Genomic DNA, 72089 nt, shown 5'->3' with positions numbered 1-72089 from the left:
GTAGGAACCAAAAACTTAACTAGGTGTTGATTAACTGATTACATTGACAAAGTCAGCATGACTGACATAGCAACTTGCAGTTTGACTTTCTTTATATTAACCTACTAAAAACCAGATTGGATCCACAAACTTCTAATTGTGGAAGTGACAGCACAGCTATAAAAATTGCCTGCAGCTTCACTAAGAGGTATGTCTGTTGACTGTTACCTTAAATGAACTCCATGGTAGGCTTATAATGTGAAAAACACGGTGGTCATGTGATTTTTCAGTATTAAATTATCTAAACCTAAAATTAGGCAAGTGTGAAACAGGACTGAGTGAATAAAGTTTTGATAGTGATTGGTCACAGGCAAAATTCAGTGTTGTTTTTTTATGGGAATACATTTTAATGTATGTTGGTTTATTATATGTGTATTTAGACTTTTAAAGTGTTGCGATGGAGTGAAATCTGCGTGTGTAACTTGAGTCTAAAATCTCAACGTGTCAGAAAAAAAAGAAACAAACCCCAAAAGAAATAGAACTTCAACTCCAAACTGTAAGAATTATTACTTCATTTAGGTGCATGCATACATGTTGATCGGAATGCTAATGTCTCATGCCGGAGTTGATTTCTACTCAAAATCTATCTGTTCCCACTTTCATGGGTTACCCTTGACTAACAGCCAAACTCCCACCCAGGTGCTCATTCCCCCCCTCAGCTCCCCCTGTCCTTCGCAGGATGTAGGGGAGAAAACAGGATGAGAAAGCTCAGCGAGATTGCTGACTGGTTACTGTTGTGGGCAAAACAGATTTTTCTTGGGGAAAATAGCTAACCTGTTGTCAAGTAAAATAGATTCAGGTAGTGAGAAACAAAAAGGCAAGTGTTAAAGCAACACCTTTCCTTCCCCCCTTTCCCAGGGTCAACTTCTCTCCTTTGCTTCCGAATCCTTTACCCCCGCCCACAGGTGCTGTTTTGGGGGGGGGGGGGGGGGAAGGAGGAGGGTGGTGTTATGGTCAGTTCATAACTGTTCCTTTCTGCTGCTCCTTCCTACTCCCATTTTCCCTCTGTTCTGGTGTAGGATCTTCTCAGGCTGCAGAAGAGTCTCTGCTCCAGTGCCTGGAGCTGCTGCTTCTCTTCCTCTGGGCAGCCCCTGGCCTCTGCTGCAGCCCCCCACTGCCCACATCTGGGCAACGACATCCCGTATATCCACAAATGCCAGAGCGTTTGATTTATAAAACCTCTAAGGGCTTTATAGAATGGGGAGAAATGGTTTGTCCAGTGTATTTTAGAATAATCGGAGGATATGTTATCATGGACCAGTTCAAGTAATGATCTTGTGTTTTGCTCAAGTTATATATTTTATCATGTTAGTATAACTTTCTGTAGTTGTAAATTTGGGATCATTGTAAACTGCTGCAAGGGAGACATAAATTTATATTACTTTAAAGGCTTAGTTATTTTGCAAAGCTTAAACATCTCAGCTAAATTCTATTTAATATAGGTTTGCAGAGCCTAATGTTAATCTTAAAAACAAGTCATATCTCATTACTTGTGGGACAAAAACCTCTCTTAGTAACTCAGAAATTGAATTGTGTAGACCTCAGGACAAAAGGTGTAACAGCTGCTTTTTAAAGTCAGTTTTCCAGTAGCTTCACTATACCTCATTCAACATCCCTATTATATAACTGTTACCTTCCTTTTTAATAAATTAGTGGAAAAAGCTTAATGCTCTTAGTGGATGACTTGAACCAAGTTTCAATGTGTTTCTGTCCCACTCAGAGCTGAAATACAAGATTTTCACTATTGGTAGAAAGCTCTTTATTCTGGTTATCTAAGGACAGTTTTGGGGGGAGCCTACACAACATTTTGTTGAAGGTGATCTTTTTAAAGGACCTCTAAAGGGCACAAACTATTTGAAGGGCCTCTAAAAGACACAAGCCAATGTGCTGAGAACAGATTAAACAACCAAAGACGTGATAAAAAAATAATTAATCACTAGGGTGCCTGTCTGCTGATATACAGATAGAGACATGATCATTGCCAGCTTAAGTCAAATACGTTATCTCACAGATATGCAGAGCTCTCTCCACAAAGTAATGCCACATGTTAAGGACTTTCTGCAAAGACGTTTAAATCACAAAAATCATTACGCTTAGAGCTTCTTTGACATTCTCAGTCAGTTCTACTATGCCTGTATTTGGCAGCTTCATTAATTGTTCAGATGAGGAAGAGTGATGCATGGGTGTCCTACTAGGCTTCAGCGTAGCAGCTTTAGGTTTTACAGACCCCGAACGCACACAATTGCTTTCAAAGTGTACCTTACTACTGATGGGTGACACATGAAAGTTTCTGTTGTGATAGTGCAGGTAAGAGGATGATTGCCCCCTTGGGGTCCTCAAATTATGTGAAAGTGCTAAAGAATGCACTGTGCTGATATAGGAATGCAAGATTCCATAGAGACTTTATAATTCAAATGATCAGAATTGCTAAGGGGTCTACAAATCAAAAGATGAAAAAACCCCTCCTGTAGTTGCCCCACGGCCCCAGCCTGAAAGCTGCAGGTGTGTCTTGCACCCTTCTTGCAAATGGTATGAGGTGGGGCTAAAGGGAGGCAGCCACCAGCACTGCGAGACGAGGAGATGCATCTCCACCATGCCTGATGTTGAGATTGAGGACCAGATTATGCATCCAGCAGAGCCACACTGAAGAGATGGATGGGTCGGGCAGGATTGGCAGGAAAGCAAATGTGTATTAGAAAAATGTTTTGGATGCACAGTATATATTAAAATCTTAACAGCAAGGCTTTTTAGTCACAGCTGGATCTTGACTCCTTTCCAGATTCACTGAACCACTTTGCCAGGGAAAGGCTCTGCAAATGTAACTTCTGCGTTAACATTAAAGGCACTTCCAAACTGCAACAGGAGAAATCATTTGCTAGGTAACCACCTTTATAATTGTTAGAATTGGTTGTAAGACACTGTAAGTTAATAGACCACCTCTGAAATTATTGGATTTTTTTCTTCATAGTACAGTCTTATCAGCATCAGATAAATAGATTATGCAGAAGTTATTACTCTTTGATTTCTAGTGCCAGATCATAAAGATAAGGCCCCATGCAAACCTCTGTTTCTTACATCTCAATTTGTCATCTTACTTTCTTCCCCTGTATCTTACTGTGTTTGTATTGTCTTGTAAAGATAATTATGGTTCATAAATCCTTTTAGCAACTGAGAGTTAAATGCCCGTAAAAACATACATTTGTCGCTGTGCTTATAAAGTGGAAACTAGTGACAGTGGTGGGGGGAGGAAACTAAAATTTATGTGAAAGTGATGATTTTAGAGAGGCTAGCACTTTTTTTTCTGTCTCAGAGGTTTCCATAAACATATTTCCACGAGTCAACCAAGACAGTGCTTTATTTTGCCCATTAGTATATTCTTATTCTGCAGAGTATTTCATAATGCCAAATAGCTCTAATACAGAATGCAGTGCTAACTATTTAGGAGTCACCTGAGGGCCAGCAGAAGTCTGGTAAGCCAAGGGTCCTTCTGGTTTTATGAAGTCAGTTTTTGTGTAGTTTCATGCTATTATTCGTCTGGAGAGATGTGTACAGATATTTGTTAGTGTAAAAGATCTCATTTGAAACAGGGGATTGCAGTGGCTTAGAGCAACCCTCCCAAAAGAACTCCGTTGCCTACAAAGAAATTGTGGTACCCTTTTTCATTGCAGTTGGGAAAACTGTAGCTGCTCTCACATCTCCAAACGCTGAGAAAAAGTTTTCTTGCTATTGCAAGCATCTAAAATGGGAAAAGATATCCTAGCCTGGAATTCTCCATTTTATACTCTGCTTCTCAATGTATAAAGGATTAGTCTGGCTCATGCATCATAGCCCTAATATGGGAGGGAAGATTTTTTTTTTTAGCATAAGGAAAATGTCTGGGTCCATAAAATTTTAAATTATATGAATTGTAGACACTCTGTATTGCATATTAAAGTTGTTATTCTAGCATGCATTTGACTTGAGGTGTAGTGGAGATAGTTTTGCTTTGCTGGAGAGCATTGTCTCTTTTTTTCCCCCAGTATCTTTTTCCCTTTACATTTAACGACCTTTAATATTTCATGTCTTTTAGAAATTCATAATAAACATTTGTGGACAGGTATATTTTCTTTGCTTTAAGTGCTTGTGTCTTAAATTTATGCAAGTACTTGCCGCTAATGCACAGCAGAAGAGAAGGGGACCTGCCCACAAATGCACTTCCCAACTAGACTGTGCTAGTTTATTTTCCCTGTGTAGGAAGAATAATTATGGCTTCCTGGTGTGCAGAACTCAGGAACGCTTTGGCTTTCAGGTTTTTGTATGCTGCAAGTAGATACAGTACTTGTGAGGTTACTCACAAAACAGCCAGCAGGGACAATCTGCCTGTAGTCAAAGAAATTAGGAACAGGAGATATTGTGATTTTTGTATATGCCTTTGAAAAGAACAAATTGAAGAAGTACCTTTTCTATGAGGCAAAAGATACTTTGAATAAGTTGTGGTATTTTTGCTGAAGACTTTCATACCGCTTTGATTGTAGAAGTATGCACACTGATTTTTGTGTTGTGCTCGGGTTTTGTAAGAAGTTATCCTGCTGTTGAAAGCGTAGTGCCTGCCTGGCATTTGTAACTTAATGTGCTGCTGTCAATCATCATACAGGTCTTAAACAAGCCAAACAGATACATGTTGTGTATTTCAAAAAAAAAAACCAAATCAAAATTCAAATAAGTACTTTTTTTTATCCTTTGATATAAATTAACTTGTCTGCAGTCAGCTTCTAATTGGACATTTATTCCGGTATTAACTTTGCTTTTATCAAAAACATTTTTAGCTAGTAGGTTGCTTAGGTAAATTAGGTGTTTTAAATATACAGGATTTAATCATAAAACCCTTTTTACGTTTAAACATAAAATATCATCTGGCTGATGAAATGCCACAGCTGAAGATAACTCTAATACCTTGCAAACATAGATGGTACACAAGAAGCCTGGGAAAAAGGCAAATGGGGGCCCGGTCTTTTAAAAGTGAAATGAAGGGCCACTGAATTATTAACCAGTCATAGCACTCCTTTGTTTTCTAGAGAGAATACCATAGCAAATGACAAAGTAAAATTTGGACATGAGTAAGGTTCATTACATACTTGTCAGGAGACCTTGTTGGAGCGGCCTGGTCTATTCACAGGACTGCTAAAGGGCCTCTTGCGTAAAGCAGCAGCAGTGGTAGATGTCACTGCGTATAGCAAAGCTTTCCATGTTCCCCAAAATGCTCTCCTAAGCAAGAATGGGAAACAGTGGTTAGAGGAATAATAACAACATATAGTTGGAAGCAGCTTTTCAAACAATTGGCCGTTTTGAGAGTGTTCTTCAATATCAAAACGTCTACATTTACGGAGTGAGTTTCAGCAAGAATCCCGCCTGTATCTATATTTGATGTTTCAAGGATGACCTGAGTGACACAACAGACAACATGCTTATTAAGTATTCAGACAATACCATTCAAGGAATGAATGGTAGTGTGTTGGAAGACAGCAGTTGGTCAAAATGATCCTTTGACAAATTGGAGAAAAGGTCTAAAAAGGATTTCTGTTGACAGGACATTTCCTCACCACTAAAGTTTTCTACCAGCTTTCCCCCACCTTGTTAGATTGCTGGTGGCAAACTTCTTGAAGTGTCTCATTTTTACCTCTGTTTTTTTTCTTTGACACAAGTTGCAAGAGAGCCATTTACCGCAAACTGCTATTTTCCTTGCCAGGAACTTTGTCTGAGTTTCACTCTACTGCCATCTCAGCAAGCCATTCTTTAATTTTTCATTTATCTACTTTTTTTTTTTCTCACTATTGTTTCTTTCCAAGACAGAAGAACAGTCTAATCCTTTCTGCCACTCTCAACATGCAAATTCCCTGGCAAAAGGGATGGGATCTACTACTAGAAGTGCTTGAATCTTAACTCTTTACAGCTTGTCTTGTGTCCCAGATTGACCTGGTCAGGTATTTCAAGACCGATAGTAGCCAAAATCCATATGAGGGATGTCTGGATTGCTTGTTTCATTAACCAGGTAGCTATACTGGAAGTTGTCAGTGGCTGAACGAATCCTCTGCTACCAAGGTTTTTGGTATTTTGAGACGATACACAAACTTTGCTGTAAAATTACTTAAGCGGGCCAGTGTTTCTCTTTGGGTTTTGTTTTAAGCTTAGAGCACTACCTAAGCAGGTGCTTCAAGCATACAGGCACTTGTGTTTTCTATCGCATGACTCTCTCCCATCACCCAGGTCTCTTAAGTTTATGCAGGCTGCAGGCAGAGAGGAGCAGTCTGTCTAGCCGGCGATCTGAGTAACGCAGTGGGCCGCAGTGATTTAGCCCTTGCAAGGTGTTCGGTTTAAGTCTGCAGAAAGAAACTGCTGGGTACTCTAGCATCAAAACCAAGTGAAGCATGGGGGATGGGAAATGAAGCAGCCCTCCTCCTGCCTCGAAGTCCAAGTTCGGATCAGGCCACTGGTTTCTCAGCTCAGTCCCCTCATGTTTTAAATGTAACTTCGCTGTTTTCAGTCTGGCTTTGTTCCCCGAACTAGTAAATCAGCTGTGAAACGCACAGTTGCAACTTCATTTACACTCAAATGTTGTCCTGACCATTTATTGCTTGTTGAGTCAAGTCTATTTGTGGTAGGAAAGGTAACAGATCTTTACTGTCTGATACTGTTTGTCCGCATTAACCACCATTTGTATTAAGTGCAGGTTTTGGAGATGAGATTTTGCTGCCCATCAGGAGACCCATATTGGGAGAGCATCTTTCTAATTTCACCAGTGCTACCTGTGTTTGCAGATAGAGCCGAGGGCATAAGGGTTACCTACCCCTTAGTAGTGACCCAGTGACCGCTTCTGTCAGACTGATCTTAGTGATTAGGAAGGCACCTACACCTGGAGAGTGCCCCATATGAATAAGTCACAGTTGCTTTGACAGCGTCTTTGGTCGACCCGTGGGGCTCCCAGGATTATCCAGGTCAAGGATGTCTCGGTGCTTGCCTCTCAGTTTGCAAGTTGACCAAGCAAGTGCGTGGATGACAGAATTTTTCTGGAGTTTTTTTGGATCTAATGTACTGACTGGTTTTGTACAGGGATGGGATCTGAGAAGGAAACAGAGGAGTGCTTTTTTGTATCATTATTTAAAGTGGGCTTATCTAATACGCTTTCCAAGTTACTGTACGGATCATCTCGAGTGCCTAAGTGAAATTTAGCCATTCATATCCTCTGCTACTTACTGTTCATCTTCCTTAAAGATCATAACTTTTGCTCTTGAACTGAGTTTTTACCTTGTAGAGCACAAGCTTGTAGACTTCCAACGCAAACATAGAAAATGAAAATTGGCCTGATATTTCTAAGGTTTGCTCAGTAGGTCTATTATACATGTATTTGGCCTAATTGAAAATCAGTCCAGAGTCCTAAATTCATAATGATTTACTTGTATTATAAGTTTAGTAAGAATTCATGTAACACTTATGATACTTTCCAATCCCATGGATTTATTTGCACAAAGAACATGACAAAGCAGAGTAAGATGTCTCAGGTAGTTCCTTTGTTGCGAGGGTTGAAAAGATAGGTGTTTGCAGTGCTTAAACAGGGCTTTTGTTGTGGGAATTTGGCTGAAAGAGCTTGTAAATTTGAGGGCTCATTTCATTTGAAAGCCTTTTGTATTAATATCAGTTCTAATTATACAAATTCTAAAGCCTTTCAGCAGATGTGTGCTGTAATTGGTTTGTGCTGGAAAATATTTTTTTTCTTTTGTGTGCTGTGCACTTCCATAAATATGAGAACTAGATGCAAATTTTTGGTGTGGACCAAGTCATGGATTTTCTTTAAGTAAAGGTGATTTATCACTGCTGCTGTAATTTCTTCTGAATGAGGTAGGGCAGAGGATCTGATTTTCATATTTCCTCTGCTGAGAAAATTCAGTATTTATCATTTATGTAATATTTGTTTAGATGAAGGTAGTCCTATTTTGTGTGTGCGTGGTTTGGTCTAATTTTCTCAGATTACCTTTCTCTTCTACATTCTGCAGTCAGGAGGTTAGAAAATAAGTCAGAAATATTCATTTTTTTTATCTGTTGAGTTTGTTTTTATTTCTAGTTACATTTTAGTTTTAATGGACTTTGGAAGCTCAGAAAAGATGCAAACTCTGTAAGCAATGATAATTCTTCCTGGTGCTCTTAAATCTCATCATGGAGGTGGCATGCTTATTATTCTATCCTAGCTGAAAGAGAAATAGCTCTGTTTTTCTGAAGTTTGATCTTTTCAAAATGGGAAAAATTGAGGTTTCTTCTGTTTAATATCTGACTTGGTAACAAGTATTTCATTTACTCTTTGCCTGTTTCTAACTTTGCAGTCAACTCTCCAAGCCCGTCTGAGAAGTATTTTTTGAACAGGTGCACTTACAGAAGAAATCTTGGGAGAGAGTTTAAAACCCTTTTGTACTCGGAACATTGAGATGCAGGGGAAAGAATATGAAAACACCTGGCGCTCGGTGAGAAGTTTTACCTAACCTTATAAAACCTTGTGAAGAACAATGATATGTGAAGTACAACCTGAGGGGTTAGAAAGCGGAAGCCAAGTAAGAAACACTCAATGTTCCTATTTTAAAGTGTACGTTTATTTTACAAAAAAACCAATGCAACCACACAGTTTGAGTATTTTTTTAGGGGAGATGACTTTTTTTTTTTTTCCCCTACTGTTCACGGCATCTTCCATGAAAATGGAACCTTTAACTGGAGGCAGTTTGTGACATGTAAGTTTTTAGTTAAGTAAATACATACAAATATGTATATTAGAAGTAATTTCAAGAAATTTAACTGGGGACTCTGTAGAAACTAAACACAGAAAAACATGGGAGATAAATTTTGATCTTTAATAGATTAAGGCTTAATCTAGTGTTGACTAGGAGAAGCTGGAGGGCTGTGAAATTAAATTAGTTGATCTGTTAAAACTTAACAGATGAATCTTGTAAGGCAAGACTGACTGAATTCAGTTAAAAACTACATTTAAAGATGCTGTTGAAATGGAACTTGCATCACAGAGGAAAACCAGACAGTTGGTCTTTAAATATCTCTGCTAGAATTGGGTCTCAACTTCCTCGTAACTAAAAAAAAAAAGAAAAAAAAGAAAAAAAAGAAGGGGAAGGTTTAACTTGAATTAGGTAATTCAGTTTAACAGAATGTAAAATCTTACTGAAGACATTGTAAAGAGTAGTTGCTACATGACTAAAGAGGCTGAGAAAGGCTGTATGACCTTGTGTAAAGTTTGACCTGCTGCATTAAATGTGATAATGACAAATTTTGTTGCCTTCAGTAGGGCTTCAGTCCAGGTTAATACAAGTTATCTAAGAGAAGTTCCTCCTCCACCTTCCCCGAGTAAGGATGTTTTGTTTATAAAAATAAGAAATGCTAGGAATCACTTGAACTACCCTGAAGATGCTCAGGAGGAACTTTGCAAGAGTGATTGGCGAAACTAAAGATTTTAAAATCTTAAAGAAAATATTGCCTTTAAAGTGGTGCAAGAAGACAGTGCCAAAAAGGCTTCAGAATAACCACTGTGCTTACTAAGAAGAAACCCAAGCTGGTTGAGCTGGGAATCTAGTCATGTTCACTTTCCTGCTTGATATCAAGGGTTTTCTTACTGCACCTGATGTCATGTTATTTCGTTTCAGTTTTGGGGTAAATGTTCGTAATGGACAAATAGATCCAAATAAGCCCTTTCCCCCCCGCCAATATATCTCACTTTGATATGACAGGGGAACGTTAAGAACAAGGCCTCTTTTCTGATGGGCATGTATGATGGATCCAGCATCTGTAAAACCGCTGGAAGAGGGACATGAAATATTTTTCTTTCCTCTTAGGAAATGTTCTTTTCCTGAAACAATGTGGGCAGAGGACAACTGGTCTTCAATAAATATATAATGTATTCACTCCATTCCTTAAGAGTGTCTCTGTTTTTGCTTTTTTTAATGCAAATACTGGATTGTGTAATGGGCAGCATGTTCAAGCTGTTCTCAGAAGTTTAGCATGAGTTTTCTCAATTTCTGCAGAGTACCTAAAAACAGCTTTTACAGATCTGGTATTTGAAGAAAGCAGAGGAATAATGCTCAAAATTACTGCTCATCTGAGTAATTTTGTTTTAAGATAATTTAACAAAGTGCAAAGACTGACTGTGTAAAAATTATTGGTGTCCCATGTGGTGACCATATGTTAATTAATGGAGGAGGCCCACAAATACAGATGTCTTTGCATAGCTTTTCTGTACTAGAGAACTAGAGAAAAACAGTACTTGGGATTAGCAAATTCACACATTGCTAGCAGAACGTAAAATGTCAGATTAGCTTGAATGGGGATGTTTTCTAGCTTATTTTTGCACTTCTGCTTGTTTTCTGGGTTCTGATGTGGTTGATTTTTCGCCTATTTCTTTCATGCAATTAAAACCAATATACTGCATTTGTAACTAAGCAATTCTACCACTTTTCTTTTTAAAAGTATTCTGTCACCAAGTATTCAAGAGCCTAGACTCCTTGAATGTGGTATTGAGTGCTACTTAATTTTTTTGTTTTGTTTTCTTGAGAAATATATCAGGTGTATAATCATACTGGAAAAATATTGAATCACTCTTGATAAACTTTTACTGATAAAGTTGTATGTATTTTCCTGTAAATCTTGTATAGGCTGTTAACTTTCAGGAGACCCAAGATGAAAATCAGATGAAAATAAACTGTGAATAACAAATACTTTTCTTTAAGTTACAGTGGGCTTAATAAAAGCAGTTACCATTTAATTTGGTCCTAAAGATGTTTTTTCTGCTGTTGTGGTTGAGTTCTCCTGTTTTCATCAGAATAGAAATAGAATAGAAATTTCATATTTGTACTCCTTTTTGTTATCTTTTACTTTTTGTGATTGTGTTAATGCAAAATATGTCTAACGGACAAATTGTATAATATGGACAATTTGGGGTTTCCAGGTGTTTGCTAGCTGTATTATGTTAAAATGCAGCATACTAACTGAAGGTTCCCCAAAAGATGCCTGATTTTAGTTCGGAAAGTCTCACTGGAAAACCTATAAACGTTCAAAACATCTCTTGATTGACAAGTCTGGCCCTTGCCCTATGGTCTCATACTTAAGGTCCCCTGGCATCATTTGTTGCTTTACTTAGCAGGGGCAGTTTGGCCAAAACTCAGTATATCAAGTAACTGTAAAACTCAAAGAAGTACGACACTCGCCTGCTTTAAATTGCTGCCATTCATCTGCTTTCACTGTGAGTTTGTGCAAGAGTTTGCTCTAACTGTTCCTGCCTTTCTTGGTAAGGAGTACTGAGGCAGGGAATACAGGCTAAAATACATTAGAGCTCAGTATGGTCACTGGATTACTTACACTTTACTGTTATCCCTTTTGTCTGCTGAGAAATATATAAAGAAACTACAGGAAAAAAATCTGTAGTATACACACTAGGAAAGGCCTTATATCTGGGGAAGGGCAGAAGCCTGAGGATAAATAAGTCTTTTAAGCTGTGATTGCAGCTGTCTTAAGTTTCAAAGTAGGCAGTTCCAAAGACTTAGGAAAATAGATAAGCTTTAATGATGCCCTAATGAGCTAATAGACACACACTGGCCTATGAGTAGGAAACGAGCAGTAACGGTATCTGTCCAAAAGGATCTGTCAGACATTTTTCTTAGTGTCAAATGTTGGAATTTATTTTGGTGACAGATCTGTGGTGTCTTTATAGTACTCCACGCTGTGGAATACATTACTTGGTACTTAATGTCCTAACTGGAAAACTCCTACAGACAGATGTATGAGAGTAAAAACACCCTCCAATGTCTTTTAACATAAAACATGCAGTGGTCCACCTGAAAGATGCTGGGCCTCATTCCTGAAAAGGGAAACACTATGTTTAGAGATGTTTTATTCTGAAAATAGGGAAACAGAAGGTCATCTTTTAATGGTTTGGGACATTGGTTCAATACCATGTCTACTACAGAAGGCTAAAAGGATATGGCTGTACTACCCAATTCATTATTAAATGTACAGTGATATGGTGTGGGAAATGATGTGTGGTCTTGAAAATGAGGCCAAGCAGCTGTATGTGATAACTACTTAAGAAATAAGTGTAATGGTACCTTAACCCAATACGTCTTGTAACACAGTAATCAGGAGTTAAGTGAAGAGTGTCATTATTTTCATTATATCCACTGATGTGATTTATTCCCAAGGTCTGTGAAAAAAACTGCTCAAAATGTAAAACATCAACTAGACAAGCATCATTGGGTGATATGAATGACAGTAAAACTAGAAGTTAATAGGGCAATAGGAATGCAAGAAATAACTACGTGCAGGCTGGGGAGGGGGTGGAGATTGGGAAATAAGTAGCTGGAGAAACAAGTAAAAGTAACTTTCTCTAGGAAGCCCCAACTTTCAGTCTTGTTGCTGATCTCCAGAGTAGCAGCTTTGTCAGTTGTCTGCACTGATATCCTTTTCCTTTGAGGAACCTTTAAAACTTGACTTGTCAATCTCCTTTGAGATGGTGTGGTGTTGAATATCAAAGGGAAAAACCTTTTGCTGCGTTGTTCTCTGATCTGCCCTACTATCGCATTCACAATCTTTTCCCAGTTCTCTGCTCCTTTGACAAGGGATGGAAATTCTCTATTTTATGGTTTAGCAGGGAGTCATGTTACTTGTGTAGTTCTGTTTGAAAAGCACAGCCAAAATAATTGTGAGTTGGATCGTAAGGAAAAACCCTTCTTTGACCAATGCACGAGAACTTCATACAAGGTCAGTAAAGTTGTTCTCATGCTGAGGTGTGACAAGTCACAGAGCGTTTAGTAAGAGTTTAGTATACAGCCAATAAACACCTTGCTCTGAGGCTTACGAGGTCCCTAAGCAGAATGAGTCTGTGTCAGGATGTTTGGTAAAGTCCTGACAGTGCTGAAATCAGCAGACAAGGATTAAAAAAACCCATCCCACCAACCAAGGAAAGCACCCAAGAAAATGAAAAACCCAACTTGATGTGAAATCCCATCTAAATTTCTGATCTTTTGGTCACATTATACAGCTACTGGATGCCTGTATGCTGCTGAGAATTGCTTGGAAAGTTTTAGTCCTGATGAAGAAGGCTGTGCAGCTGAGGTTTCAAGTGGTGTGGAAGCAGATTTGTATTCATCATTGTATGTTTCACAATTTATGGGGGGGAGTTAGTTCTTCAGGTTCTGGCCTTTAACCATTTTCTAAGGGTGGGTGAAAAAATATATGGCAATGGAGAAGTTTTATAACAGAAAACTTGTTAGGGTTTGAGTGTGTGTGAAGATGAAGTAGTGTTCTGTGTAACCTGAACTATGTGGCCTTTGATTTTCAGCTGTATTTGTGGATGCCAGAGGCAGCTTCTCTGCTCCAAAAGAATACAGTTGTCCATTCTTATGGAAGAGTAGTTGTTATTGTAGTAAACAGATGCTCAAATGCCAACCTCAGAATGGGGTCTTAAATTAACAGAATTATGAAGCTTTTTCATATTCAAGCTGCCTAAATACTTGCGGAGCCTCCTGCAAGAATCCACACTGCTGCTTTCTGTGGGCAAAGGAATGCTGATCTGAAAAAATAAAACACTAACTTCAGAGTATTAGCAAACCTAACATCTTTTCTTGGCAAGAGTGTGAGTCAGCATACAGAATGCCTGAATGACTGCATAAACCTGGAAATTGGAAGATTAATCTTAAGGCTGGGAGGGGAGAGATTTGGAGGTCAGAAGTAAAACAATACCATATGAGTCAATTCATCATTATGTACTACAGAAAGTGGCCTAATAACAGAGTGAGTAACATGAATACTGTTGTAACTCTTGTTGATTTTGCTGGGGTTTTTTAAAGAAAAATTAGTGATAGGTTACATATGTGCCGAAGCTCTCATAACATTACTTTATAGTTTTCAATGTCTTGGTGTATCTATAATCTTGCAGTAAGGTGTGTTTTTTCTTCTCTGATTTGATGACATAATATTACCTAAGCATGAGTAACTTAGAAGGAAGTTAGCTCAATTGTTGCTTTTCCTTGGCTTCATTGGGTTTGTGTTTTTGGAAGGTGATTTTTCGGGGTTTTTTTTTTTTTTTTCAGTTTTGTAGCTCCTCATAGAAGATCAATGTTACCATCTGTAAATCTAAACCAACGTATAATGGCAATGTCAAATGTATAATTACTAGGTCTGACTTTCTTAGGTACTGACTTCTGTAATAACTGCTGTAGCTGATGAGTTTTGAAAGCCCAATATTTTGGACTTTGAAACAGCTTTTCCCTGGGGTTCTAATTTACGTATTAAAGCCTGGACTTATTGTCAGTACTGTCAGAAAACTGGGTATAAGAGCTAGTATGTTCTGGCTCCAGTAGTCTACAGATATTCTACTAGCTGTTTGGAGTACAGTTACCCTGGAGTAGAACTGTAGTTTGGTTTTGCTAGTGACTGAGTCGGGATTTCTCATTTCTATATGTGTCTCTTCAGTAGGTAAAGCATTCTTGGTTCATCAAATGTGAGCATTACTGCTGAGGAGACACTGCAGAGCTATAAATGCACATTTATTAAAATGCAATTGTTAATTTTGCAGACATGTCTACTGGAAAAATGTTCCTTTATCAGAAGGCAATATATGTAACTGGTTGTGATTTTTCTAGTGAGTCGGTTTTGTGGAAAACCACGAATTCACAGAAAGTAAGATTGTAAATACCAAATGTTCTGGCTTTCCTACACCTCTGAAATATACAGATTTCAGTCTCCAAGACCACTGGTTTGTGAGCCGCAGGTTCTAGGTAGCTCTGTGTTCATGGCTGCCTTGGGGCTCAGAATCCTCCAGGGTCAGATGTCCTGCCTGCTTGGGTTCCCCTCATACGTGAGTTTCCCTGGTTGTTTCCAGCCACTGCATTGTGGAAGTTGGAGTTGGATTAACTCCAGGATCCAGCATTAGCTTGATGGAACATCCATCCCGTGAGATAAAAGGATAAATAAATATCCTTGGACACAGCCAGAGTTGGAGTGGGTATGGCGCTAGGCAGCCTAATCTAATGTTGTGGTGGACTCTTCTTTGAGCAGGAGGCTGGATTAGATGTTCTCTGGAGATCCCATCCAACCCAATTTATTCTCTAATCCTGTAATCCTCTCTTGGATCTAAATTTGCGCCACAAAGCATGGGAGCACCAGCATCCCATACTGAAGCTGGAGTTGTTGGTTTGGAGTCCTCAGCAGGAATGTGTGCCAGAGAGCGTAGGTCTACAGCTCTGACAGCTTGGAGCTCATAACTGAGGCTGGGGTCTCAATCATGGCAATGTGGATTAGTGTTATGTCGTCTGCCTTTGTGGAGGTAGGCTCTCTAGATTTTCTTGCACGATTGCAACAGTTGGCGTAATTTTGTATTTTGAAGCTACTAACAAAAACAGCTTTCTTTTCAGAATGAGAAAGTTTTCACAGACATTTTTCTTTGAAAAAATAAATTAAAAAAATCCATAGGAAAGTAAACTAAAACTTCTCCTAAATGATTGCGTTTCTTATCAAACTCATGTCAATCCTGACAGATGTCGGTGAATCAATGATCCTGCTGTTACTATGATTCAGGCAAGGATTACATAGGTTAGCCAAAGATCTTGTAACAACTTTATTTTTTAGTCTGGGGACTTTTCCTAAACTACCTTTGTGGGTTCTATGGATTTTGTTTTTCTTTGAAGAAATGAGTTGAATTCATAATTCATCATTACCATATAGATAATCCTGGTTTTTCTCCTCTCTGAACTTGAGTTTTATTAATATTTCAACTTGCAGAATGTCAACTTTAAAGCTGGAATATTTCTCTAATGTGAAACTCGGGATTATTTTTGCTAGACAGTACTAGAAAGGTATGTATCTGCCATAACATCAGGTTATAGGAACCTGATGGTTAGCAGTAGTATGGTTATAGTAATCAAGTTACTATAACCTGATGTTATGGCAGATAAAACATAATTTTTTTCATAGAAAAAAAAACCCCAAACAAAACCATTGAAAAAATGTTTGTACTTAAAAACCTATTAGTAGCCAAGCATATGCTGTGAAGATCAGTGTCGGTGTTTGAAATCTGTTTTTTTAATTTTCTTTTTGGAATGTTATTTAGACTTTGTCTGGATAAGGGATGGGAGACAGAGCTTTGCCATTGGTATGTGCACTTAACTAACTACAAATTAATGACAAAACGTCTCTTAAAATGCAACTGAAGTTGTGCAAGACAAATGCAGCTAAGTATAACTAATTCCTCCTTGATATTTTATTACTATTGTTTCCCTTTCTTATTATCCTTACTACAGTATTAAAAACAATACAGAGATTAGCTTAAGCTATTGAAAGAGGATATAGCGCTGTGTACAGCTATACTTCTCTGCTTGCCAGGTCCCTTTCCCTTGTTGCAGTTTTAGTTTCCAATCCCAGTAAACAGTTACAGACTGAGTAATTGTAACCTCTCACTGGCATTTCTTTTCATGTTTCTTCCCTGCAATAAACCAGCTTTAATTCCATTCATTTATTCAGTCTGACAGGTGGGTAACATCTTCAGTACAGCATGAGAATGGGTAAAACATCTTTTTGCTGGAAGCCTTGCAATTTAGGTAATTTTATTTATTTTAGTATAATAAACATCTAATCTATGGTCAGACGCTGCCTGGAGCTTCTTTTTATTTGCAGTGTTGGAAGACGTCTTATTCATACAGTTGCCACATGTCTCAGAACCTTGCAAGTCTTGAAAAAGACTGTGAGCCAGAAACGATTGCAAAATCAATTCTGCAAGAGGTCCTTTCCTTTTGGAAAGGTTGCCACTTATCTGGGCTCCTTATTTGAACTGCCACATGTAAGTAAACCCTGGCTTCAAGCTTTTAAGCTGACCATCAAAAGAAATTAATCAAAAAAAGAAAATTATGGGAGATCAAGGTAAGCAACAAATTGAAGGTCTTTGAAGTTAAATATCCAATACTGGCAATTAAGGAAATGTTGATGCTGACATAATTGTGTCTTGTCAATTATAAGTGGTAAGAATCTTATACCCTTCCTTAGCTTTTTCAGAACTGGCTTAAAATTACCTGTCTTTTTAAAAGCTTTCAAATGAATCCCCTTGAAATGAGTGGGAACAAATCTGCTTCCTAAAGAATTTGGAATTGCTGTGTTGTTTTTGTTTGATGACTCAGATTCACAAGGAAAGATCACACAGGCCTTGCTTGCTTAACTGATTAAACAAAAAGAGTGACCATCCCTTTACTGGGACTCTTCAGTCAATAGTTGGGTGTTGCCAACCTATTTTACTCCGTTTGGAGTGAAGACCTGGGACCTAGTCTGCCAAGCCTCAAAAACTCAAGTTTCCCCAGCCTGGATTATGTTTTATTTACTCTTTTGGTGAGATGAGCTGGCTGTTGGCTGTCAGATCAGCTGGGTCTCTGTGTTGTGGTCATCCTCCAAACCGTGATGGACCAGGGCAGCCACTGCTTGGAAGGGCTTTCTCTGTTGATACTGGAAAGATGAAACTCTTTTTGGCCCAGGTCGATCCACTTTCCTAGGAAAGCTGGCTCCCTCTGACCATAGTGGGCAGTTTTTCTATAATATGTTATCCATCTCCTCTTAATACCTGTGGCAGGCTGGTGCGTGACTGTTTTCAGGAAAGAAGTGGGTGGTCTGCGGGTAGGTTGAGTAACGCAAACTCATCTCCTTGTTGAATCGTCTTTTACCAAAGCTTCCAGGTAGAAAAATAGGGAATAAGGGCACTTTTGTATAGATGTATGCTATCCCTTCTGCATCTCTTACCTGGGTGAGCAAAATCTCTCACCTGGCCACCAGGTGGGGGCATTGCTAAGATATTGATTAATTGGCAAATGCATATCACATCAGTAAGTCATTTGCATGTAAAAATTACCTCCTCTGTCTTTTATTCCATGTTTTTCAAAACATTGCACGTGCTATGATAGATGAAATGCCTAATTGCCCATTGATTTGGTATAACAGGAGAATACCTTTAAGAAAACATCCAATAACTTGGTAAGATTTCAAAGGATTGCTGCAAGTATAAAGGCAGATTTTTCTTTTTTTTTTTTTTTTTTTTTTTTTTTAAGCTTTCTGGATGTTGTTTCTTATTTTTGGTTCGTACTTCCCACTGTTGGACATAAAAGGCTGGATAGATGCTTTTCCCCTTATCAGTTTTATCATTTGTTTACCAGATGCTGCTTTGGCAAGCATTACAAAAGCCTGCTTTTTATTGCATATGAAAATACAGTGTAGGTTGTGTTCTTAATTTGATAGCCACCATCCGTTTTCATGATAGGTTAAATTATCCCATTATGTTTTATGAAGAAAAAGTGTTTGATTCGGTTTTGATTTTGTTCTTAATCCTTTAAGGCAGCTGAAAAACTAGGAAAAATCTCTGTGAGTTTAAGAAAAAGGAAAAAAAAAAATCAACCTGGTTTCAAGTTACTTGTACTTAAAAGTTGTTTAAATACATTATTGGGAATTAGGTTTTGCCATTTATAAACTGGAAAAAAGGATGCAAACCTGTAAAATCCATGGTACCTCATTGATGTAAATGTACATACTGTTCTACTAGATTGAAACTTTCAAAATGTAACTTTGAAGCCATAAATTATGGATTCCTACATTAAATAGATGATTACTTAGGATGTTTTCTGAAGATTTTTTTTTTTTCTTTTATTGAGCAAGACCTTCCTTAGAAAATATCCTATATATGAAGATATATAACTGCAAGTTTCTAAATAAAAAATAGATTAAATGCTTTTCCTTAGTGTAAAAAAAATTAATGAATAAAAGGGGGAAAAAAGAGGTCATTTACAAAACTGTGATGTTACTTAGGTAGAAGTTGGGCAATTTTTAGGCTGACATTAATTCATACTGTGTCTGTAATCTTTATCGTGAGAGATAAGATAGAAAATGTCCTGTGGTTTGCTGACCTGATAAAGAAAACAGATTTGATGAGAAGCAGCGGAATGAAAACAGATAGGATCTGCTTTATGGGTCTCTTTGTAGCACTTCAATAAGGTAAAAAGAGTACCAAAAGATGCCTTTAGAATTGCTGCTTTTTTAGCTTTTTTTTTTTTTTTCTTTTAAAGCATCAGGTTCCCTTTTCTGCACTTCTTCAGGCAAAACATGGGATTACCATAGCAGTAACGTTACCCGGATCTTAGGTGGATAAGAAGTTCTTAGATATCACCTACCTACCCATCTTACTGTTTTTCAAAAGAGATAAGTGTCATTATCCTTATTTTTCAGATGAGGAAACTGGAGCAAAGGTGGATCTATTTGCTAAAGTTCATTTTTGAAGGCTAGAGATAGGTCTTTCAGTTTATTTGAAAATATACTTAAATTCCTTGTACTGAGCTGCATTCACTTTCAGTAGGGAAAAAGGCATAATAAAACTTAGCAAAAAGCATGGTTTTTTGCAGGGTGGGGTGGGAGCAGGTATGTAAAATTTTTATTTGAAAGTTTTTATTTGAAAACTTTGATTTCTTAAGAAACAAGTGAGGAAACTGAAGGCGTAGTCAGTTCTTTATCAATTTATCTTCCCACAATTTATCTTCCCACTCTGAATAACACTGTTCAGAGTATATAAAGTCTCCGAATTTAGTCGAGCTTTCTTTCTATAATTTGCTTCTGCTCCCTCCTCGAGCAGGTTGTCTTTTGCCTTTGAATTTCTGTTGTCCTTTTAAATTTTAGCTAACTCTCCCTTTGGTTTTGATAGAGTAGACCGTGACATGGATAGCACATAGGCGTGTGTGTGTATAGATAACAAATGTATATGTTCTGTATATATTCTCTATGAAGGTGACTGGGTTGCTATCTATATATTTAATCCTGTCATCACAAGGTTTTTTGGTTTTGTTTTTTTTGGTCATCATATCAGACAGAAAACCCTTATCTTGTTTATCTTTTGGCCTAGATATGTTATCAATATATATAAACTTGTGAAATGTCTTGTGAAATTTGTTAAATCTAAGTCCTCAAAATATTTCCCTGGTAACCTTTCTGTATTTGATAATGTATTTTAAACAAGTGGGTAAGGGACATTAAGCAAGGAGATATACAGAGCAAATAATGCAAATAGTTATGCTGAGCTCTGTATCGCAAAGTTATTAAGATGCAAATTTGTATTTGTTCATATTCCTACTTGTATATCTTTCTTCTGAATTGCTTTTACTGTCCTTTTCACTTGATCTTACAGGAGAAAAGATAAAAGCCTTTAATGTGTAAGATAGAAGTTGATGACGTGACCCGCAGCCCATGCCAATGGTCCAAAACCCTTGTTTAATATCAGATCCTGATAATAATATTTAGGCATTGAATGGGGCTGGGGACATACCTAAATGAAATACCAGACAAGTAAGAAAGAAGCCCTAAGTATAAGCAGTCATGACATTCAGGTCAGAACATCCTGATGTTGTTTCAGGGGTGGTGTTGCTTAGGTTCATCTGACTTGACATTTTTCCTGCCGTCTACAAAATCCGACACTCCTGAATCTCTACCTCCTGGCACTTGTGTGTTTCCTGAACTGTAGATTTCTGCAACTGTTAACTTGGTTTTAGAGAGACCTTTTTTTAATTTATTTGCCTCTTTTCCCTCTCTTGGTTTCCTTTGACAGCTAACCGGAGCGCAGCATCAGCTTGTTATCTACTGCTGGCTTTTCTGGAGAGAGCAGTGGTGCTCATCCTTGTCCTCCAACTCTTGTTTACTGTGCAGGTGCTCCCCTTACCTGCTGTCCAGGTGGGACACTGGATCATAAGGGAAAATACAGGTTTGGAGAATACAAATGGCAGTGGTAGATCTAAAATGGGATTCCAGTAGGATGAAGTACAACATGCTTCCACGTATTTCTGCCATTTTGGCTGACAAAGGGATCCAGCTGTACAAATTACATCCACAGAATAGGTAGGAAAGTAAACTTGTAGAAACAGTCACAGCCTTGCTAAAACTCTGAGCTGTGTGTCCACACTTTTGTTCTATTCCCAGGTATCAGTAATGGAGTGACAGGTAATTTTTGGCTGGTAGTTCCATTTACTCCCTCAGAATTTGTGAAAGCCATTATTCCTTGGACAGAAGAGAAGATGCCAGGGGCAATGCTTTGCAGTGCCAGCTACTTCATCCCAATTACAAAGAAGAGTTTCAGAGAGATTTATAAATATATATTATTTTTTTTTCTCCTCATTTTAGAAGTCCTTTCCCTCTGATTTTTAAAAATGTATTTATCTCGGCCTGTATTTTTCTAGATATTCCTCCTCTGGCATTCTCATGCTAATTGTATATTTTTTTTTTCCCACTTCTGCAAAATATTTGTGATCAGTCTGTGCAGCAGAAATTATCTTGGAAAAACCTCATTCCGAGAGTGGTGTATCTTGACTTCACATGTATTTTTGTCTTGTGGATAGTTTTTCTGTTGTCTGAGATGGCATTTTATGGCTTGAGGTATTTTTCTTCTGACTTTCAAGAAATATTTTTGGTACCATGGAAAAGTTTAGCTTGTGCTGTAGCCTCTGAAGTCAGTTTCCACTGCTTAGGTACCTATTTTGCAAAAAGCTGTAGGAGTATAATGGTTTATTTCTAGTAAGAGTTATTTGGCCAGTTTGAATAAAATTTAGTAATTAAGTTAGAAACGTCTCGGGAAAGAAACACAGTGGCAGTCTGACTGCCAGGCATTACTTTTGAAGAGGCTAGACTTAAAAACGTTTGACTTTTCTTAATTCTCTGTTGCAGCTGGGTCTGCCAGTTTGCAATGTCTGAAGCAGTAATAGAGGGAGAAGGATTTTTTTGCTCCTCCCTACTCATGTAACCTCTGTGTCCTGGGTAGCTCCTGAATCCTCTTCTGTTCCTTTGAAAGGCCGTGCAGCATCACAGGGTTTTAGCAGGTTGCTCTAATGATCTCCAGGACAGGGCTGAAGGACAACTGAACAAACAAGCCCTTTGACAGATTCTGAGGACCCCCTTGCAAATCATCTAAATGAAGCTGCAGGAGCACATTTAATTAGCACACAAATTAAAATCAGCAAATGAAGCTCAAACCAAAACCAAGGTGGCGAGGAGCTTAGGAAACCAGGAGAGAGTCAGCACCTCAGGGCCTGAGTTACTTAATGGTTTAGGACCATGCATAAGAAACATCAAGGGGTAGCGCTGTTCTGCTGGCACGAACATCCCAGGCATTCACTGTAGACAAAATTTGCACCCGAAGTGCAGTAAGATTACTCCTGCCTAGATAGTGTTACAACATGAAGCAAGTTGTGATGAAGGGATGGAGGAACAGGGGGAGAAAGATGGTTCCATTTTACTTTATCATTTATGATAAGGCTTCTTTAAGAAAGTAATTCTAAAATTAGCTGAGTGTATGTCTGAATTGTTTTGCTTAGCCCCATGAAATGATTTTTTTTCAGAGCTGTCACGCTGATGCACAGATGCAGTACTGGAACTTTTGGGAGCAGAGAAACAGGAAAAATAACTTTCTTTTTTATGCCCTGTGGATGTTTCAAATGCCCAGAATAAGTATTTATGACACATACAACCATTCTTGAAATCAAAGGCTCATTAGAGCTGCAGATGAAATCCACTAATTAAATGGTTAGTTATAAGTTTATTTTTAACATTATTTTTATGTTGATGCCCACAAACCGACTCGGTTAGGGCCCCTACATTGCCGGTGCTGTAGAGATCTAAAGGACCCATCTTTCCTACAGAGAGCTGTTCTATAAAACTTAGGTTTGCTGTTTAAGATACACTTTTTTCATCATCTAGACTAAAGGGTCTACTGACACTGGACAATGCTGTTTTCGCTTTTCACGTCTGTACTCTTTTCTCTCCGGAAAAGCTTTGCTCTTCTCTTTCTTTTGCTAAGAGAAAAAGCCCTGTTGCCAGGGAACAAGTGTCCAGCACGCACTGACGTGTCCTCTATCAGCTGTCGAGAGCACGCATCCTAAATGTTATCACGTGCACACTGGGGATGAGTCTTACACAGGAGGGAAAGGAAAGGTGGAATTGGCCGGCCTTGCTTGGTGATGTTCAAACCCTGCCCAAATCATTCATCTACTTTCCAGTAGTCCTAATTCCAGCTCTTTGTTTTACTTTTTTTTTTTTCCATAGCCCAGACAAAGGATAAACCCCCTAGACTTAAAATTTAATTTTTTTACTTATTTAGAAGCAAAGTTTGTTCTTCCATTTTAAAATCAGTCTGATGCTAGAGTTACGTGGTTAGGACACGTAGAAAACCTTCAGAAAAAGAGCAGCCCAAGGTTTGAGCCAGGTGAGGCCGTGAGTGTTGCTCATAGATCTGCTGTTGAAACTGCGAGCATCCATTCCGTCGCTGAGGGGTACCACGGTCTCTGTGGCACGTGCCTGGAGCAGCAGGCAGAGGCATTCGGTACGTAGTTAGACTGTCCTTAGCTGTGTGCCTGGCTTTTCTCCATGCTGTAGAATTAAGCCTTCCAGTTCACAACTTGAAGCCTTTTGGAGCTAGGCGGCTGGCAATGTGTTAAGCAAAAACCTCCCAGGGGAGGAAGAGGCAGTCTCTGTGCCATCCTATAGTCAGAGCCATGTGTGTATTGTCAGCTGTCAGCAGTATATTACCAGCATATGGAAAGGGCACCTCTGGAGTGCAGAATACTTCTCTTGTTCGTTACCGTCTTGACATTAGACGTCCTGTGTTAAGGATGCTCCGGGACAGGTTTTTTTGTACCTTGCACTCTGCGTTGATGTACTTGCACGTGTTTCATCAGCACATTTAAGAAAAACTTCAAATGTATCTGTTGGTGCTTTTCAGGTTAGTTGATCCTGAAACGGTTTGTGGCTGCAAGTAACTTGGAGAGGGGTTGGAAGTTAAATATAGCTAGATAACATTTTGTTCGAGAATTTTGTAAATGTTGAAGTTTTAAAAAGCTTAAGAAGTTGAAAGGAAATGGATAAATGTTATAACAGCATTATCACTGACACCATAAGCATGAAAGTATACATTTGGTAGACTTTGGTATATTGGGACTTTGCCCTAGCATAAATGGGTTAATGACCTAAATTAGCATTTCTGTTGTCTTAGAACAAGGCAGAAGCAAAAGAAGACATTCAGAAATAATCAAGTACAGCTGTGTGCTAGTATGCCCTCTGCAAAGTTTCTGGATTGGGTCCTTATATGGCAGCGTTGCATCCAGTGACTGCTACTGCAAGGAATGCTTCTGCTCCTTCGGTCATCCACAGATCATCATGAACAGAAGAGGAGAAAATGGTTGTGTTTCTCCCAAGCTATTCAGCAGCTAGCCTAGGCCTAGCATTGGTCAGGAAGCAAGCAGAGAAAGCATTTGTGATTTTCTTTCCTGGCATTTCTGTTTGCTGATTTCCAACCGTAAGCACTTTTCTTTTTTTATTTTGCCTCCAAACCATTTTAAAATTGGTCTTCCTCATATTGTTGTGTTGCTTTTGAGCATTAAAAGCTAACTCGCTTTGGGGGGGGAGTCTTTTTTTCTTTTAGTCCTCAGTCGCACGATTCAGCACCATGCTGGAGATTACTGTCTGTGGTGCAGTCGTGTTTTTTGGCTTGACAGAGCAGTGCTATGGAGACCAGGTTCAAGTCCAAAGCCAGTAGTGGCATGTCAGCAGAGGGAAGCAGCTCGGTGTCCTGCAGTGATGGGGACCAGTGCTGCTTTTATCAGCCCTAGTGTTAGGACCTCAGCTCCACAGCCCCAGCCTCTGGTTTAAGTCAACTTGTAAAACTATTTCTGCTTGGAGAAATATGAACAGTAAAAGGTAAAGGTGCTTCTAATGATAAGAAAAGCTGATGAACAAATCAAGATGATTAGGGAGTTTCACTCACACCCTCCTCGCTCGCTCTCTACCGGGGAATTGTCATATATCATAAAAGTCACTGTCTTATTTTTGAGTTTTGCAAAACTCAGCTATGTTATCTTGCTCCTCTCTCTCAAGGATTAAGATTACAGCCAGGTATTCTCCCCTTTCATTTTAGAAAAGAATACAACTTGCAGAAAAACGTACTCTTCTTTATCTTGTCTTGGTAGAGCTGGGTACAAACAGCTTGCATTGTCCTCAGCTGATTGAGTTTATTGAACGGGGTATTCTGAAAAACAGACTTTTCGTAGCTATGTTGTTTTTCAAATTTTAAAGTGTTACATATTTGTGATACTCAGGTGAGGCTTCTGTACTGTTCTTGCCTCACACAATTTAAAAAGCTTGTCCAGAAGTCTCCTGCAGGGAAGAGTTGCATACATACTGTTTTTAAAAAAGTTAGCTTCCCTAGGAACTCGCAGGCAGAAAGCTGGAATTTGTTTTCAGGAGCCATACTCTGGGGGATGTTTGACATCCTTTTACATTTGTATAAAGCAAACAAAAGGAATGTCGGTATGAAACAAATTCATTTATGGTTTTGAATGAATATTCATTGTGTTATTCACCTCTCAGGAGCATTTCGCACAGAATCAGAGATTTGCAGTTTATTTAGGTGATTCTCATGACTAGTGAACAAGAAATTGTTTCCTATTTGTAAAGCAGATTTGCCTGTTAAATAGTTTACTTGTTCTGCCAGGTGGTTTCGTCTGAGTTGTTATTTAGCAGCATGTCAGTATCGCAAAACCACTAAAAATTAGTTATTAATTGTGCTTTGCTTGACCTCTTTTTTAGAAAAGGTTTTTCACAGATTTGGAATTTATTTCTGTATTAACATAAAAATTAATTTTGTAATGCTTACACAGACTTTCTTTAGGGTGATTGAAATAGGTAGTTATGTAGTGGAAAAAATGGTAAACAAAACTGGCTTTACAGTTGGCATTTCCCTTGATAATTTTGGATGCAGTTCTGCCTGGTGTCATACATGGTATTTTGCTTATACAAATAAGCAAACCTACCCTCTCTCAGCAATTTCATTGCTCAAGCATTGGAGAAAATACTTAGTAAAAATGCATTTAGGAGCTTTTCTCAGTATGCAAGCCACTTTTTATACGACTGAAATTGCTTCAATGATTTTTATTCTACAGCATAATTGTTAGTGATAGACTTATGGACCACCCACTGAAATAACATTTTGCAGTGAAGGTTTTGCCTGTGGAAAGCTGTGCCTTCTTATAGCATAGAAGTGTACTTAAAAGTATTTTTCAGGCACAGAAGAAGTTTTGCTTGCTCTGTGATCATAATAGAGATGGTGTAAACTTTCAGTGTTAATAGTGACTGAATATCTTAAAGCAAGTCTGCTAATGTTTTCCTGTAGAATATTAATTAACCTCTTCTATGAAGAATATATGGTAATACATTCTCTTACAGATATATTTCCTCATTAACTTAAGACATGGTCAGGTTTCTGGTGCAGGCTACTACTTTATAAATTCCCAAGTTAATACCTCCAGATATTCACTGTTCCTTCTGAAGTTTAATACTGTCTAGTGATTATTCAGTATTTTGCTACTTCTTTTAGCATTGCTGCTTGTTAAGTGACAGTAACATTATTTGTTGATTAGTTGTGTTACTTAACGAATGTATCTTCAGGTAGATGTCAAGATTTGAAGAGGCTAGAGAAAGGGTGAAATTAAACAAGGTCTATTTGCTTCACAGGAGCTTGGGATTTCTTTATATGGATTCTTCATTATAAATTTTCAATTTTCATTTAGAAACATATACAGATGAAGCTGTATTGATATATTATGATTCCTACTTTTTTTTCATTTTTTTTTTTTTTTTTTTTTTTTTTTGCCAATCCTTGGGAAAGGGAGCTTGATTTGATGACTTTATTGGAAGTTAATTGTTGCTAACAGATTATTGAGGGATCACTTAATAATAAACAAACCAGGAGCATTATAACACTTTTAAGCTCTGTATGAAAAACTGTTTTCTATGAAGGAAAAGAAGTCTTTGGACTATTCCTGAGACAGGTAGACAAAAAGCAAAAAAATACCCTTTTCATTAAAGAGAATGCTAATTTCTTGTCTTCCAAAGATTATTATTTCATGTTTAATAATTTTTCTGTTTTGATGATGTATGGCTAATATTAAATGTGTTCTGTTAGCATTTGTATACATTATCTCTGAAACACTCTGCATTTTAATAATTTTGAAGGTGATATAATTGACAGATGGAAGTAGCAGCCAGCCATAGGTCCTGTCAGTGTGCAGATAAACTTTACTAGGATTTCTGAAACGACAGACTTCAGCATGCCTTGGCATACAACATGCTATGGATGATTGGCTGTCCTAGGCACAGGATACAGTTGACCCAGTAGCCTACAAATATCAACATGCAGTTTTGCACAGTCATTCATAGAATGACCGACCTAAACGTACACAATATGTAGCGGACCCAGTCATCTATGCATGTTAGCAATATGTTCTCACAGTGCTAGTGTGATATTTTGTATATTAAAGTCAGGAGAGTGTCCCAAGATATTGGTTCTCCATCAAAACTCCAGAGCCCATCTCAAGCTTGCTGGCACGTGTGAAATATTTCTCCTGTGCTAGGTCTGTGTGCTCACGAGCTAAGCTATTATTTCAGATTTAGAAATGTTGGGATCTTGGGACAATATCTTGGGATATTGCAGGGTCAAGAGACTGCTTTGTTGTAATCAATGCCTTGCCCTCAGTCAGTCCGGAGTTACCTACAGATACGGTGACTCTTGCAGGCTGCTTTTAACATGGAATTAGGTTGTGCTTTAGGATTTTGTTGTTCCTGATGGGTTTTACCTCAGTTTACCCATTGTTATGCTTTGCCCTCAGCTGCTAACAGAAACTGAACTGTTAATGCGTCAAATTTAACATCACCTCAGCTCTTAAGTTTCAGATTTACCTTAGACTTTAACTTATTTGTTTTCTGTAGTGATGGGGCACTCCTCGCTCTAGCGCAGCGTGTCTCAGGTTCTTTGCTCAGCGCAGATTCTGGCGGCGCGCTGGGCTGTGTTATCTGGTTACCTGCAACCACATTATACTATTGCTTTCTAGTGAAGTCTGTGGGCAATGTATTTGGGTATATAATAGTAAAGCTATAGGGAGGTGCCTCAGTTTCTGCAATGCCAGTAGTTCTTTACTGAGCCTGATTTCAGGTCCAACGTTTGCTGATTGCAGGGGACATATCTATAGCAGAATGAAGATGGGTTGTGTGGGCTTGGGAAAGACCAGGATTTTTCCTTCATGACAGGGAGATAGGAAGGGTTGTTTGTGGGAACAGAGCAAATGAGAGCTAGAAGGAAAGCTGGTTCTTTGATGGTTTTTCAGAGTGCAGGTGCCAAGTTACAAGTATTGTCTTTCCCTAATTCGTTTGGTTGACCAGTTTGTCCATTTTCCTTTTCAGTTTAAATGAGTCAATAATAGATTTCAGCAAGAAGGGAAAATGACTCTAAGAAATTAATATTGTCCTGCTAATCACCTCTGTAAAAGCTTCCTTTTAAAATTCAGAGATTGACTTGTGGTCTCAAAAGTCTCTGGCATTAACTAGAGATGTCGCTGTATGGGCAGCTCAAGTATTTACAGTGCTCAGTTCATCTGACATACCTGCTTTTAAAGGTTTACCATAAGCAGCTGGCTGCATACCCTCCTTCTACCAGTGGGAAGAAGGAATGAAGAGAGTAACAGAAGTAGGAGGTGAAGAGAAATTTGTCACACTGTTTCTCCTGTTGCTTTGTTTTTGTGTTCAGAAACACTAAAGCCAGTACGTAGTGCTTTCTGTATGAACTGAGGATGGGTTTTGGTACAGAAAAATGATAGTAGCTAAGAATATATAGTCTTGATTTAGAATAAAATAAAAATATTTGAATGACTGCTCAGGAGCATGTCACCAGTGTATTTTGTGCGCATGTGTACATGAGTGTGCTTGTGTATTCCCCAGTGGCCTTCAGGTTTTTCCCAGCTTTGGTACCCATTTCTATTACTCTAGCCTATACAGTCTAAGTATTACAGCTTAACCAGGGTAGAGGTAAAGTTGTTGTGATTGCAAAGATAATGAAAGAGAGTTAGAGAAGCAGGAAAGTACAATACTGAGCCCTTTTGGAGTATTTCCTTCTACATAAAAACAAGTTAAGACGAGAATGTCACTGATACATTGCAGATAAAAACTGTCTAATTTGAGCTGCTGCATGTTATATTCAAAATGGCTCCAAACCCTATGCATCTAGTCAAATTTCTCTCTGGTGTCCCAGAGGTAGGTGTTTGCACTGTAATCGCAACTAAATTCTGATGCTTAAAAAAACCCACCTAGATTTTAACATTTTATGTCCTAGGATTATCCTCTTGGTTCCTGAAGATGACTGGAATACATGATGGAGAAGCTGTATAAGTTAAAAAAAAAACATTAAAAAAAAGAAAGAAAGAAAAACAAAATCACCTGCTTCACTTGATGGTATGTAAAAGTTACCTTATTGGAATGACTAGTCATATTTCAATATTTCTGTTCTTAAATTAGTGTGTATTTGTGCTTTTATGTTCTTTTTTTTTTTTTTAAAGGAAAACTATGCTAAACACTTAGTAAGAAATAGCCTGAGCATACAGTTTGTAACAAATGTGGCCTTTTTTTGAATTTAAACCATTGCATGTGGGGATGTGTGGTACCTTATTACAGGCCCAAAACAAGGCAAAAGGTTTATACGTGTCTTGTGAATCTCTGTAGGATGTGCATGTTGGGGAATGGGATCCTAACTTTGGCTGTCATGACTAAAAGCTTAAATTCGGAGCTATGCTGTACAATGTCCTATGAAACCACCAAAACCCACTGTGTAAGGCAGAGAGGGAGAGTAGACTACCCTGTGGGTCCCTTTAATAACCCAAGGACAAGAGTACTGTCCTAAAGGTAAAGCAGCTAGATCTTAAATCTCTTGTGAGTTTTATGTTCCCTTGTCCAGTATATGCTGGCAATTGATATTCTACATGGCAGACAAAACTGAGGACTGAAATGCAACAGTTTCTGTTTCTTGAAAAGATTAACCCAGTCTCCAAAAATATTTCCAGGCTTCTATGCAGGGACTTTTGAATTTGGGCTTTCGGTATTACTAAATTATAAGATGGGACCTGGATTATACTCTCAAACTGAGGAGTCTGTGGATTCAGTGATTTGGGTTTGGGCCAATATTTCATTTATTGTGTCTCTGTTCTTTCCCTGAACTTCAGTCTTTTACGTAATAGAAGCTGACTGTGTATGACAAATGAAGATCATGATAATTGTGTGGAATTGGATGGAAATCAAACCTAGCATGAAATTTTTAGGCACTTGACTGATCCCAAAATATAAGTAAACAAGGAAAGGGAGGAGGACTGAGTTCCTAAATTTTTAATAGAGTCACCAAGGATATCCTGACAGATGTGTTTTGGACTTAGAAGAGGTATATAAGCAAAACCATCTCTGTACTGTTTAGTTTTCTCTGGTGCTTGGGAAAAGCATTTAGTCAAGGCATGAGTTATTAATTGCATTGGGTGAAGACTTCCATTCCTGTTATAGATTTCCATTCAATAGCTCTGAGATCTTGTGAGAAGAAGATAGGATCTGCTAAGCAGATTTCAGATATTATTTATCTTTGTCTGTAGAGCAAAGCTGCCTTAGGATGGTTCGGAGGAGTGGGCAAACCTCAGTATCATTATCTCTATATGGCTTAAGTTGCCAGTTTGGGCAAATGGTTTATGGTAAGAGGCAACTGAAGGGGGGGTCATTTTAAATTTTAGTTAATTTTTAACTGAAGTTTCATTACTGCTGCTGTCATAAGATAAGTATGCTATTCTTTGGCATTGAGTAATGCAGGCAGATCTTCTGCCCTTGACCTCTTCAAATATCATAAAAATCTTCAAAAGTAATAATAAGTCCTTTTAGAACTCGCTCTCTTCCCCCAAAGACAAAAGCTTTTTGATTTTATAAAATGTTGGTTTTTTCTAAGAGCTAGTATTTTTCAGATATTAAGTCAGGTATTTCTACTGAGGGTGTTACTTTTTCAGATAAGTTGATTTCCTGCACTTCTGTGCACCTCATGTTTTGAAGTAAAAGCTACTCGGATACCTCAGGGTGCACCAGCAATAAAACAATAAAGTATTTCCTTACGAATATTGCCACTTTCCGTAGTTTTACAGGGAAAAGAAAAGACTAATGATGTCTTTACGGATTAGTCACAACAACAAGATCTGGCACATCTTCCAAAGAGAACAGAAAAGGTGAGCAAGGTCTTGGCAGCTGAGCCCAGCACTGACCTGGCTATAGTCTGCTGCCCTTGAGCAAGACAAAGACCAAGTGGCCAAGGGGAGACAGTCTCTAGAAACTAGGGCTACACGGAGGGGATAGGCTGTATGCGTATAAAAAATAGAGGAGGTGAGGGTGGAAATTTCTTATAGACATTGGAGAAATCTAGAAAGCTGGCCAGGTGTTGCTTTGGATAATTACAGTAGGGTTCCAGGAAACATTGTGTAACTAACTTATAAAAGCGTTGGATGTTCTGAGTGATGTCAGACCAACAAGTTCTCTGCGGTACTTTCTGTGGTTCTGCAAGGCAGAGAAATTTGTATTTCTATTGCTTTTCTGTATCTAGATGAAACCCACATTTTAATAAATGCTTGTAGTTTTATCTACTACCTGACCAGTAAAAGGAGAGATTTGAAATTTCCTTGCAGCACTCGTTGCTCAGAGATGCTTTCAGATACGATGAGTGGAAGAACTAATGTGTTGGAATGGATGGTGACTCTTAGACTTCACAGGCTAAATATCTGCTTGTAGCCCTATCTTCAGTATAGAGCTGCAAATGTCTAAATAGAAAATAATATGTAAAGAAACTGATGATTTTTGCATAAATTACAAAGATGTAAAATGTGTGAGGGTTTTCATTTTTCTTTCATTATGTATTTATCTTTTTTTTTTTTCAGTTGGTACATTTGAATGTCGTCATTTGTAGCATGGTTACCCTACTGTTTGCTTTGATTATTCAGCCACTTGCACAGATATGTGGCAGAACATGACTCTTAAACGGTTTCCCGAGTTACCATCTGCCAGCTGACACCGTAAGTAACTGTGTGCATTCCCATAGCCCAGCACAGTTGTAAACTGAAATACATTATCAGCCTCAGTGAAAAAGTTAATAGCAAAAAAACCCACACACCCCAAAACCCAATCAAACACCCCCCCCCCCCCCCCCCCCGCTGCTATTTCCTACATTTAAAAAATTTTATTAAGTACATGTTATTTATGTATGAAGGTATGAATATGAGCAGGCATGGTGACAAAGCTGGTGGTTAGTGACTGTAAAATCACCAGAACTTAATTGTTTGGCTGTCTCCATACACTTAATTTAGGATGCTGTTGCCTAAATTATTGTTTGATATATTGATGTCAAGCATCTTAGGGTCTAATTCTCATATTTGGATATGGCAATTCGTAGTCTGACTTAGAGCTGCAGCGTTAAGAATGTAAATCATTGGAGTGGACAAATTTTCCAGCTGTACTAACTTTTTTTTTAAATCTATTCTTTATGTCATTATTTATGTTCTTACTTTTAGTATGATAGGAGTGCTCTGTTGGCAATACACCTTTAACATCAGATAAACTCCTAGCTGCCACAAGGAGCCAATCACCCCAGTACAACAAAATGTAAGACTCTGTGCCTATAATAGGTTTTCTATGTCTGATATGCTTTGGGTAGAAGTTGTTGTGGTTTTTTTGTTTTGTGGTGGTATTTTTATACTGAAGAGCTCATCATGTAAAAAGAAATTAAAAAACACTTGACCCCTTTCTACTCTGCAGTCAAGGCCCCCCTATATCAGTTTGAACACACAAGTGCAAAACAGTAAGTAAACCCACCAGGAGTGGGAAACGTGCAAGGGTGCAACTGTGCACCACTTGTTTTACTGCATTTTTCTTTGTGGGGACTATGACAAGATTTCACTAATAGGACTGCCGGTAACTCTCATGGGCTTTTTATTTCCTAATTTTATTTTGGGCTTTCTGATTATTGTTTAGTCTGTGTCTGATACTAGCTTCTGATTTTCCTCCTTTACTCAGGCCATTAAAAGGTTGCTCTAGGTATTGTCAGACAATAATTTATTCATCAATTATTGTTTTGTGTACTGCATATTACCTTGTGCAATTATTTAATTAAAACATAATTGTAGGATGCCAACATACCAAAACAGATAGATGAATGAAAATTTCACTTTAAAGTATAAAACATTTGGGTTTAGCTGTAGAAAGGAAGAGATTCATTGACTGTAAAAAGAACTGGCTTTTGGGAATGATGCTTATCTGCATCAATACCATAAATGCATTTTACTTTGAAAATTTCCCCAGAGGGTTCATGAGGCTTGTTTGTTTGCTTTTTGCTATAAATCTGGTTGGGCTCAAGGGTTCCCATTAAGCCAGTGTTATGAATACACGCTTCTGGTGGAATTAATAAAAAAAGCTTTTCAGGTAATATTACAAATATAATTACAATTGAATGTTATTAGTTATTTAAACTAAATCACATGCTGGCAGAGGTTGAAGTTGAAGCTTTGCTTTTATGTTGTTATCTTATTTTTTCTTGCATCATTTTATGTTTGTGCATGCATTTTGAAAATATTTTTTTTTATGCATTCAGAAACGTTAACAGGGTCCACTAAGCTGAGGCAGCTAACAGCTGGGAGATGAATGAGAGTAGTTTCCTTATGCTGTTTTTTCTAAACTACGTAGCAGAGGCCTTTGGCCTGGAGGTGTTAAACCTTTGGTCATAGGGTGCTGGAGTTTAGGCTTCTGGCTTCAAAATTATGAATATAAAGGGACTTGAAGCTCAGTTTTGGTGTTTAGGTACCCTCATAAAAATAAAACTGACATCTGAGATAACTTTATATTTATTTAATAAATGGGAGCTATTTTCATTTGGGAAGCCAAATTTACAGAAAGAATGTTTCTAGTATATAGCTGAAAAGACTTGCCCCAAAGAAAGTTGTTGTTCATGTGATGGAGTTGCAAAAGTAAAATAAACCAGAACTGAATGAAACATTTGGATTTCTTCCAAGAAACTTACAAATGTATTGGAAAAATTGAATATGCAACAAGAATTAAGGAAGGATTATAAGAATGTATTAAATTCAGTTAGTAGGATAATTTTATAAATTGGTAGTTTAATGGAGGAGTAGAATGCTCTCTTTTCACTACTTTTATTAACATGACTAATTTTTACTTGTTCTTATGATGCTGGTGCTTTTTGTGTTAATGAAACGACTTCTGTGGTACTACAGCATTGGTAGGCTAGGTTAGCCTGTGAAGAACTGAAAGCCTGAGATAAAACCACAGAAGACAAATACTAAAAGCAGTGTGAGGCTGATGCAGTTTCCTTTCTGAGACCTCAGTTCTCCTCCTGAAAGCGTGCATTTCAGTCCACACATGCATATGCAAAGTTCTTGGTCTATCAGCATGATTTAACTGTACAAATGTGCGTTAAAAGCAGTGAACAAAGCAAGATCGAATCCAGCTGTTCTTGCAATAAAATGTTGATGTTGTGCAGATGTAGCCTTGTCATCCATAGAAATCGCACTTCATGTGCAGAGGTTGGGCAATACGATGTGACATTTGGAGGAGGAGATGGGCACATCTTAACAGCAGTAACTTTGGCAATGGACAGGCAGCTTGGAGCAAGCTGAAGACACAAACTGATGAATGGGGGCACTTAGGCCAAGCTCTTGAGGAGTTATTTAAATAGTGATTTTTTATTTTTTTTTGTTTAACATCCTTAAATACATGTACAAACCAAAGTAATTTAAATTGTGGTGAGCTAGATGAGTAGGAGCACTTAGGTTTGTAATTCAGTCTTTTCTGCCTGCTTTTGTATGAAAATAGGCCTACCCCTGGCAGTGTTTCTAGCACTGAACTTCTCGAAGAGCCTGAGGCTGTCTCGTGTCTGCATGTCAAGTCTTAGCACCGGAGGTCAGTGTTTGAGCTCTGGCATTTTGGGCATGTCGAGTGCAGAGTCCCAGCGCTCCTCAGAACACCACGCAAGCGTACGGACCAGCCACGGCTGCGATCCGAGAAGGGGCATCTCCTCCTATTTGTTTCCTCTTCAAGTAAGTTAGGCTGGTAGCTGGGGCTTTCATATTTCCCAGGAGCAGGGAGCTAAACTGCTTTTGAATAGCTCTCTGGTGCCTCTCCCCTAGCCAGGGACTGGTACAGCCAGCCAGTGAAAATAGCTTACAAACAGCACAATTTCACAGTAAACTGAGTTCATGTTCTGCATCAGTGTAACAGATGCTAATATTTTCCAGAGGACTTGGTGTTTTAAAACAGTTGACATGATCCCCTTGTTTTCAGAAGGCTGTCGAGAAGAACGGTCAGCGATTTACTCTGAAGACAGAGAGGAGACGTAGATTTTTAGTGTTAGAAAAGAATTTGCAATGTGTACAGGCTTATTTCTTGAACGAAGCTTTGGGATAGATACAAAAATCATAGGTTTTGACCCCAGATTTCAAGCCTAAATGGTAAAGGCATGTCCAAGAGGGTGCAGCCACTGACAGTCTATCTGTCCATGTGAACAGCAGCATGGCAGCAGATGCTGCACCAGTACCTTTCTGACAGGTACTGGGGGCTCTTCAAAAGTAAACAGAAGTTGGAGAACAATGTTACTCCCCAGTTATAAATAGTACATATAATAAATTGTCATATTTCCAGAAATGTTTCCTATACGTGTTCAACTAATCTTTGTTTCCACCAAAACATATTTTTATATTATTACCTTAATCTCTTCTCCATTGGATGCTCTGATAAGCTGTGTAAAGAAAGCAGAAAAATTGGCTCAATAATAGGAAAATAAATAACACAGTTAGATACAGTTTAACAAATCAGTCATAAAACATACTCGTAAATGAAATTTCAGAAGTGGCTTTTGAATGACCGTATTAATTAACGATAAAGACCAAGCACAACACATTTTTTTCACCCTTACTCTCTATTGCTAGTATCAAGTGGAACACCAATTTCCACTGTTTCTGGAAATGACTGAAAGCTCCCCAGTTTTTAACCAAACTCCGTCACTAGAAAGCTTAGTTCACAGTACAATGATTTAGGCAGAGACTGAGTGTACAAAAATGAACAAAATTAATCAGACTGGACTTTTTAATGTCACCATATTTTTATGTGTGATTTTTGCTTTTAAATGCTTTTCCAGTGTCTCTTAACATCAGTCCAAGTCAGCAAGCAGAGTGGGCAGGGAAATGTCATTTTATTTCATGACAGTGTGAGCTTTCAGAAATGCTTTAAGTCTTGGCCAGTCTAGAGAGACCCAGTACATAGAGCTTCCTTGGGAACCAGATTCCCCGATTGACTTACAAAAGCTAACAAGCAAGTAGCCAAGAACCTGGCTGGTTTCACTGTGACTTTCCAGCAGCTGGCAGAAACCAGCAGAAACCACTGGTCAAGCCAGTTTCAACCTTTGGCTGGGAGTTTGGGGTTCGTTGCTCTGCGAGCACCAGCCTGGCAGGAGCTCCAGCATTTCCCTTCTCTGGTAGCTGTAGTAGCCCAATTCTTGGGCAGATTCATGCAAATAAGTTGGTAAAATTCACCTGTCTCTAAGATATCATGAATGTGATCAATGAACAGGTTACCGCTATGTAAGTTGCTTTGTTTCTTCTCTGACAGGATCTGAAAATAAATGGGAAAAATTCATTGAATTGTTGCGGTAGCATAAGCAGTTGTGGTACACTGGGGTTGCTGGCTCCCGACAGAATTGCAATGGGTCTCTGAAGTTCTGGGGTTTGATGACAGTGCTTTCTGTCAGTCCCAGAATGTAATGACAGCCTGGAGCTCTGAAGGGTTTTGACTTATAAAAGTGATTTTAAAATGGGATGGTTGAGGCACACCTGACAATAACAGATGGAAAGGTTTTTAGGTGACATTAAAGCTGTTTAAAGGAAAAAGTAAATAAGAAAATCAGTGATATGTAGTAAAGCTTACACATGCTTGATTTTTTTTTTTAATAGGTTACTGTGTAAGTCATTGATTTCAAACAATAACTGTGATGCTGTTTTTGAAGCAAATAAAAATACATACAGAAGGCTGGAGCAAATAAAGTAAATGTGATTACTGCTTGAAGTCCTGTTCAGAGGCATTTTATTTGGTAATAGTTTAAGCATAAGCTAAAGTGGTTTTCTAATAGATAACGCAATATTTCTGACGTAACAGTAAGAAATATAACTATTACCAGTCGTCCAAAAAATAGTCCTAACAGAGGGGTATTAAACTATTAAAGGATTGTTCTGGGAGGTTTTTCTCCTTCAAGTGCACTTGAATATAATGTTTTATATGGTATCTTTCATTTAGACTGTCCGAAAAGTCCTCTGGAGCTCATGAAAACTGGAAGCAGGGAATGGAGGTGTCCTGCTTTCAGATGGCAGAAGGAAACTAACGGAGGGAACTGCCATGAACAGTGATGGGTTTAAACACAACCAGAGGAATAGCGCGATGTAATGATTTACATTGGACTGACTAGTGATGCACACTGGTGGATGCTGGCAAGGAGGAATCTTGCAATTTGAGGGGCTGCTTTGAGGGTTTCTGCCTCCTCCTCTTCCTAGGAGTTCTGGCTCCACTTCTCTTGACAATGTTTTTAAGAGAAAACTGTATGACTGGAAAGAGACTGCTTTGGTGGTGTTCCTGGAGCTTGGCTAAAATAAAGAGCACTAAAGGTAGACTATTCTGAAATGACTAAGGGGTCATTTCAGTAAACAGTAAATGGGATTGATATAGAACTTAAATTTACAAATCTATGCTAGAGGTATCTTGCATCCAAACACTGCCTCAATTGCATCTCTTAGCAGAGTAGAGATTTTCTTAGGAAGTTGAAGGAAGGCATTTTAGCGGAGCCATTGAAATACACCACAGAAGCTATCTTTTTGGTGTTTCAAAACCTTGCTTTTTTTCTATAAGTAGTGTTCTGGGGGGTTGAGAACTGGGATAAAACTGTGTGTAAACTGTCTACAAAAATCACTTCATGCATTTGCTCAAATAAGGCCACAAATAAGGTGGGATTTGACTGTGGTTTTAAGGATGTAGCAGAACTTAGCAAGAGAATGATAGGCTTTCATTCCTTCTTTACATCCATTATTTTTCTTTCCTAGCTATAGCTTCCTTCTTGTGAGTTTTATCCAGCAACTTCTAGGCCTACTGCTATTTGGCCAGAAATATATTTTTTAGAAATACAGCTCCAGTCTCTCTGCCAGAGCCATGAAAGCTGGTCTGTCATGTGTTTGAATTAGTATGTTAACAGGACAAGAGCCAGGGAAATATATCTTGACAGCTCTAACACTGTATACTGAGAAATAACACATGATAAGGAAAATTAATGGTAGTAGCACATCAGCTAGTATAAATGTGACTGGCAATTTTTATTTGTATATGGTTTCTGGTTTTGAGCCATAGAAATTATGCAGAGGGTGAAGAAAAGTGACAACCTGAACAGCTGCCTATTGAAACTCAATGCTTGAAATTATGAAATTTGTAGATTGGTTTCATCCTGTGATTTTACTGTTTGTCATTGTGACATCTGTTAAAAGCTCTCATGGTAGATATTCCTAACACGTTTCTCAAAAAACATTAATGATTCATTGTTTGGTCTTGTTTTTAGGGCTTTTGTTTTGTTCCTTTTGTGCATTGATTTCATGGGCTCGTTACCAAAGTCCTGGGGCCAAACCGATCCCTAGTGTATCTTCTTCTAAGCCGGCTGAGGGTAGGAGGATTGATGATAGCTAATTGTTAGCATTAGGAGCAACTTTTTGCTGGAGTCATATTGAGTTGTTTCCAAACAGAACTACTGGATGTCAATGTGCTTGAAATACTAAGATTAGAAACTTACTCGGGTACCCTTTTGTCTACTTTGCACTCACAGAAGATCGTATTCATAAAGGCTGTGTGCTAGATTTTTATATAGGTTTGGAATATTCTGTAGTTTTGTTTAATCCCTACTCATTTATTATTCAATATCAACTTCAGATTTTTTCTTGTCAATCATACTTTGTTGTTGACTAGCACTGTTTAAATTTCCCTGAATCATACCTTTTTGCCTGATTTACATGAATAAATCACACAGGAAGAATGGGGTTTAATGGATCAGGAGTGTTTTTTCCTAGCTTATTGTCTTTGCAGTCTGCATGCTAATTTGTTGGTTCAGAGTCAAGTGCATGCAAATCTGATGGCTTATTGGACTGGATACTTGCAGAACTATCTGATTTAAGGATGAAGAATCAGGCTGTTTGTACCCATGAATAGTCTTGACACACTCAAGGTATATTAAGAATTAAGTAAAGATAAGCTATGCTGGTGGGGTAAGAAGTGGCACATGTAATAACTAAGCCAGCAAAAGTCCTGCAAGAAGGATTAGAGGAAATTACATTGTTCAGAAATCACATTTTTTAGACTCGCCTTAGAGGAGCTAGTTTTATTTGGTGTAAGTTAAGGTATTCCCCTGTTGTTAGGGATCTGAGCTTGTTTTCTTCCCATTTACACTTGCTAAAGAGCTTTAGGACTCAGCTTTGCCTGTCCCCGACGTACAGCAGCAATGACGTGCCAATATTTCTGCCATGCAAACTACTATATGTTGTATCGTGAAAAAAAAGTGGTTTGTCTTAGTGGAGAAGGAAACCCCACAATTACATTTTGTTAGTAATCAACTTCTTGAGGGCTTCATTCATGTCCTATTTTTCCTCCTAGATAGCTGGATATCTAGCTCTTTGTTTCCTATCCACTGCTCCCAGTGTTGTTTCATTCTGCCATAAATCTTTTTTCTCCAGTCTGTGATGACTATTCTCTACGTTTGTATGTTTATTTGTACTACTTTCCTGTCAGTGGTATATTACAGTTTATCTAATGCTTCAACTTTTATAGGAAGCTAAGATGTCGTATGCTAGTTTTACCGTGAAAGATTTACTCCCATGCAGTTCGTTGATGCCTCAACTCTGTGTGAGCAGAGCTTTGTGCTGACCTCATTTTGTGACGTCACATATCACAAGTATTGCAAAATCTGGAACATCAGGAAGAACATTGGGTTTGTAAATTTAAACTCAAGTTGCCTAAATTTAAAATATGATGCAACTGTTGCCAGCCTTCTCTAACTGTCCTCTGTTTCTGAATCATTCTTGAGCTATTATATACCACTTGGAGCATAAAAAAACCCTTTGCTGTTCTCTAGGCTGATTTTTGCAGGATTTGAGTTAATGTGTTGTGTGGCTGGTTGGGGGTTTTGTGTACATTTTGATGAGGAGATTCTTTTAGACAGTTCTTTGGGTATCTTTCGAAGTGCTAATTACCTCTCTTCATATGTTGCCTAGTAGTATTGTTTCCTACTTGCATCACAGTAGTTCCCTGATCTTCCATAGTCTGTTTGAATTTAAGGTCTGGTCCTGCAGAGCTTTTTGTTCCTTACCTTTGATTCAAGTCAGGGGTACAATTCTGCCTCTCTTATACCCTATCTAAAAGACAGCCATTTGGCATTGAAGATAAGCCTGTCTAGGTCAGGTGTTAGTTTATGTTTTGTGAGAAGGCAAGACTCCAAATCTAGGGAAAAGGGAAGGTTACAGGGAAGGGAATTCAAAATATATGGTTGGGTACTCAAGAGCGTGAACAGTCGAATTCCATGTGATTGGCAGAAGGATAAGAAAATTTCCAGAGCACTCAAAGGCCAACATTTTGGGAACTTGTTAACTGTTGATGTTTTGATACTGTTTTCTTGTTAATCAAACCCAGTATGTCTTCCTGGTCATAGTATAATGACGTAGTAAAGCTTAGGTAATTAAAAAAGGCACCCTTTGTGCTCTCAGGATGAGTACGTGAACAGGAGAGCAATTTGCAACTGTAGATATATAAATCCATATTTTCAAACATTCAAATTTAACTGGTACAAATGGATATATCACTTCTCTTGTAGTGTTTGAAACTTACTCTTACATCTGATTTGCTGAATTTACTTTGATTTGAGCCTGTCTTGAATTCTTCTGACAAATCAAAAGGAAAAGCTGAGAATAAGATGCAAAAATTGTGCAGCTCAAACCTACATAGTGGATCTAAAGGGAGCCAGAACTATTTGGCATATAGCCTGTAATAAGTACCAACTGCTGGCATTTTCTTAACTTGCAGTTGAGTGCCTGGAAGTGGTGCCTTAAAACTATGCTTTCAAGGGGACGTGCAAACTAGTGTAGTTCTGTCATTTGCCATTGTACTTTATTCCTGTGGCTGAATAAGGTCAGATTTTACTGGACTCATTCGACAAAGAGCAATCTGGTCTCTCCCACTATGCATGAGAAGCTCTGGTGGGCAGAAAGGCTGTGGTTCTTTCTTTTCAGGCCACCCTAGTACCACTTTTGATGAGGGCAGAGCAACTCTGTCACTGGGAATACTATTGTTCTCTCCTTTCTTTTTTTTTTTTTTTTTTTTTTTTGCCACCTTTGTTTTTGTGCGCTGAATGGTGATGAGTTTAGTTGCTTTGTAACAGAACTGATGGCAACGTGGCCACTAGGAACTGGATTTGCTGCTTCTGCTCCAGTGGACTTTTAAGCATCAGCTGAGTGGTGCTATAATAGATGCGATTTCTCCATACAAATATTTGAACGATGTTTAGCAGCAAGTGCTATGGCTCAACAGCCAGTAAGATCTGTTGACATGTTTAAAAAAAAATAAAAAAAATTAACAGAGGCAGGTGGATTAATCTTAATGGATTTTAATGGTATTTGGCTTGTGCTTTTCTTCTGGAGTTGCATATGAAAGTTTGAGTTCTCCCTCTCCCCTCCCCCACCATTTATTCACCAAGGGAGGTTTTTTCATCATTTATCTGGGACTACTTGTTAAAAGTACTTTACTGTGCTTTCTATTAGCTTATTTTACTTTTATTCAACAGAAATGAGTTTTTACTGATTGGGTGAGTACTTTAAACCTTGCAAAACCTACTACTAGCTGTATCATGAATTCCTTTATTTCTGAAGCCTGAAGAATATCAGTTTACTGGGACCAATGTAAAGCAGTTCTTGTTTTTGTGTTATTTAATATTATTTATTTATGTCTCATGAAGTAATGGTCTTTTTTACAGGATCATCAGGAGTATAAGTAAATTTAAGTTTTAATTTGCAGGGCAGTCAGTAGTGCTTTAGAAACTGTGCTAGTAATCTTTACTTTTTCACCCCTCTGGAAAGAGGTACAATTGCTTTTGCCAAGCTAACTAAACTTATTTAGCTTTGAATGAAATTCACTCTTTTATGTTTTCATTGCTCTCCAAAGTTCCTTGAATGATTGCCTTGAGCAATGAATATACAGACTGCAGTTTATTAAAAGACAGCTTATCAGCTGAGGTATTTTTATTCTGTGGGAGGCAAGGCAAAGCCCATGTCTGCTTGGCAATTTGGCATTTATATTGTGTAATAAATACTTCTGGTATGGTTGAATTAGACTCTGAGTTTAATTGGGTTTAAATGAGAAAGGAGTCCTTCAGTGAGGATAAGGAAGAATAAAATCATTTATTGTCCACATTTCCGTGACAGGTTCTGAAACTGGATACATTTGAAAACAGAAAATCTGTAAAAACAGCACTTTATGTGCTGTTATGTCATTTCTGCAGGCTTTCTTTTATGTACAGTTAAATATTCTATTAAAAGCGTAACGGTTTATATGCTGATTGTTGGACGAAATTTCACGTCCTGATACAGATTGGGGCAAGTACTCTTGGAATTCCTATTTCTGAAACAGGATTGCTTGAGAACTGTAATCTCTCTTAAGAGTGTTTGATGTGATGAATGCCTGCCTTTGGGAAGTAAGCTCTGGAGACACAAGTAGGATATTGGCTTGGAGCCTTTATCAGACAGTAGTGTAGCAAGGAAGAGATGCTTATTTAAGGAGATTAGTATTTCCAGAAAGAGAATTAAAATTCTTCTCGAAGGTGAGGAAGAGAACTACTTAGTCTGTTCACAATGAGCAGACAAAATGAATAGTGTTCTAGTAGAACGGTGTTTTGTACATGTGTTAATGCAATTATTAACGTAGTGTCTGTGTGCCTAATAAGATTAGATGCATCTGTCATCTTTGTAAGGCACTTGACTTTGCTGCAGTGGTTTTTTGTATTTATTTTCCTTTATGCTATTCTTTTTATGAATGAGTAATGTAGTTTTGTATAGGTGGAAATAAAACTGATTCTCATCTCAGTAAATTGCTTAATAATAGTGCTATGCGTTTGCTTTTGTTTGTCACCATAAGAGAAAAGAGCATCCATTGCTCTGGGTAAAATTGGAATTTTAATTAGCCTTGCCAACAAAAATCAATAATTTTGTCAAAATTGCGGTGATATTTTCCAAAAGAATGACACTAATGCTTATGTTAGGAAGTATTACCCTTGTCACATTCACATTTCCTCTTGGAATATTGTGTACACAAAGCCAGCAAACTAAATGTTAATGAGCAAGCAATATTTTGAGGCATCTTCTTGAGCAACATTTAGATCATCATCTTATGAAAATCATTATTTTAATTTGTACCACCTATCTAGCAAATAACATGGGAGCATCACAAGTGGGAAAATATGCTCTCAAAGCTGATGACAAGAACTCTTTTTTTTTTTTTTTTTTTTTTTTTTCCTAAGCACCCCTGTAGGATTTTTCCTGAATTAGTAACTTTGATTTTCATTCAGGTTTCACTTTTGACCTTTCTTCTACTTGATTAGTAGGTAAGATGAAATGGATTTATTTAAAACAACCAAACAACAGAAAAAAAATGGATCTGGACAAGAATGGGCAGGTTTTTCTTGGATTTTATGAACGAAGGCCCTTAAGGCAATACTGACTGTGCTCTTTGCTCGGAATGAAAGTGGCTTCTACTCTCTGCAGGAGTCCAAAATGAAGGTTCTGGATTACACCAATGATCTTATTTCATAGATTTTTAGCATGCCAATAGCAATTATGTCCTGTTTTGCCTTCTAGTATCTCTTTCCAGTCTACACATTTGATTTTATATCAGGGTACCCCAAGTGGAGTAGCAGGCATGTTCATCAGATACTCAGCCTCTCTCAAATGCAAGAAAATATGCAAATGTAAGGAAATATGCAATTGTTGGCGAAAGCATCGTCTGCATTGATCATCACAATATCTATTGCATCAGAGTTTCTCAAATGCCAGGAATACCAAAGTACTTTCTAGTTCTCCTACACTAATGGTATTTTATGGCATTCCTGTTTATTCATTTGTATTTACTGTCTAGATCTCATGAAAAACCTATTAAGTCATGACTTTCAGGGAGAAACTATATGCAGAGCAATATACTGTACTTTTCTCTTTAGTTTTATTCGTTTTTAACAAGTGAAGTAGATCTCTGTATATTGAAGGAATGAAGTCTTCATTTTTTACTTATACTTTAAAGTATAATGAAGTTTCAGTGCTGTGTTTTAACCTCAGCATCGGCTGGTGCTGTAGGAATTGAACCCATCATTATGGCTTCATGAAAAAGTGAAGCTTGGAAAGAAGGGTGGGTTCACAAGGAACAAAACTTTTCATCTTTAAAATATATTATCTTAGATAATGATTGGATGTGACATGAGAGAAAGACATATGCAAGTAGAAAAGTGTTTTGATTTGTGTATTAATTCTGGAAAATGTATAAAGCTGGAAAATTCTCTCAACATGCAATTCTCTAGCAAATTGATCAAAACAAATCCTCTTAACCTGTTTATATAATTAACCCTTACATTCCTCATGAGGATAATGCATTCATATGTAATTCCTAGTGCTTTAACAAAACCACCAAAGCGCGCTTCCCAGTTGGGGGGGGGGGGGGGCGGACACACCAAACCCACATCATTAAACATAAGGTCCTGTGTAAAGCAATTTAAAAGTAACTATAATTGAGAGAGATGTTTTCTGCAGGTAGGAAACAAAATTCTGATCACCCCATGAAGATTTAGGGGCTGGAGACTGATACTTAAAGAGCAACATTAATGTTTGATCTTGCTATGGTACTTGACATGTGGATAAACAGAAATCTAGAGTTAAACCTGTGGTGAAGAGCTGTGAGTTTCATCTGCTTAGAATTTCTTCCCTGATATCTGTGCCTGGTAATTAGTTTGGGCTATTTTATTTTATTTTTTTTCCTGCTCGGGTTCATGCTTAACTGAGAGGATCAGAAAGTCAGGTATGTATAAAGTTGTGCTGACCCTGTAGCTGGTGCTAAATTCTCTCTCTCAGCTTTGTTTTCTGGCTCATTTGCTCCAATAGAACGTCAAATTTGAGGGAAAATACATAGCCGAAAACTTACGTAGCAGAAGCTTATGAGTAGAATTGCAGTATTTAGATTCAGCTTTTCCTCAGATGGAGAACTACACTGAAAACAAGTCAGGGTATTCTAATAACTTGATAATCCTTAATTTGAACAAATTAACACCTGCCTGTGTAAGGGGCCTTGTTCAGCACTCCTAGCTACACTCTGATCCTCGTGGTTTCACCTGGAGAAAGCGTGTAGAACAGGTGGGGGATGAGAAAGGCACACCAAGAGGAAGGTGAAGGGTCTGTCGTCTGCTTGGCATGCTGGTAGCTGCAGAGGAGGGTTCTCCTGTTGTCTTGTTAAGACCTGTGCTCTGCTGGGGCCCATAAATAGAAAAGAATTTTTCTGCTTTCTGACTATGACTAATTACAAACATTATGCTTTCTTGAGTGTTAAGTATATCAAGCAAGGACTTTAGGAGCTACAATGCATTCTCTAAAAAGAGTGATAGGGTGGGAATGGAAAGCTGGACACTTTGCCACCTTTTACTACTTGGGGAGAGGAGATAACAATGTAGTGTCTTCTAAAGGCGGAAAGCAGCTGAAATGAATGAAAAGGGAGATGCTGCCCTTTCATTACAACTATCACATACATACGTGTTCAAGTATGTTTCGAGTGGCTTTGCTCTAAGTGTCTCTTACTCAAGGGCAAGGTGAGTTTTGCCAATTCTGTAAATCATTTTAGAGACAGTTTTATTGGACTGCCTTTTCACTTAACTGACTACAAGCTACTATCAAAACCACTAACTTGTATATGTGTCTCTGTATATTTCATTCCATAGGAGCTCTCCCATACAATCATTTCAGATTTAAACATTTTTGTCTTTTATAGGAGCCTCGATAAGGATAATGCTGTTTGGAAAGGGCTAGACTTCTGTTGTACTTGTGCATGTATTATTTAGTAAGTGTTCTCAATGTCTTTTAGAAGACAGTAAACATACAAAGTACTTTGCAATCATCAAGCAAGCTTGTCAAAAGGGATCAGACTACAGTCGTCTCCTGCGTTGTCTGAGAGCTGCTTGGTCTATGGATGGCTGTCTTCTTTCTGTCTAGTCCTATTGGGTATCATATTGCAGCTGTGCCAGCCAAATATTACTGACTCCATCAACCCAACCAGAGTGATTAATAGTCATTGACAGCAACTAACTTCAGGTGCTGTAAAGTGGGGGGTTTCATTCCATAGATAAATGCACAACTACTTGCTGCCTTTAGATTCAAGAGGGCCTCAAGGTGCACGGAGTCAAAACTATACTCTGAATGTCCTGGTGCTGTGGATTTTTAAACTGCAGGAATTTTACTTTAGGCTCATCTTTGCACTGCAATCATTTATTCTAAATAGAGAGCACTTCTGTTAAAACTGCAGAAGGAGCTTTTGTGGGTGGAGGTTTGTTAAAGAACTGAAAAGTCTCCTTGAAAGTCAGGGATGTTGTCTCCTACAATTCCATATTGGTATGTAGACACCCTCGTTTAGGGAGGGAATCTTTCATTACTAAATAACCACTGGCAAGCTAACGAAAGTAAGGTAGGGAGAAATTCTGCCTTCTCAATTCTGTGCTCACAAGAATGCTATTCTACTGAGTTATTTGTTCATATTTAGCTGCTTCCATGTGTGCCACAGATTTTACTGTGTGGAACTCGGACCTTGTGTGTGAATGTGGATCCACTAAAGTAACGGTTGAAAATGCTTTCTGTCTCTGGATCTCTAAGAATTTCATCTGTTTATTGAGGAGGATTGTTCTCATAATATAATGTTTTATGTATTATCATTAAACCATGTCTATACCATGGAAAGAGAAGGAATTTTCTTGTAATTGTTTTGATTGGGGAAGCCATGCAGTGAAAGTTTATAATAATAATAAAACAAATGCTAGTGAGTTGCTTTGCAGAAAGGCCATTAAAATAAAATGAAATATTAATTGAACTGTGAATTCCAGATTGGTGTTCTGATGAATCTCAGATCCAATGCAAAAAGTAAAATCTGTGTATTAGAAAAAATTATGCCATGGTTGATCCCAGCTATACCAGTATGAGAGGGATGATTAGCATTAGAACAAACTGTGCAATAAGGGACTTATAGCACCACATTAAATACCATGATGAATGATTGAGAACTGGGATTAAAACAATTTGTACATTACAGAACACTGATGTGTTTAAGGGCACTTAGCCAAATCTGGAAAAAGATTGAATCCTCATGTGATGCTTTACCTGGAGAACAATTACACCTGGTTGTTCTTGGTGTTTTTCCTTTCAGTTGTGATGTAGTGGAACCATTTTCCAGGGCTGTAGTGAAGCCACACTAGTGTGGGTGGTAAAAGCAATGATGAGGATGAGGGAAAGGTTTGTCACACAGAAATGGGAAATCAACACGATATGTTGACATTTTGAGTATAGAAAAATGTGAAACTTCATAAGGAAATGATTAGGGGAATTGTTTAATGTGTGCACGCAGTTTCTAGGGTTTGTTGCCGAGGGCACTGCCTGGCGAGCAAAGAGTCTGAGTTCCCTTTGTTCCTGGACCTGCCACAGATCTGCTGAGTGACCTTGGTTTAAAGCCACTTTGTCTTTCCACATCTATTCTGCCTTCCCTTGTCTTGGCCTCTATCCAACAGTCTATCTAAATGTACACTACAGTTTAATGTGTTGTTTTCCAGTTTGTTTGGATAACATAGCATAAGGGACATTTGCATGTTTCCATATTAAATTACTGTCCCTCCAATATATACAGAAATATGAGATTTAGTATGATAACGCTTTCTTAAAACTGATGTATATTTCCATTCAGTGTTGGAGGATGGAACTAATTGTAGGGAAAAAAAACCCAATCTGGGAAAACCTGTTCCCAGCTTAGAAGTTTCAGGAAGCTAGGGATGAGGAGGACCATGTCTTACATGATGGTGTATTTCTGAAACACTGGAACTATAGAGAAGTTTTTGAAAATACCATAGATGATAAATATATAGAAATTACTAGTGATGTAACATACAGTCCTTTCTCCTTCCTGCAAAAGCTGCTCATCACCCTAATGAGGTCATCCAAGCAGCAGTGAGACAAACAATATAGGAAAGAGGGAATTTGTAGAAATGTTTGGCTCCAGAATGAGTTGTTACAGAGAGATACTATCTTAGCAGAGTCAATAACACTGAAGGTTCAGCAGAGACATCTGTGGCAGCTCATCCCAGGGATATCCTGACACACTTGCAAAGCACCAGCTGAAATACTGCTGTGGTAGATAAGGAAGCAATTTGTATGCCACTACTAATATCTAATTGCTAAACGCATACCCACAGTACAGATTTCACTGGGCTTTGCTGTAATTGTAAACCAGAGTTCTAGAACTGGTAAAGAGCAAAAGGGAAGTGGCAATTGAGCTGACATCGTGGAGGATCTTTCCAGAAGTTACTCTTGGCAAATAGCTCAAGCAACATACTGGGATTTGGTATGTGCAAACTGCCAATATCCAAAATGAAAGAAGCCAAACTGTTTAAGAACTTTGTCAGCGATACGGAGAGTGGGATTAAGTGTACCCTCAGCAAGTTTGCCAACGACACCAAGCTGTGTGGTGCGGTTGACACACCGCGGAGAAGGGATGCCATCCAGAGGGACCTTGACAGGCTTGAGAGCTAGGCCCATGTGAACCTCACGAAGTTCGACAAGGCCAAGTGCAAGGTCCTGCACATGGGTTGGGGCAATCCCAAGCACAAATACAGGCTGGGCAATGAGTGGATTGAGAGTAGCTCTGAGGAGAATGACTTGGGGGTGTTGGTTGACGAGAAGCTCAACATAACCTGGCAATGTGCACTTGCAGCCCAGAAAGCCAACCATATCCTGGGCTGCATCAAAAGAAGCGTGACCAGCAGGTCAAGGGAGGTGATTCTCCCCCTTTATTCCACGCTGGTGAGACCCCAGCTGGAGTACTGTGTTCAGCTCTGGGGCCCCCAACGTAAGGACATAAACCTGTTGGAGCAAGTCCAGAGGAGGGCCACAAAGATGATCAGAGGGCTGGAGGACCTCCCCTATGAAGGCAGGCTGAGATAGCTGGGATTGTTCAGCCTGGAGAAGAGAAGGGTCAGGGAACACCTTATAGCAGTCTTCCCGAACCTAAAGGAGGCCTACAAGAAAGCAAGAGAGGGACTTTTTACAAGGGCATGTAGTGATAGGACACGGGGTAATGGCTTTAAACTGAAAGATGGTAGATCTAGATGAGATGTAAGGAAGAAGTTTTTCACTGTGAGGGTGGTGAGGCACTGGAACAGGTTGCCCAGAGAAGCTGTGGATGCCCCATCCCTGGAAGTGTTCAAGGCCAGGTTGGATGGGGCTTTGAGCAACCTGGTCTAGTGGAAGGTGTCCCTGCCCATGGCAGGGGGCTTCGAACCAGGTGATCTTTAAGGTCCCTTCCAACCCAAATCATTCTGTGATTCTAACAGGGATTGATTGCTTTACTTGGTTTATGAATTGTCTAAAAGAAACATTCTGAGTTACCATTGAGTTATGCTTTTTTTTTTTTCCCTCCTAACAAATAGCACTGCAGAGGTGTAGAGTCTAAAAGACCTGCTGGAGGCCAGATGGGAAGTCCCCATGTCTTACTAAATAATGAATACCAGTAGAACATAAAGTTCCCAAAGTACTTTGTGAAAATGGCCTCATTAAATCTTTATAACACCAGCAAGAGCAACAGTGTAAAATTCAGCCAAGACTTTATATTTATTCTTATACATAAACAAAAAGAAGATGGGTCATCTGTGTCAATAAAGTGAAATGAATTAATAACTGAAGAACAACTTGATATATTTGATATATAATGTAGTTGGGTATCCTGTTGCTAACAGACATTTTTATGGTATCCAGCTAATGGTACAGTCTTAAAAGCATCTAAATATACGGAATGAACATAGCTACAGCTTGAGTTAAAAGGTTTGTTGGTTTTGGTTTTTTTTAAAAGTGGATACTCAGATCTCTGCTCTAGGCTCTGTATTTGACTGAAGAGTTTGGGGCTGGAAAGGGACTTTCCCAAAGGCAAAACCATGACGTGCGTGTTTATGGGGGTAGTTGCAAAGCATTCCTCTGAAGCAGCCAGTTCTACGCAAAGTGGAGACAAGCCAATGGAAATAGGGGATGAGTTCTGACACCAGGAGTTTGATCTAGCTTGTAGCTTTTGTCCCTTACATGGTTATCCAAATGTCTAGTCTCCTGTACCACTCCATCTCATTGCAGCTGGCATTGCTTCTGTGGAAGAGGTAGAGTAGTAGAGATGTACCTTCTTCATGTACCAGATGAATTTCCGTCCCCTTCCCCAAACTGTTATTTCTTTTCTTCTCCCACCCAAGAAACCCTCAACAACTCTCAGCACGTTTCTCTCAAGGCTGTATACTTCTGTTCTTCACACTATAACAAACTATCCTTCTCTGTCAGTGACCTGAGTTCATTCCAAGCCTGAGATGTCTCTTGGCTACAGACATGACCCCTTTCTAAAGAGCAAATACTGTGCCAAAGTCTTCCTGCGTGCCAAGCTCCAGTTCCTGCATGCCTTGCTGTGATGGTGATTAAGTACACCAGCTTGAATAAAGCCAACCCAAATTTATAACCTATAAGACCTTAGCTTTGTTTATTCTGGCAAAAATTTGTAATACGTAGCGAAAGATGAGAAATTAATTAACACTTGGAGTAATTGTTTCAAGTTTTACTATTTATGCATCAGAAAACCTACAGCAAAGCAGTGGATCTGTGTAGCAGTTTAGGATGGCATCCAGGGATCAAACACATTAGAACGAGTCATGCTTTGCTCCATCGTCTTCAAAGATTCTTCCAGGTTGGAGGAATTGCTGAAGCCTCATCAGAAACATCACCTATGGTGCTCTTCTACAGTCATGATAAATAAAGGTTATGAAATAAAATGCTTGTTTCATGTGGTTAAGCTTTAAAGTGAACTCTGTTTTTCTGGCTTAATGTCCTTAAACATCTATCTACTTTTCTCGATGCTTCTCTGAGTTCAGACTAGGGATGACAGGAGGAATAAACCAGAACAAAAGAATAGCTTGAAATGAGTAGCCACACTCATTTCTGCTGACTATTAAGGTTCATTAAAAACCCCAGTTCATTACCCCCCTGATATTAATACAGGCTGGGGGAAGAAGGAATTGATAGCAGCCCTGTGGAGAAGGACTTGGGGGTACTGGTGGATCAAAAGCTGGGCATGAGCTGGCAATGTGTTCTCGCAGCCCAGAAAGCCAACCTTATCTTGGGCTGTATCAAAAGAAGCGTGGCTAGCAGGTCAAGGGAGGTGATTCTGCCCCTCTGCTCCGCTCTGGTGAGACCCCAGCTGGAGCACTGCATCCAGCTCTGGGGTCCTCAATACAGGAAAGACATGGACCTGCTCAAGCAGGTCCAGAGGAGAGCCACAAAAATGATCAGGGGCATGGAACACCTCTCCCATGAAAGGCTGAGAGAGTTGGGGTTGTTCAGCCTGGAGAAGAGTAGGCTCTGGGGAGACCTTATTGCAGCCTTTCAATACTTAAAGGGAGCTTATAAGAAAGGTGAGGATAGACTTTTTAGTAGGGTCTGTAGTGATAGGACAAGGGATAATGGTTTTAAACTGAAAAGGGGTAGATTCAGACTAGATATAAGTAAGAAATTTTTTACAACAGAGCAGCTTGCTCATACATGGGAGATGCCCCACCCCTGGAAATGTTCAAGGTCAGGTTGGACAGAGTTCTAAGCAACCTGATCTAGTTGAAGATGTCCCTACTTGTTGCAGGTAGGTGACTTTAAAAGGTCCTTTCCAACCCAAACAATTCTATGATCCTATGATGTTCAAAAGTTGACTCATAATTAATTTTTAAGATCTCAAAATTATTTGTCAGGACATGTATACCTTCTTATCAGATATTCTAAGATGACGATTAGTTCTCAGATCAAAGCTGTAAAGAAAAATCAACCACAGTGATGTCTGTGAGCAGAGGATGCAATGGTCTGCAAAGTGTGCAGCAGCACAGGTATGTTCACAAGAACTCAGCAGAGGTGAACTGCGCTAGTGTTACCTTGAATCTCAGGAGGTTTGTTGTGCCTGCTGAGTTCCATGCAGTTCAGCGCAGACTGCTGCCGCCTTGTGAATTACCCGCTTGAGAGCTGAGGGTGCGTATACCACGCTAGAGTTGTAGGTGTACACCCAAAAGAAAAGAGGTGCTATTGGTGCACAGAGGCAGTCTTTTTTGGAACTTAAAGATGCTCTGTAAGGTAAACGCTATCAAAGCTGTGTGGAGTATAGCCAGGTCTGGGAAAACAGTGTTCCAGTGCGTGCCTGCAGTGGGACACTGTTTCTATAGCTGTGGTATATCTTGTTTCACAGCTGTCACATCTTTACTGTCTCACTTTTTTTCTTTCTTATGTAATATCCCCTTTAGGCTTCTCTGAAATATTCACCAAATGCTGAAACAACACAAACACCTCAATTTAGGAAGAAAACTGGTAAGCTCCAGGATCATTTTTATAGGGCAGTCAAGCTTTCCTGAGAAGCCTGTATGCATCAGAACTATTTAATATTCTTTGCAATATATGATAGGGTATATTTTGTTGTTGTTTTGTCAGAGTTGGGGTTGCAAGTGCATTTATTTTTTATTGCTTTTCCCTTTGTCCTTAAGTGTCTGAATTCTTCATTCTGGAAATATTTAGGCATATGTCTTCTGATGAAAACTGGCCTGCCTGCATACAGGACATCCAAGTAGGTGACAGCTGGGAGAGTATCAACGAGCAGTACAATGTGCTATCATAATGTCAAAGCTAGAGCAGGGTGGAGGGAGTGCTTGTATTCGCAGTCTGTTTACAAGTGGAGTATATCACCTTTTTGAAGCTTGTCCTTTCTACTGAAAGGTTTTTTCCACCATTTTTCTATTCCAGAGATTAATTCTATACCAAAGAGCAGTGCAAAATTCAAACCAACTTCTTTCAGCTTTTCACGTTACGTAGAGACTTAAATGCCTAGGTAAAACATGCAATCCGGTAAAAGAGCGAACTGAATTTCTCAGCAATCCTAAATGTTCACACCTTAGAACGTGAAGGTTTTCTTTAATTTTTAACTTTATCGTTGAGTGTGGGCCATTGTTATTCAATAAGGTATGGGGAATTTTGGGGGGAAGGGGTTGTGGGCAAGGTGGATTAAAGCTGCACTGGTAAAGCGGTAGAATGTAGCATTGCTTTACGGTCGTGCATATATCAATATGAAATTAATATTTCTACCTATGTATTCCTATTTTGGTAATGCACTGTGGAAAGGGAAAAATACTTTTTGTGGAAATAGATTGCTTTGTCCTTACTGGACAAGACACTTTTTATTCTTGGTATTTCATTTTTTTCAGACTTTCATTTCGGTTCCTGGGTATACATGTAAGGAGAGTAGGGAATATGGCCTCTTGGTAGGTAGGCTGGTTTTTATTCAGAGAATCATCAAGATCAGATAATACAAATCTTGACACTGTTTTCAATTCAATTCTATTAAAACATCTGAAGTGCGTTGTTCAGCTGGTTTGTAATTTTGAGGGGTTTTTTATGTATTCTTTCTCGATTTTATATAAAGCAGTCAAAATAATAGAAAAAAAGAAAGTTTAAACTTGACTGGCAGGTGGTCATGACTTAAAGTTACTTAGTCCCAGAACCTTTTAACAAAATAGGTTTTCAAGCTATTGCCCGAGTTAACTGTAAGCTAATTTGTTTTTAAGGTACCCAGCTTGAAACTTTAAGCTAATGAAATGAACTGGCTGTGCAGTGGCACCTGTTGGCAATGGAAGAGAGTCGTATTTTTCTTACCTGCATCACTAATGTCTATGCAGATGTCACCAGTAGGATCTCCACTGCTGTACAGGAAAGGCAAGGACTTTGTCACGCATCATTCAAGTTAAAAGTAGCATGAAAATCAAATCTATATGTTTTGGTCTGTCTGTAACATGAATGTAGGCGGTTGAGCCCTTGCCCTTGTCTTAACACAAGTATCAGCTCTATGCTTTCCATTAGAGGAGCTCTTAAATGCATTTTCTTTCTGTGCTGACACTTAAAGACTCTGAAAGAAAAGGAAAGGAGAGACAAACAATGGATCCCGTGAGCACGGCGATTAGAAAGTTTAGCCAGATATCACGTCTTTGGTTATCTCAGAGAATACCTTTTCAGAAGAATATCTTCTCAATATTCTTCTTGAAGCATCAAATATTCCTTAGCTAAGTGCCTCTTCAGTTGAAATACTAAGACTTTTGATGCAACAAGGCAGGCCAAAATATACATGAAAATGGGAAAACAAATAACACAAAATCCTGTCTTTTTAAGCTTCAGTCAGTCCAGAATTAAATATGTTCTCTGCTTTAAGCCCCATTAATTTCTTTGAAGATGTAATTGGATTTTTTTATATCTATTCACTAAAAATTAAGCTTCCTTGCATGAGCGATAGTTCCTTTATGAACACAGAAATTCCATGGCAAATCTATGTATGTGACTCCGAGGATTCGATATACTGTCCCTTTCACTGAGGCTGCAGCCTGGCCAAAGAAGTCAGCTGTAGAAAGGAACAGGAAAGAATCCTTGCTGCAATTTTTTATGTTTCTTTATACCAAAATGTTATGTAGTAATTAAGAGATTAAAACCAAAACTTTTTATAGGAGATTACCTACCTGAAATACTTTGATTCTAGTTTAAACAAGTAGAAAGAGATTCTTTGATAGAAGAGCCTTCTGGGAAAAGTCATAAGTATTTTTTTCACATGAAATTTTCCATTTTTTAGAAAATTATCTTATCTTTGGCAAAGGGGGAAGAAAAACTTATTTTGGAAAATCAAAGATCTCTAATTGTCTCTGTAGTTCATAATTATTTTAAATGCTTTGTTTAATTCAACTTATTGAGTATTTTGTTGAAAGAACAATATAGAAGCATGTGCAATTTCTTTCTCAAGCTAATTACCAACTTAGGGTTTTCTACACATGGGATAACATAATGGAAAAGCTACAGCATACTATACCACATTAAGGAGAAGATGGTATTATGGCATGCTGCCATCCCATGTCCATGACTGTCAAAATTCTCGGTGCAGTCAGTGTTTATCACGCTATGTCCATGTACCTTGCATCGATGTGCTCTTCGGTACCATTAATATATAGAAACGGGGAGGAAAAAAGTTCTGTTTCCCTTTTATTGTTCTATAGGGCTCTAGTAATCAATGATTTTCTGAATGCTCAGCATTATGGTTCTCATCCTGAGAATCGATTGCAGGCCTCAGATGCTGCGAATTGGGTATTTTCTTTCAGGTACAGAGTGTCTGCATCAGTAGTGATCTTAATACACTCAGCAGCTTAGTCAGAAATGAATCTAAGAAAAGACTACATCAAAAACATGGACCTTCAAGTGATCTTAGCTGAAATGAAAGCGGGTAACATCTCCCATTTAATGTGCATTGTGCCTTCAATTAAAGCAGGTGTATAAACAGTTTACGTGACCTTGGCTGATATAGCAGCAAGAATAACCGCAAGAGAGGAAAGAATTAATAAAGCCAAGGACAATCTAAACTGCTTTTCAGCAGACAGTGCTGACAGCAACAGAAAAAAACATTCCTTCCTGGACAAAATCAATGATCTTGAAAATCATCACAGAAGATCTAATCTTGAGTCCTCCTAGTATACCTGCAATTGGGAGACTGCTGATGCACTGGAGTTTCTGAGCAGAACTCTCTATTCTGCAACATGATCATTCACCCTGTGCCTCAAAGTTCTGTGGAAAAACCCAGGCTACATAAGACTTCATATTTTACCACTTTTTTTTCTTAAATAAGAGGATGAAAAAATTACACATTTGTACTTCTCCTTTCCTTGAGGGTAGACCAATTTTGTTCTGCCTCCCAACCCTGCAAAAATTCAGCTGATTAAATTTGAGGATAGATGATAGTATCCTGGGATGCAAAAAATGAACCCTACTTATGGAGAAAGCCAGATAATGCACTTTGTTTGTATAGTGGTTTTGATAGGCTGGATTTAAGGAACAAAGTGATAATTTACATTTTGTATCGCTAAGGATGAAGAAATATTTTTTTTTCTTTTAGAAACAGGTGGTAACTATAAAAGAATAGAATAAACAGTCTCGAAAGATAGACTTCTGAAGATGGTAAATAAGTTTTATAAAAATCCTTTAGAGGGCTTGTTTCAGTCAATTGTATTATTACTCTCATATTTTTTCAATAACTTTAACCAGGAAGCTTTATTTTAAATGGTAATACTGTGTAAGAATTTGATATTTATGCTTAAAAATATTGTACACCTGTCCTCAAAATTTAACTGCTTATATTTAAGGCAATAATGTTTTAAGTTATACAATTTCAGCCTGGGTTTCTTTCACGTCAAAGCCAGGCTTGCAACACCTGTATTTTGGGAGTTACAGTATTCAGTCTGGTGTTTAAACCTGGATATGAAGGTGACAAGCTCATTGATAAGGAAATGCTTATTGCAGTATGAGCAGGTAAATAATGGAAAAAGGAAGATAAGAGAGCTCCTTCAGACATCTTCCCTGGCCATAATCACATTGTCTTGATGTTCTATTTACTACTTTTTTCCCTACTTTGCACCTTCAGAAATTCATGAGGAAATTTTAGAAAAAGATAATCTTCAGATTGACAAAGGTATGTTCTAGAACTGACAGAGAAAATATGACCCTCTTTATGGGTTTTTATGGGGTTTATGTTTTTTCTCTCCTTTGGGAAAAAAAGACCAAAAAAAAGAATTGTTGTTTTTGTGGTCTTTATCACAGACTGAAATAAAAAATGTGTCCAACCTCTTTCAGCTTCCATTTCTCCTCTCACGATAAAGATGCCCCTATATTAACTCCTATCACCTGACTGTAAAAAACCAGAATGTATCCCCCTTGACACCCACTAACAGAAACCTTTGTATCATAGAAAAAGAGAAATAATTGACAAACCTTTGATGATATTTGATTTTCCCTAATGGAATAGTTGTACAGTTCTTCAAGGTGTCGTTAATAATTGTCAGCATGGGAACTGTTGCTGCCTGAAAAGATCAGGAGCATTCACAGATGTAATGGCAGCATGGGCAGCCCTTTTAGCAGGTTTTTCTTGTGCCAAGAACACTGTTGAATTAGCTGGAAAGGCATATGGACTTTTTTTTTTTTTTTTTTTTTTTTTAGCATAAGCAATTGTTGTAACAAAATCTCAAACTGTGAAAAATTGCTGTTGAAGTTAATCAAAGGATCTTACAGCAGTAAGACCTGAAGGATTTGACTTAGGAGTAATTTACAGTTTCAATCTGTCTACACAAGATGACCTTGTAATTTTGTAAAGGTTGTACTTATAATCAAAATTGGCTGCTGCATTTTAAAAATGCAGAAATAACTTTTTGATCAGGTTGTAGAAAGATATCCAGGATATCTTGGAAACAAATTTAAATGACAAAACATTTTATTTCTTTAATTATAAAATTAAAGGCTAAGCAGGGCAGAGATTTAACATGTATCTAAAGCCAATTTGTCTGTATGTAGTCACAGTGACCCAGGGTAAAGAGCCATCTTGGGACACCAAGTATAATTCTCAATTAAGTGGGAGGTGTTTTTGCAAAGTAAACTTTCTTTGGCTTTAATGGAAAGCAAGTGTAATCTACATGATACTTTTGATATCCATGTTCACACGATGATTTAAGAATTATAGATGAACTTACTTTTTACTTATGAAATGTGGGATAGTAAAACTTTGGTGCAGATGCTATTCTGTTTTAGAAGGCAATTTCTGAGCGTTGGTAGTAATATTTATTGCTTTCAGACTATGTAAAGCTCTGCACATGAGAGAATCACCTGTGATCTTGAAATGACACAGTGAAAATTTGAGTCATAAAAAGTCTATTTGAGGCGACCTATTAGGCTAATTAAAGAAAGATCATTACGACTGATTGGAACTTAGCATCTGGTAGAACTTGGTGATGTTATAATGTGGACATATTTCATATGGAAATATTTTATTTTGCACACTGGTGTGTACTGGGTACAGTTGTAGCTGTTGTGAGAAAACAAAATATGGCTGAAATGGCTTTTTACAGACTGTTGTCACAAAAGTTTTCAGGAATACTTATTAGAAAGCTTCCATAGTTAGTGCTGTGGATTATATGATGATATGAAATGGTGTGGAGGGATGGAACAAAACGGAAAAGTGGCAAGCAGTGTTATCCTTCCTGACATGCATGTACCTCTGTATGAACCCTTGGTGTGTGCTAACTACAAACTTATCTGTGAAAGTGGTCTTTGCTATTGGCTACTGCTCCTGAATTTTCTTGCCTCCAAAGATGAAGTTTATGCCAGAGTCATAACTGATGACTTAACAATACAGTCTTACTTTTGGAGACCACTGTTAGGACAAAATGTCATGGTGAGGAGTAATAATAATATAGTGGCCATCTCAGTTGTGAACTTCAGTAGCTGAGTGCTTTGTAGTATCACAAAGTACTGGAAACTAAAAGATACGTTCTGCTTTTGTTAAAAGAGAATAGAAAACCTGAACAATGGTGTCAAAAGCAACTTTCACAGGTGACTTATTGGAAGCAAAAAAAACCCCACCCCAAACCAAAAACAACCCCCAAAACCCACCAAAACAACCCCAAAACCTGTAAGCATGAGTGCAGCTGAAAGGAATTTAGTACAAGTATTTCAGTGAGACAGGGGACTTCATCCAGGAATCTCAGCACCTCCAGAGCAATGGGAGTTGAATGGAGCATCAGCCCTTTTGTGTTTCCATTTGTCAGTCAGAAAAAAGGCTATGGCCATATGATGAGGAGTATGATAAGTACTTACCGTGAGGACACGAATGACGTTTTCTTTACAGTATCAGAATATGTGTTGAAAATTTTCTTTAAAAAAAAGAAAAAATAGGGGGTATTTTTTCGTATTGCCTAATCCGTCTAATATACAATACAGCAGATTGAGATTTTAAGATGAAAAATGTTATTCAGACGAAGGGATTTTTGTGCTAAATGTCCATCATCAGCTCTGCCTTATATGTGTAATGTAGCTTTTGAGGGATGACTTAAGACTGTAAGTAGTGGATAGTGTCATCAGAGAGTGCAAAACTGTGGAGAAACTGAAAGCTGTGTCTTTGTTACAGGTAAGTCAATATACATTTAAACGGCATTACTGTAACTGCCTGAAAGTCAATATGAAAGTATTACTAAAGTCTGGATATGACAAGTGACGTTTTTCAGTATTGAGCTCAAAGAGTTGACATGTGAATAGAGATGAAAGGAGGAAAAAAGAAAATTCTTCTGTTCGTCAAAAAAATGGAGAGCACATAAAAGTGTCAACTGTAGGGGGAACAAAATTGCCTTTTGCTTCCTTTTCAGTTATTGTTGCTTAAGATCCAGCAGACTAAATATGACCCATAGTCTGTGGCAACGTTGGAGGAGTTGTGTTATATATACCGTCTAAAGCTGGTACCTGGGATTAGACTGTTTGCAGATGACACGCTAAAATTCCTTACTACTACAGAATCATTCTTTCAGGTCTGTATTGCTGACCATTTTGAAAGCCTTTCTCTAGTGAGATCTCAATTGCACAACCTATTTGTTCTTGATAGAAGAACATCCATGTCTAAAACAGTATTTTCTTTCCAATTCATCTTATCTCATTATTTCAACTCAATCCAGAGATGTTTAAGACTCATTGAATGTAAAAAAAGGTAGTGAGTGTTAGGGAAAGGAATGTGTTAGTGTGGTGGGTTGACCCTGGCTGGACACCAGGTACCCACCAAAGCCACTTTATTGCTCCCACTCCTAATCTGGACGGAGGGAGAAAAAAATACGATGCAAGGCCTGTAGGTCAACATAAGGTCAGGGAGATCACTCACCAATTACTGTCACGGGCAAAACAGACTTGACTTGGGGAAATTAATTTATTACTGATCACACCAGAGTGGGATAATGACAAACCAAATCTTAAAACACTTTTTCCCCATCCCTCCCTTCTTCCTGGGCTCAATCTCACTCATGATTTTTTTTCTACCTCCTTTCCCCCCCCCCCCAGCAGCATGGGGGGACAGGGAATGGGGGTTACAATCAGTTCATCACACATTGTCTCTGCCGCTTCATCCTCTTTAGGGTCAGGATTCATCACACTCTTCCCCTGCTCCAGCGTGGGGTCCCTCCCATGGGAGACAGTCCGCCATGATCTTCTCCAACGTGAGTCCTTCCCATGGGCTGCAGTCCTTCACTAACTGTTCCAGAGTGGGTCCCTTCCATGGCGTGCAGGCCTTCAGGAGCACAGACTGCTCCAGCGTGGGTCCCCCATGGCATCACGAGTCCTGCCAGAAAACTTGCTCCAGCGTGGGCTCCTCTCTCCGTGGGGCCACGGGTCCTGCCAGGAGCCTGCTCCGGCATGGGCTTCCCGCGGGGTCATAGCCTCCATCAGGTGCATCTACCTGCTCTGGCATGAGGTCGTCCCCGGGCTGCAGGTGGAGATCTGCTCCACCATGGACCTCCCTGGGCTGCAGGGGGACAGCCTGCCTCACCAGGGTCTTCACCAGGGGCTGCAGGGGAATCTCTGCTCCGGCACCTGGATCACCTCCACCCCATCCTTCTCCACTGACCTGGGGGTCTGCAGGGCTGTTTCTCTCACATATTCTCACTCCTTTCTCCCAGCTGCTGTTGCGCAGCAGGTTTTTTTCCCCCTTCTGAAATTTGTTCTCCCAGAGGCACTACTACCACTGCTCCTGGGCTCAGCCTTGACCAGCAGCAGGTCTGTCTTGGAGCCGGCTGGCATTGGCACTGTCAGACATAGGGGAAGCTTCTAGCATCTTCTCAGAGAATTCACCCTTGTAGCCCCCACTGCTCCAAAATCTTGCCAAGCAAACCCAATACAGTTGGTGAAAATGAATGCAGTTGTGCAAATGAACTCTACCTTCAGCTGTATGACTGGACAGAACTGATGATCAACTGCTGCAATTGTCGGCTAAGTGCTGAAACTGATTCCTTTGTGATGGAAAACCAAAAGAACATGGATGAGAAAGACTTTATTCTATGAACCATCTGTTTCAAATAGATTACCCCAGTAAGAGTTGAAAACTGTTCATCCATTGTCTATTCAGTTGTGCAATGTGTAGCACATGAGACCAAGACTGGTTATTTCAGTCCAGTTGCCGATGAATAGTTGTCCATATGACAAAACCCCACTGATTTTCAGAGGTCTTTGTCTGCAAAACTTAATAGACGTACACAAAGCTGTACATTCTCCTGTGTACAATTGTTCTTGCTATTTAGAACAGCAAGGAAATATAGGACTGGCTGCCACAGTATCAGGGAAGCTTATTTTGTTACTTCAGAAGCAAAGCTGCTTCTGTGAAGAAATAAAACTTTGGCTGATGAGCATGGGAGTCCATATCTTATCTGAAGTTCTCAGAGATTTGCGATTAAACTCAAAAGCAAATTTTCAAACTATAAGCACTGTGTAAATTCTCTTGTATGTATAACTCTAGTGGGTTTTAGAGAATTATTATTGTAAAAAATCTTGCTATTATGTGAAAAAGCTGATAAATCAGAAGGGGGGGGGGGGGGGGGGAAGTTGAGCCTTTCCCTGAACTCATAATGCTGAAATTCTCATTAGGGACAACAGAAATTCTTGCATGACTCCCAGCATGGCAGTTCACTGACCTAGCCAACAACCTGTACTTGAAACAATAATCCCATTCACTTTCCAGTGTTTGTCTCGGTAAAAGTTGTAACTAGGTATTTCACAAAAGCATGTGGGGTAGGACTAACGCGTGCCTTAAACTTTAAAGGAAGTCAGGGCTTGACATTCATTAAAAATGAAGGTTAGGACTTGAGCACTGAGTTTCTGCATTAGATTCTGCTCCAAGAGATTATAAACACAGTGATTAGACATTTTTCATATGATTAAAGCTTTATATTGCCAGGGATTAATTGTCTTCCATTAGACTCCACAGACAAAAGACATTGCTTGCGACCATAATTTGAAACTAAATGGCTGATTTCATGTGACTCATTACACACAGAAGCAAAAAAAAGATGTCTCAGTAAAGGAGTCTGCACTGTAGATCGGCTATCATATGAAAGAGATAGCAACAATATAAAAAGCTCTGAACTTTGACATCTGACTGATGTTATAAAGTCCCATTCACTTTATTGCTTGCTGTACAATGCCAGTCACACTTGAGATCACTCTTCCGCTGGTGTTAGGTATGTCTGTCTTGTTCCTTTGGGTTTTTTTTCTTATTTTCCAATGATCAAAATGACAAGTGACTTGGTATTTGGTTTAATGTTATCTGTCATAGGTAAGTATCACTTGATTATTTTAGTCATTAACAAAGAAAAGCTAGTAAGAGGGAAAAAAAACGCTGAGGAAACCAAACACAAGTTGTAATGAACCCTCTCAAAGGGATATGATACAGACGGTGTTTTGATTGAGTTGTTTTTTCTCTCTTCTGTTATTTCTGTGAACCTCTTACGTCTGACTTGAAAAATACCATACTAGCTGAGCTTGCTTTTTGTTGACATGACTAACGCGTTGTGACACACAAGCAAGGTTTCATACACTTAGAAATTACTGTTTTGTTTGAAGGGGGCTCAGGTCTCTCACATTTCAGCCATGATTGTGAACACATACCAGGTGAATTCCTTTATGGCAGCAAGAAGTATTAAGCTTGGCAGCAGATGATATGTAATCAGAGATGCCGCCATTTGCACACATTTTTAGCCTCGGAGCATAACACACTTTTTTCATCTTGTTAACATCATTACTTTGCAAAGCTGGAATTTGGGGGTTTTTTGAGAGACCTTGGCTTCATATAGCATTAACTCTCTTATTCCATATTAATAATCATCATATGACTGAGATCATACTCTGATGCCCTATTTCTCTTCTCTGTTTTATTTTGACATTTCTATTGACCTTGCATAAAATAACTAGTCTATCTGCTCTAGTTTCACAGTCTGGGAGGCTAAGAGAAGACAAGAAATGAATACATGAATACGAGATATGGATTAGAAACAAGCCCTATCCACCTATTAAGAGTTGAAATGAGTATTTTACATTCTTTATTTGAAAGGTTTGATTACTGTTATGCTCCCTGCCAATTACTGTGTTGCAGGTTTTGTGTTTCTGTAACACTGGCATGGTACTCAATACATGAAGACTGCACAGAAATAACTCTTCTTGCTGTCACGTAAAAGGTAGAAACATTGGTTTGGTTTTGTGTGATAATTTCTGTGGTCTGTCTTATGGGGTAACTGCCTTTCCGATAGGCTCTGCCTAGCTCTTCAGAGAAAGGCATACAATTGTCAGAGGCAAATATTTGTTGTAGGAGCTGAGGGATAACTTCCTTCTGGTTCCCACTGTGTTTGAGGATGATAGTAGAGAGATCATACTACCTCTAAGTTTCCCAGTTATAATCTCTGCCCTTACCTAATCATGCAGCTTTGGAAAAAGGGCTGAACATAGACAAAGGAAGCACAACTTGTAACTCCCCTTGGATTTTCAGTCTGGAAATTTACTTTGTATTTTTGTTGTCTTTGGTTGCATATATACCAACAGAGACTACCTGGGCTCACTCTTCCATGACCCTAAGTCAACCAAATTGTTATTTGGAGCCATGGAGCATTCTCACAGCCTGCTAAATAAGTTAGGTTTCCAACTTCTTTATTAGTTAGAGTAGAAACCCTGATTTAAGACCAACTTATTTGTGAGACACTGCCTAAACCTGGTGTCTGAGGTACTGTTAATGAACGAAAAGTCATGGACAAAATTTAATTCAAAGATCAAGTTCTAAATCTAAGCTTACCTTAGGAGGAAAATGGCATTTTGTTATGTAAATAGCATCAAGATTAACCTGATCTATATGCCCAAAGAAACCTACGAAATCTCACTTTATTGCAAAACTTTTGTCAATACAGATAATAGCTATTCTGTCTATAAAAACTGATCCTAAGCAAATAGACATTTGCATATTAATCTGGATTGTACTTTGCATGACTGGCAAAAGATAATATTTTAGAAGTTCATCATATTTTGCCTTATGCCAATGAAAACTAATGTTAGCATTGCTTGCCGAATGCATTACCCGAGGAAAATGAAGAAATGTTTCTTATTGGTCTTTTGTTTACCTTATTATTTGGCTTCTATTTGGTTTGACTAAATATAAGTCTTAGACTTAAAGTGTGCAGTATTTATGGTCACAGCAAAAGCTTCTTTTGAAGCAGTTGGTGGTCTGGCCACATACACTTTCTTCTAAAGAAATGTGCCCTTTTCTAAACCCAATGCCCTTTGCCATGGACAATTAATATATGAATATTTGCTAATAGCTTAGTTGATATTTCAGTCTAGTGTTTAGATACTGTGTATGACCTTTTTGGTCGCTTTAGTGTTCTGTATTGTTTTTCACACTTTTCAGCCTGAATTAATGCAATGGTCATCTAAATCTTAGCGGTTCTTTCGCAGTTGGCACCAAAGTTACTGCCATAAGTATTTAATAGTTTATGTCCAAAATATGCTGTTGAGCATTTGATCTGTGTAAAGCATTAGGTAAAACCTTTTTTAAAATGAATAAGCAAATTGTATTTTCTATTGTGATACTTAAACAATTCACCTGCTTGGACTTTACTTGACTTTTATTAGCAATCATGGAAAGGATATGGCTTTAATGATTTAGTTGGAAAGATATCTGCTGTGTTAATGATAACCTGCACTACGATGTTCACGTTGTCTTTGGCTTGTTCCTGCTGACTTGTATGAGTTATCAGAGTTCTGCCTAGGAAAAACAAAACACTCTCTAAAAAAGATTTGGAAACTTATTTCAAAACGGCATTACAGCACTGTTTTGTGACCAAAACCACATTCATCTCATTACGTTAATAAAGCTGTAAGTCAGCACAACATTTTCTAGATTAAATTTTGTTTGTTGGAACCAAATTTTCTCTCTAAATATTTTATGAAATGCAGACTAAAAGATGGTAGGTGTTCATATTGTGAACAGCCCACTGGAAGAAAAATAACCTATGTCTATGTTACCTATTAAGTCTTGCAGCTGAAGCAAATAAAACTGGTTAGAACTAATTGTCTGTGGCAGAACAGACCTTATTCACTCAGAGACTTAAAAATCTAGTCATCAGAAAGTAAAGAAAGCTCCGTGTTCCTTAATTAACCATATTGCTGTGACTCAGTTAGCAAAGTTTTCTGACAGTCTAGAGCTGTATTGCTTCACTTTCCTACGGAAACCAAGCTGCAATACATACTGATTTTCCTAGACTAGCCACAGCAAAAAATTGTTAGCTTCTATGATTTTGTGTAAATTGATCAAAGCATTTGATTTGTCAAAAACTGGGTACCTTTGGAAGCAATTTTCCTGTAGATCAGAGCAGATTTTCTTGTTCCTTAGGGTACTAGCATTTTTTATACAGTTTTCAGCTAGCCAAATGGATCATTCCCCTGAGCTGGGAAACAGAAGAATTGCACCTGCTTGAGAATCAAAAACAGGAGCTGGAGGGCTGGATATGCTCCTGATGTTGTTGATTTTTCTGAAGGCTCTGAAACGCCCTGATGTGCACTAGACAATGAGTGTCAGTAACATTTTAACCCTAATTAACTGCTACTGAAGTTACAAAAAAGGCAAATAAAAGCCAGCCTCTGCTTTTAACTGACAAGGAGCTGTCAGCCACCAGAAGCTCTGCTGAAAGAGCTCTGTGTGGTCTCTCTCAGGCTCTCGGCAGCCCCCAGGACCTTGATGCAGCAGGAGGCCCAGCATGTGGGGCTGCAGGATACCAGCAGCCCTGCTGGTTGCACTCCCTCGTTCTTTTCCTAGCTCACTATGGAGCCTGTGAAAGTGTGATGCCTGACCCTTGTAAAGACAGCTTTCTGTGAGAGTAGAAAAGATGAAATTATCAGAGGCCATGGCTGAAATCTACAGAGGTGTTTTGCAGCCACAAACTGAGATGTTACTTCGACTGTTAGTTCAACCCTGTATCCCTATATAGAGGAAAAATAAAATCTGTTTGGATGTTTTGTTTGGGGTTTTGTTTTTTTTTTTTTTTTTTTAAATGTTGGGGCTGATGTCTGATCTTTGCACTCAGGCAGTAACTCATCTGATGGGCCCTGTGGAACCCTAGCGATACTTCCAGATGCTACAAACAAGGGCACAAAACATTAAAAAAAGATTGATGTGTTATGGCTGTGCTCAGGTGCCAGTGATGGAAGTTGTCTGTGTCGTGAGGGTGCACGCAGGCAGTTTCAGAGGCAGGCTGCTTGGTACTGGCAGTGCTTCCCAGGGAGATGGCTGCAGTCTGTGGTGAAGGTGTGGTAAACGAAAATGTTGCTTGCAACAACAGGTTGCTAAAGTTGTGATGCAAAGCCTTGCTATGAAGCGCTTTTCTATCGTGAATATCGATGGTATCCCTGTCATAAGTTCCACATGAAACACCTTCTACAGTATTATTTTGCTCTCTGGAGTGCACGAGATGGTAATGTCTTCCCCACACTAGTCATATGGTCTGCGTCTAGTGACCTTCTTGTCCGTATCCTAAAACCTCACAGTGCTGACTGGGATTGAAAAGGACTGGAAAATAGATATCAAGCTCCTGACTGTTATTTTCCCAGTATATAGTGCACATCTTGTTTAATAGGCAGCAGCAGAGTGTTATTGATCAAAAATAGCACATCCTTCCCCTAGATGCAGGACAGGAATTACATTATCTGTGTTTGGAGAAAGAACAATTCATAACAGCTCAGTTTCATTGGTGTCATCTTTGAGGGCAGCCAAAAATATGGGGACACAGAGCTAGACATGTCTTCTGTGCTTGTGGTGTGACCTTGTGTTAGTTCTCTTAACTCTTTAACTTCAGAGATGTAGCCATTAATGACTGTAGGAAAAGAAAAAGCTGGCTAATAAGTCTCCCTTGCTAACTTTTGGGTTAGGATTCATCAGCTTTTGATAATAATAAATTAGAGGAGAATTTTAAAGAGTTGTCTGAGACCTGAACTACTGGTTATTTCTTTTACAGTTCCAGGAAATTCCCCTAGCCAGTTTTCCCCTAGATGAAAGGGGGTACTCCTGTGAATTGTCAGTATGGTGTTTCATTTCTCATTTCTTCTCTCCCTCAAGAGTGAAATGCTCACAATTTCTCATTTATTGATTAATTCTCCATTAAGCTGTTATGAAAAAGCTCTGAAATAGTTTGTTAGTTTTTTCTGTTTTTCTTTAACTTAAAGAGCCTCTTAAATGGAATCTTATTTAAGGATCTGCAATCTGTAAATGAATAACATTTTTTAAGTATCACCTGTGTACTAGTGGATGGGCGCATCTTAAGTAATCAGTTTAAAAAAGAGACCTCAGAAGTCCATCTGAGGTCTACTGTGTATTCCAGTCCATAAAAATGGGCCTGGAAAAAGTGATTCACCATTTTAATGCACTGTGTAACTAGCCAAGTCACATTTTGTTGGCATTCTAGTCCTAGGAAAATGCTGTAATCATTCCATACTACTAACCTGCTGAAGTTAAAGTGACTCCCAAGATTTAGATGGATGAGTGAAATATGAACGTTAAAGTTAAGCAGATGCTTATGTAAAGAGTGACCTAATTATGCTAGATGCTGTTCTGTTCTTAAGAAAACTGTTTTCAGCTTTGCAGTCTAAACAGTGAAAGGGATGAGTTGTCTTTTTATCAGCCTAGAGTTTGTGTATGTGGGCAAATCTAGATCATATGCAGTTAAGCATGATAGTGCTTTGCCAAATCCAGACTTTAATGCAAAAAACATTATGTGCTTGAGAACCCTAGGAAAAACTTGACAAGTCAATAGAAGATACTGGAGCTGCGGTATTACAATGTGTTCCTTTAAAAATGTTTGCATAAATCCCACTGCATGGTTTGCTTTGTTGCAGAAACCTTAAAAATATCCCCTTATATTATTATTCCTTTAGTTTATTATCTTCATTTCCATTTTGTCAAAAATAGAATCAGTTCTTAAACACCATAGTTTATTTGCCAATCCATAGAAAATCTGTTTTACAATCCTCTCTTTTTTAACATTAGATTACGATCATTGCTTAGTATCAGAAGAAAAGCAGATTGGTTTTGTTCAGTTTTCAGTTATGTGATGTTCCTCTCCTGGTCAGGAAGGTAAAAAAATGAATCCTTGAAAGATGATTTTAAAACTTGATTCCCTTATACTGGATGCTTTGTGAGTGCATGGTGGTTTTTGGTTCACTGCACTGTCTAGCCTTTCCTGTAGCTGAGAAGTTATTTGGTCTCTAAAGGGCAAAGAATCCCCTTCTTGAGACTAAATTCAGCACTGTAGTATGTGATATTTTCTCTTAGAAGAGAAAGTTTTTAAACAGCTAAGACCATACAGAGAACTTTGACTGCTCTGTGTGACCGCGGACTTCATTGTATATGCTACGATTCCAGGAAGAATGAAATGGAAGGCAGGTCCCTAATGTGATAGTTTTTAATTATTTACAAAGCTGAGTGTTTTTTAATAGGGCTGATGTAACTCTGTTCCAAATCATTTCTCCGTCTCTTCCCTTCAAAACTCCACAAATAATGGGGATATAACATTGTTCAGTACTAATACTCCTTCTTCCGGCTCTTAAACCCTGATGACGTTTATTGGAAGATGTGATGGATATTCAGACTTTACACCTTCTAATTTCTTATCTTTTCTCTGATGGACAGTTTTGTTGACTGATTCGAGATCTGTGATTTTTTTACATGACTCTGCAATGCTAACAGGATTGAAAAGTAAAATCATACTTAATCACCTAGTAATGATGCATAACTTGGAAAATGAAGAGCACATCTGTTGTATATTTTACTCTGGCTTCAGTCGAATATACAATTCCAGATGAAGTGTCAGCCCTAATTTGCAAAGGGTACTGCTCTGCTTTTCAGGGCTTTATAGCACAAAAGAAATGTTGTCCTGTTTCTCAGCTTCATACATATTCCACTCATATAGATTTATTCCTTCCCCTCCCCCTCAGGAATACACTCAAAGCACTATAAGAAGAGCAGCAGTATCAGCATCTTATAAATGAGGAAACTGAGGCACAGACCATGGTAGAGACCAGTAACATTTAGCAGGCTATGTACACAGCTACAAGGAGACTGAAGTCTCCAGAGTCCCACGTAAGTGATCTCAGTAGTGAACCAGTCTGGTTACTCTGCATAGGAAGAAAGTTCCAGGTTAGCTAATTTATCCATGCTCTTGTACTAGAATTCAGCTTGTTTCTTAAAGTATTATTTACATGTGGATGTTGCATACCATCTTTGCTTACAAGAAAACATCCTTTAGGACTTGACATGGTGCATTCTGCCAGTTTTGGACAAACATGAATTCATGTAAATTTCTATAGAGAAAACATATTTAAAAAAAAAAAAAAAAGCCAAGCAATGTTTAACACATCTTTCCATGTGGAAATTAGCATGTTTCCCATGCTGCTGTTCTTGGACTGTATGCTTGTTGGGTTTGTATTTCATGATATACAATGTTGTTTTTTCCATGACTCAACTTAACGATACTTGGTGAAGGCAATTACAGTAACATATTTACATTTTTAGGGAACTATAAAAGTGGATCAAACACAAATATTTCACCTGAATGTTAATGTTCCAAACAGTAGGGAGTGCAGAACAACCTTGACAGGAAATCTGTGCTGCTAATGTGAGATGAGCTTTATGGAACTGTGAAAATAAATAAATAAATAAATCTCAACAGAGCAAAACACATTAATAATTAAAATCAAATACTAGAACACAACTCAGGAGGTGTCACCATATGCAGCTAGTGTGACTCATGCAACAAGCACCCCTTATTTTGCTTGCTGTAAGCGTTGTTCAGAATTCTCTGCTGTTTTGAGCATACCCTCACTTTTGTATATCCCAGCATGCCCTAGCCACTTCTATTCAAGTCCAGCAATAGGAAATACCCCTCATTTCCTGGAATAAACACAGCACAAGTATGAATCTACCTTCATAAAAGTCAATAATCAAATAATATAGTTCCACATCTGGGAAGAGAATAAACAGAGCCCAGAGCAAGCAAGCTTATCATTACTGCCAAACTGGAGGTGGTAGGATGCTCAACAGGCTATTATTTTGTACTAGAACATTTGAGAAGCAGAACTGAAAGGCAGGTGACTTTCTCTCTTTCAAGACCATCACTTGGATAAGGAAATTGGCTCCTTGTGCAAATGCTAATGCCTGCGTGCTTGTATTCAATATCTGATTGACAAGCATGATGCTTTCAAAATGCTATCATTGCCTAGTGTATTTCTTAAATGTTAATTTACTACTTGTATAAAGGAAAAGAATCTGTGTACAGTACCGAATTGTTATTTTGACTACGTGTAAGCCTATAATTTTTCAGCAATGTCTATGTAGTACTTTCAAATGTATGTGTGGATGCTTTTTCAGAGATACAAGAAGAATTTTATTTCTTTTGAGGTGTTTTGTTAAAAGAGAGATTGAGCTTCTAGGAAGCAAAACGAGTAATTGAATGGAGAGCACTTTGCTAAACTAAAGAGGTTGTGTCAGTATTCTAATTATTGTGGACAAACCTAATTAACTTACTCTCACACTCTGGACATGTATTTATGCAAATTGCAAGAGGAGGGGAAAGGAATCCTTTCTGTGCAATGAACTCGTCAGTGCAGGAAAGCTCTTAGTGGCAGATTAGTCTGGGAAAATTAGAAGTCAAACTTGGCTATATTCTTTAATGGAAATATAATCAGCAATACATCTTTATGAAATGTGCACTGCCATCACATAATACCACTTGGAGGTGAGGTAAGGTCTGGAGGCAGTAGTCCAAAATCATTAACATCCCCCAGGTGAATATAATAGGATGATAAATGCTCACTGGAAAAGGATTCATTTCAGTTTTCAAATGGTTTTGAAAGTAAAACAGAAAGTCAGTCATTTTATATCAATTTAGTCAGCCCCATACTTTAATTCAGTAATGAAAGACTTCATGTCCATCCATCCACAGTGTATTTGCAATACCTGAGTTAGGTGGTGGTGTTATTTCTGTTAGTGCAATTCCACCAAGGCAAAGTGGAAGGATAGGAATCATTCTGGTGTACGTCTTGATTTATGCAGTAAAACTGAAGGTGGTGTCCTTCTGTAGCATAGTATCAATCGATTGAGTTTCTTTACTGGAATAGAATAAAAAGGCACAGTCCCTGGCTGGCTATTTGGGTCAATAGACTTGCCCTGACAGCTTCCCTTCTTTTTATTTCTGCCACGAGTAATAGGGGCAGGAGTGGATAAGAAACAAGTGTTTGTCCTTGATACTTTAAAACACTTAAGAGAAGGAGAAAAAATGGCTTGGCTCTTTTGGTTTCTGTATGAGGAGGCAATGTTTTAACAACTTGTCTTTCAATTAAAAAAAATAAATATATGTAGGATATTTGGAGGTCATGTAGATTTTGGGCTGCCTTTGTCCTTCCATTTATCTACTCTTGCTACAGCAAATGCGACCTTGTGGATGACAGCAGCACAGACATTTGATTTTAGTTGGCTCTCTAAAGTGTCATTAACCCCAAAGGATTAAGTCTTGTAGGATATAGACTGTATAGGTTGTAACATAGCGAACAATATCATTGCGTCATTTGATTTGAAACCTTCATTTTTTTTAAGGCATTATTCCTGTTTTAAGGGATATAAAAGAAGAGGAAGCACTGCTTCTCTACTTCTGAATGGATATAAGAAAATGTTATTGCTTTGTCTGAAATGTGGGGCTTTGAGAGAGAACTTAAAAAGGAAATTCCCCCATGGAAATATTCTTTGCAATTCACCGGAGCTATCTTGCTAATGAATCA

Source organism: Accipiter gentilis, chromosome 21 (genome assembly GCF_929443795.1).
Source record: "Accipiter gentilis chromosome 21, bAccGen1.1, whole genome shotgun sequence".
NCBI lineage: Eukaryota > Metazoa > Chordata > Aves > Accipitriformes > Accipitridae > Astur > Astur gentilis.
The sequence above is the reverse complement of the archived record's forward strand: the minus strand, read 5'-3'. Positions refer to the sequence as shown.